This window comes from Mytilus edulis, chromosome 1, assembly GCF_963676685.1.
Source record: "Mytilus edulis chromosome 1, xbMytEdul2.2, whole genome shotgun sequence".
Classification (NCBI taxonomy): Eukaryota; Metazoa; Mollusca; class Bivalvia; order Mytilida; family Mytilidae; genus Mytilus; species Mytilus edulis.
In genome coordinates, this window is record NC_092344.1 from 35,326,096 (window position 1) to 35,392,361 (window position 66,266).

General features: G+C 34.7%; 2 protein-coding genes across 2 annotated transcripts; one reads left to right on the forward strand and one right to left on the reverse strand.

Moving 5' to 3' along the window:
- The first annotated feature begins 28,823 nt into the window (after window positions 1-28,823).
- Window positions 28,824-43,542, forward strand: LOC139481861 (translation initiation factor eIF2B subunit gamma-like). The gene is made up of 12 exons (XM_071265380.1): window positions 28,824-28,957; window positions 30,617-30,798; window positions 37,285-37,439; window positions 37,846-38,011; window positions 38,598-38,703; window positions 38,907-38,996; window positions 39,402-39,520; window positions 40,204-40,394; window positions 40,849-40,932; window positions 41,682-41,830; window positions 42,566-42,669; window positions 43,092-43,542. The coding sequence occupies exons 2-12, from the start codon at window positions 30,651-30,653 to the stop codon at window positions 43,130-43,132; spliced, it is 1,353 nt and encodes a 450-aa protein (XP_071121481.1). The 5' UTR covers window positions 28,824-28,957; window positions 30,617-30,650; the 3' UTR covers window positions 43,133-43,542.
- Window positions 43,543-44,893: 1,351 nt separating this feature from the next.
- LOC139481874 (sterile alpha motif domain-containing protein 15-like) lies at window positions 44,894-48,721 on the reverse strand. The gene is made up of 4 exons (XM_071265388.1): window positions 48,563-48,721; window positions 47,375-47,473; window positions 46,583-46,670; window positions 44,894-46,003 (listed from the first exon to the last, which is right to left on the reverse strand). The coding sequence occupies exons 1-4, from the start codon at window positions 48,680-48,682 to the stop codon at window positions 45,867-45,869; spliced, it is 444 nt and encodes a 147-aa protein (XP_071121489.1). The 5' UTR covers window positions 48,683-48,721; the 3' UTR covers window positions 44,894-45,866.
- Window positions 48,722-66,266: the final 17,545 nt, after the last annotated feature.

The following is a 66,266-nucleotide window of genomic DNA, read 5'->3' on the forward strand; positions in this document are numbered from 1 at the left end:
TTATCTCAAGTTCGATGCGATAGATGCGTTCAACATAGTCACCAAATTTTAAAGTATTTATTGTGAGAACATCATCAATATAGCGGACACTTAATTATGTTCTACCTTTCTAAGTAGTTCCAGTATGCCTCATATGAATAAAGGAATAAGTCGGCAAGAAGAGAAGCACAGTTTGTTTCAATTGGAATGTCGATTGTTTGTTGAAAAACACGTCCTCCTAACGTAACAGATATGTTGTTCATCTAGAAATCAAGCATATTGCTAATGTCAGTTTCAGAGAATTTTTTGGTTGAATCAGAGTGATTGTTTTTTACAAAAAAAGTTTTATATCTACCTAAGACAAGATATATATATATATATACTACCTCTCATTAAAAATTGATGTACAGTGTTTGTGGATTTGTTTTAACAAATTTACGAAAAGCAAAAATATGGAGTTTGAACTGCACATGGATGAATATAAGTGATTCAGACTGCAAAAAAAATTGATTTTATGCTTATTTATATTTAGCTGAGATTCATAGAACTCACTAAAGGGAGTGAACATGCAAAAAAAATCTGCTACAGGTGTGTTAACCGAATGAGGTCTCCGTTGACGTCATTGGGTAATATATCAATGAGATAGCAACTAAAATAACAGGTATACAAATCACTAGTGTGGATCTAGCCGGCGTTAATATTCATGAGGCTAGCCGTCAATAATATTCATGAGATCAAAACCGCGTTCGATGAAATGTTTTGGGTAGTTATTAGATTGTGACAATAAAATAACTTTTGCTGTTAATATCCAATATGGTTATGCTATTTATAGCAATATAAAGTAATTAGGAAATAGAAAGCCAATAGGTGTCTTCTGCAAGGTCCGCGTCATTTAAAATGAAAGTAAATGAAAAGTTTAATTGCATTGCCTCACACAACACAAAACAATTATGAACATTAAAATGTTGTTATTATTGAATCAATGTAAACTATAGTAATTAAAACAAGATGATTAAATATAGGGTAATTAAATGGAATTAATTGTCATATGGGCATTCCATAAACTGTTCGTTGTCTACAAATATAGTCCAATTCTAAAACTAAAATATACAATACATACGATAGTATCACACAATTAAAAAGATCAGAAAAACAAGAAACATAGTTTGTTGAAGGAATATAATAAACAGAAAAATAGAAACTGTCAATTACTATTTCAATGACATAATTCTTCAAAATTACGGAGATCAATAAGAGTCTTTAATCTCAACATTACCAGTCCATTTAATTGCCTCTAAAATGGCCCATAGCACTTATGCCCTAGACCCGTACGAGTTAGTCAGAAAAGGATAAAGGGGTACCCTGGTATATCACAAATTCGAAAATGAACTATTGCCGGCTGGCCAAACGAAGAGATTCTCCACGTGGGCAATGATACCAGAGGAAGAGGTACTTATTGCCTTTAAAATGGCCCATAGCACTTATACCCTAGACCCGTACGAGTTTGTCAGTAGAGGGTTCAAAGGGGGGATATGGTATCCCGGATACAACAAATTCGAACTGAACTATTGCCGGCTGGCCAAACTAAGAGATTCTCCACATCGGCTATTATACCAGAGGTAGAGGTTGGTATTGCCTCTAAAATGGCCCATAGCACTTATGCCCTAGACCCGTACGAGTTAGTCAGAAAAGGATAAGGGGGTACCCTGGTATATCACAAATTCGAAAATGAACTATTGCCGGCTGGCCAAACGAAGAGATTCTCCACGTGGGCAATGATACCAGAGGAAGAGGTACTTATTGCCTTTAAAATGGCCCATAGCACTTATACCCTAGACCCGTACGAGTTTGTCAGTAGAGGGTTCAAAGGGGGGATATGGTATCCCGGATACAACAAATTCGAACTGAACTATTGCCGGCTGGCCAAACTAAGAGATTCTCCACATCGGCTATTATACCAGAGGTAGAGGTTGGTATTGCCTCTAAAATGGCCCATAGCACTTATGCCCTAGACCCGTACGAGTTAGTCAGAAAAGGATAAGGGGGTACCCTGGTATATCACAAATTCGAAAATGAACTATTGCCGGCTGGCCAAACGAAGAGATTCTCCACGTGGGCAATGATACCAGAGGAAGAGGTACTTATTGCCTTTAAAATGGCCCATAGCACTTATACCCTAGACCCGTACGAGTTTGTCAGTAGAGGGTTCAAAGGGGGGATATGGTATCCCGGATATAACAAATTCGAACTGAACTATTGCCGGCTGGCCAAACTAAGAGATTCTCCACATCGGCTATTATACCAGAGGTAGAGGTTAGTATTGCCTCTAAAATGGCCCATAGCACTTATGCCCTAGACCCGTACGAGTTAGTCAGAAAAGGATAAGGGGGTACCCTGGTATATCACAAATTCGAAAATGAACTATTGCCGGCTGGCCAAACGAAGAGATTCTCCACGTGGGCAATGATACCAGAGGAAGAGGTACTTATTGCCTTTAAAATGGCCCATAGCACTTATACCCTAGACCCGTACGAGTTTGTCAGTAGAGGGTTCAAAGGGGGGATATGGTATCCCGGATACAACAAATTCGAACTGAACTATTGCCGGCTGGCCAAACTAAGAGATTCTCCACATCGGCCATTATACCAGAGGTAGAGGTTGGTATTGCCTCTAAAATGGCCCATAGCACTTATGCCCTAGACCCGTACGAGTTAGTCAGAAAAGGATAAAGGGGTACCCTGGTATATCACAAATTCGAAAATGAACTATTGCCGGCTGGCCAAACGAAGAGATTCTCCACGTGGGCAATGATACCAGAGGAAGAGGTACTTATTGCCTTTAAAATGGCCCATAGCACTTATACCCTAGACCCGTACGAGTTTGTCAGTAGAGGGTTCAAAGGGGGGATATGGTATCCCGGATACAACAAATTCGAACTGAACTATTGCCGGCTGGCCAAACTAAGAGATTCTCCACATCGGCTATTATACCAGAGGTAGAGGTTGGTATTGCCTCTAAAATGGCCCATAGCACTTATGCCCTAGACCCGTACGAGTTAGTCAGAAAAGGATAAGGGGGTACCCTGGTATATCACAAATTCGAAAATGAACTATTGCCGGCTGGCCAAACGAAGAGATTCTCCACGTGGGCAATGATACCAGAGGAAGAGGTACTTATTTCCTTTAAAATGGCCCATAGCACTTATACCCTAGACCCGTACGAGTTTGTCAGTAGAGGGTTCAAAGGGGGGATATGGTATCCCGGATACAACAAATTCGAACTGAACTATTGCCGGCTGGCCAAACTAAGAGATTCTCCACATCGGCTATTATACCAGAGGTAGAGGTTGGTATTGCCTCTAAAATGGCCCATAGCACTTATGCCCTAGACCCGTACGAGTTAGTCAGAAAAGGATAAGGGGGTACCCTGGTATATCACAAATTCGAAAATGAACTATTGCCGGCTGGCCAAACGAAGAGATTCTCCACGTGGGCAATGATACCAGAGGAAGAGGTACTTATTGCCTTTAAAATGGCCCATAGCACTTATACCCTAGACCCGTACGAGTTTGTCAGTAGAGGGTTCAAAGGGGGGATATGGTATCCCGGATATAACAAATTCGAACTGAACTATTGCCGGCTGGCCAAACTAAGAGATTCTCCACATCGGCTATTATACCAGAGGTAGAGGTTAGTATTGCCTCTAAAATGGCCCATAGCACTTATGCCCTAGACCCGTACGAGTTAGTCAGAAAAGGATAAGGGGGTACCCTGGTATATCACAAATTCGAAAATGAACTATTGCCGGCTGGCCAAACGAAGAGATTCTCCACGTGGGCAATGATACCAGAGGAAGAGGTACTTATTGCCTTTAAAATGGCCCATAGCACTTATACCCTAGACCCGTACGAGTTTGTCAGTAGAGGGTTCAAAGGGGGGATATGGTATCCCGGATACAACAAATTCGAACTGAACTATTGCCGGCTGGCCAAACTAAGAGATTCTCCACATCGGCCATTATACCAGAGGTAGAGGTTGGTATTGCCTCTAAAATGGCCCATAGCACTTATGCCCTAGACCCGTACGAGTTAGTCAGAAAAGGATAAAGGGGTACCCTGGTATATCACAAATTCGAAAATGAACTATTGCCGGCTGGCCAAACGAAGAGATTCTCCACGTGGGCAATGATACCAGAGGAAGAGGTACTTATTGCCTTTAAAATGGCCCATAGCACTTATACCCTAGACCCGTACGAGTTTGTCAGTAGAGGGTTCAAAGGGGGGATATGGTATCCCGGATACAACAAATTCGAACTGAACTATTGCCGGCTGGCCAAACTAAGAGATTCTCCACATCGGCTATTATACCAGAGGTAAAGGTTGGTATTGCCTCTAAAATGGCCCATAGCACTTATGCCCTAGACCCGTACGAGTTAGTCAGAAAAGGATAAGGGGGTTCCCTGGTATATCACAAATTCGAAAATGAACTATTGCCGGCTGGCCAAACGAAGAGATTCTCCACGTGGGCAATGATACCAGAGGAAGAGGTACTTATTGCCTTTAAAATGGCCCATAGCACTTATACCCTAGACCCGTACGAGTTTGTCAGTAGAGGGTTCAAAGGGGGGATATGGTATCCCGGATACAACAAATTCGAACTGAACTATTGCCGGCTGGCCAAACTAAGAGATTCTCCACATCGGCTATTATATCAGAGGTAGAAGTTGGTATTGCCTCTAAAATGGCCCATAGCACTTATGCCCTAGACCCGTACGAGTTAGTCAGAAAAGGATAAGGGGGTACCCTGGTATATCACAAATTCGAAAATGAACTATTGCCGGCTGGCCAAACGAAGAGATTCTCCACGTGGGCAATGATACCAGAGGAAGAGGTACTTATTGCCTTTAAAATGGCCCATAGCACTTATACCCTAGACCCGTACGAGTTTGTCAGTAGAGGGTTCAAAGGGGGGATATGGTATCCCGGATACAACAAATTCGAACTGAACTATTGCCGGCTGGCCAAACTAAGAGATTTTCCACATCGGCCATTATACCAGAGGTAGAGGTTGGTATTGCCTCTAAAATGGCTCATAGCACTTATGCCCAAGACCCGTATGAGTTAGTCAGAAAAGGATAAGGGGGGTACCCTGGTATATCACAAATTCGAAAATGAACTATTGCCGGCTGGCCAAACGAAGAGATTTTCCACGTGGGCAATGATACCAGAGGAAGAGGTACTTATTGCCTTTAAAATGGCCCATAGCACTTATACCCTAGACCCGTACGAGTTTGTCAGTAGAGGGTTCAAAGGGGGGATATGGTATCCCGGATACAACGAATTCGAACTGAACTATTGCCGGCTGGCCAAACTAAGAGATTTTCCACATCGGCCATTATACCAGAGGTAGAGGTTGGTATTGCCTCTAAAATGGCTCATAGCACTTATGCCCAAGACCCGTACGAGTTAGTCAGAAAAGGATAAGGGGGGTACCCTGGTATATCACAAATTCGAAAATGAACTATTGCCGGCTGGCCAAACGAAGAGATTTTCCACGTGGGCAATGATACCAGAGGAAGAGGTACTTATTGCCTTTAAAATGGCCCATAGCACTTATACCCTAGACCCGTACGAGTTTGTCAGTAGAGGGTTCAAAGGGGGGATATGGTATCCCGGATACAACGAATTCGAACTGAACTATTGCCGGCTGGCCAAACTAAGAGATTTTCCACATCGGCCATTATACCAGAGGTAGAGGTTGGTATTGCCTCTAAAATGGCTCATAGCACTTATGCCCAAGACCCGTACGAGTTAGTCAGAAAAGGATAAGGGGGGTACCCTGGTATATCACAAATTCGAAAATGAACTATTGCCGGCTGGCCAAACGAAGAGATTTTCCACGTGGGCAATGATACCAGAGGAAGAGGTACTTATTGTCTTTAAAATGGCCCATAGCACTTATACCCTAGACCCGTACGAGTTTGTCAGTAGAGGGTTCAAAGGGGGGATTTGGTATCCCGGATACAACGAATTCGAACTGAACTATTGCCGGCTGGCCAAACTAAGAGATTCTCCACATCGACCATTATACCAGAGGTAGAGGTTGGTATTGCCTCTAAAATGGCCCATAGCACTTATGCCCTAGACCCGTACGAGTTAGTCAGAAAAGGATAAGGGGGGTACCCTGGTATATCACAAATTCGAAAATGAACTATTGCCGGCTGGCCAAACGAAGAGATTCTCCACGTGGGCAATGATACCAGAGGAAGAGGTACTTATTGCCTTTAAAATGGCCCAGAGCACTTATACCCTTGACCCGTACGAGTTTGTCAGTAGAGGGTTTAAAGGGGGGGTATGGTATCCCGGATACAACAAATTCGAACTGAACTATTGCCGGCTGGCCAAACTAAGAGATTCTCCACATCGACCATTATACCAGAGGTAGAGGTTGGTATTGCCTCTAAAATGGCCCATAGCACTTATGCCCTAGACCCGTACGAGTTAGTCAGAAAAGGATAAGGGGGGTACCCTGGTATATCACAAATTCGAAAATGAACTATTGCCGGCTGGCCAAATGAAGAAATTCTCCACGTGGGCAATGATACAAGAGGAAGAGGTACTTATTGCCTTAAAAATGGCTCCAAGCACTTGTACCCTAGACCCGTACGAGTTTGTCAGTAGAGGGTTAAAAGGGGGGATATGGTATTCCGGTTTACAACGAATTCGAACTGAACTATTGCCGGCTGGCCAAACTAAAAGATTCTCAACATCGACCATTATACCAGAGGTAGAGGTTGGTACCGCCTCTAAAATGGCCGATAGCACTTATGCCCTAGAGCCGTACGAGTTAGTCAGGAAAGGATACCCAAGTATATCACAAATTCGAAATGAATTATTGCCGGCTGGCCAAACGAAGATATTGTCCCCGTAGGCAATGATACCAGAGGAAGAGGTACTTATTGACTTTAAAATGACCCATAGCACTTATACCCTAGACCCGTATGAGTAAGTAAGTAGAGGGTTAAAAGTGGGGAAATGGGATACCGGTTTACAACAAATTCGAACTGAACTATTGCCGGCTGGCCAAGCTAAGAGATTCTCCACATCGACAATTATACCAGAGGTAGAAGTTGATATTGACTCTAAAATGACCCTTAACACTTATGCCCTAGACCCGTACGAGTCAGTCAGCAAAGGGAAAGGGGTTTATTGAACTGTTGCCGACTAGCAAAACTAAAAGATTCTCCACTAGGGCCACGATAACAGGGACAAAGGTAGTTATTACCTTTAAAATGGATAAAAGCACTGATGCCTTAGACCCGTAAGATTTTTCAGAAGAGGGTTAAAAATGAAAATTAACTATTGTTGACTGGCCATACTAAGAGATTCTCCACGTTAGCCATTATTGGTTAACCTATCGCGGGAGCATAACGTCCGATTTATTGTACTTGTCCATTGTCGACGTCGTACTGTCAGTGACTTCGCCTTGGAATACGAATATGTATATTTAATGTACTGGCTGAACAGTTGTTGTAGTACATATTGCCTTAACTATCATCTTTATTTATGATACCGTGACCCGGATCTCGAAAAAATGAAATCAGTCAGATCGGAGAACAGAAGACAGAAGCGCTGTTACCAGACTATTCCGAAATAGAATTACCGGAGAAATAATATCTCGGAAATACGTTGTGTGTCGCTTTCTCAAAGTCGCTTGCTACAGTAATCCTTAGAGTTTTCCGAAACGTGTTTATCCCAATTCAATCCACTTTTCCATAGATCCTGTATGAGCTTCTTTGTTCGTATTGTGACCGGGCTAAGTATTCTAAGTGGATCGTATTTTTTCGAAGAATTTTCAAAATCTCACTTTTTGTTACAATGTCTAGTATTGGAATATCACATTTAGTCCGGCGGCCACAAGTATATTTCAGACGAGTTGTGCACATCCTGATATAAGCATGAACATTGGCATAGACCTTCCTGAAATATTACTCTTTTATTTCAGATAAGAAGGCATTTGAAAAAAATGTCTCACTGCCGGTTAAATAAAAAATGGCGAACATCATACTTTAATCGGCCCAATATAGAAGGCTAGTACTGTGGATTCATATATTTTCGTGGGTACCAATTTTCGTGGATTCAGGGAAACTTACATATTCGTGGATATTTGATTTCGTGGTTTTACCGAAGTCTGCATACTAGTACAAGCCTTTGTAAAATTTGTCATTCGTTGAACATCAAATTTCGTGGTTTGCCTGTACCAACGAAATCCACGAGAAATTGGTATCCCACGAATAATAATGAATCCACAGTATGTGAAAAGGATCTATCAGCATGCTGCTATAATAATATTTGGTACAAACCTTTGTTATGTAATACTTTTGGATATATTATATAGATAAAATGTCTCTAAAAACCCTACTTTCGGTAGAATCCAATATGGCGGACATTGACTAAAATAAGCTTATTTTTTAGGGAGAGGGATTGAAATGTGTTTTAACGTATTGTTACTATCATTAAATTGTACAGTAACATTTCTTTGATGCTTCCAAGGGATACAATGTATAAGATATATGTCTTAAAAATCCTTTCTTCCGGTAATATTCAAAATGGAGGACATAAATATGTCATTTTTTTATTTTGATATTTATTTTTTTTTCAAAATGTGAAGAAAGTGGTATTTTTTTGTGGTGGTCATCAACTTTAGGCTTTAATTTATCCTCTAAACCACTTATCATATTCTGTAATTAATATTTAAATACAAAGTTAACACTTCCGGTAAAAAAAAAACCAATATGGCGTAAATGTCAAAGATGAGTCCTCACTCCATATGTTCGATGTAGAGCTTTGGATAGATTGATTTAATCAAAATAAAATCACTTAAGTACTAAACCTTTTAAAAATTACCACTATTTGGCAAAAAAAACTTGTAAATTCCCAGTTACCACCACATGCACAAGACGCAGGGCACGGGAGACTTGATTTTCCTCATAAAAACAACCGTGACAACCTTTCTTACATCAACAATGTGCAAGCTTCTGACAACATGATGAGCCCTCAGAAAGAGTTTTTTAAAAGTGATCCTCTTTGTCCCGTCGTCATCCATTAGCGCCTGGACTTGGTAGCATACGAGCCAATTTCAGGCTCGTCCCCTAAACACGTGTCTTAGTATGTTGTACATTTTGCATGCTGGAAAAGACTAGACTAAGTTGATAACCTCAATTAACCTACCCTTTTGCGTAAATAGATATTTCTTGCTTTGTTAACCATGCTAACCCCATATGATTATTTTTTGCTATCTTACAGTAAACACCGGTGATTTAGGCGGATCAATTATCATTCTTTAAGTTAAAGTCACATCTTCAAATGCTATCAATGTCTCCCAAACAGTCTTTTCCCCCCTTTTCAAGAAAACAGAGAACCGTATCACAACCGGAAAATGGATCACAATATTTGTGTGTGATCCCTAATCGCGAGTGCATTTGGAAGGTCATTTATATATATTTATCCAAAGCTTTTCCTCCTCTTAAACACAATCCATAGTTCGTCTACCCCTATGTCACGGAATAGCGAAACAGTAATGACAGCATCATCAGTAACAACTGTTCGAATAATGACTTGTTTAATTTTGTGTTTCACTGCATCAGACACATGCACCGCATGATTCTAGTGTCAGCCTTTTAATACATATGTATTAATATGGTGTTTAACTTGAAACGCATCACGTCGGTAAAGATAGAATATCCTGAACATGTGTTGCTACAACTGTCATATGCATCCAAGACTTTATCATAATAGTTTCATGCTTTTTAAGATAAGGGCATAATACCCTATCAGCATACTCGTTATGAAACAACTTGAAACTGTAACAGTGGATGAATGCATATATAGACAATACCGGTAGTTTGAATGCTGCCACAAGAAAAAAGAAATACACTTCGGGGTAAGAGAATACAAAGACGAATCCAGAGTTGAAACAAATCTCAAAATTGGTAAAGTTTTCTGAGAGATGACGACATTGAGAAATAACTTTTTAGTTTTTATTCACAGGCGCTTGCTCAATAGATTTTGAGGAAGAGTTAGTTGTAGCAACAAATGCTGAGGATGTTTTGTGTTATTCACCACATGATGGTGTTTCAAGTTTAGCCCCATGTTAAAATGAATAGGCGTATACTATAGAATCAATATACAAAAAAAAAACATGTGTCTGATGCAGTGATTCACAGACTTAACTGACTCATGACTTGAACAGTCGATACTGATGCTGCTGTCATTGCTGTGTCATTATTCCGTGACATGGGGGCAGTTGAACTTTGGCTTGTATTTGGAAGTGGAAAAAGCCTTGAAAGGAAACTTCGTTGTTGACATGGATGGCGTTTGAAGATGTGACTTAATGATTTAGAATGATGATTGATCAGCCAACATCACCAGATATGGATTTGATAATGCCATTGATAAAACGATACGTGGTTTTGTAGTAAGATCGAACAAACTTATCAGATAGGGTTTACGAAGCAAGAAAACATGTTTTTGAAAGTGGAAAGACTTATTGATGATATTTGAACGACTCGGTCTAATGTTTTTCATCATGTAAAATGTGCAATATACCATGGCGGGTGTGGATGAGTAACAAGCTTGAGATTTGGTTTCTATGCTTACTATTCCAGACGCTTATAATGGCGGGGAAAATATGAAACATTGGAACCCCTTTGGACAACTCTTTGTGAGGCCTCTTCACCTTATCAGGAGCTTGTACATTATTGATGTAAAAACCAATACCGCCGCTGTCTTAGTAAATGAGGAAAATCAGCTTTCCGATTGTTAATATTTGCGGCCATAAATGATCTGTACTTTTAAAGATGTTTTAGTACTACAGTGATTTTATCTTATTTTCATCAATCTATCCAAATAAAAGCTCTATTTCGAAGATATGGACTGAGGACTCATCTTTGAAATTTACTCCAAATTGGTTTTATATACCGGAAGTGTTAGCTTTGTATTTAATCATTATCTATAGAATACAATAGGTGGTTTAGAAGATAACTTAAAGCCAAAACCAAATGGTAACTGACCAGCACAAAAAAAAAACCAGTTTCTTTACATTTTGAAATTAAGTTGAATATTAAAGTAAAATAATGATGTTTCATGTCCGCCAGTTTGACTATAACCGGAAGTAATGCTTTTAAAGACATATGTCTTATGTATTGTATCCATTAGCAGCATCAAAGAAAGGTTCCTGAACAATTTAATGATAGTAGCAATACCCTCCTTTAAAAATAAGCTTATTTTAGTACAATGTCCGCCATGTCGGATTTTACCGAAAGTAGGGTTTTAAAAGACATCTAATCTATATAAAATATCAAAAAGTAGTACATAACAAAGGTTTGTTCCAAATATTATTATATCAGCATGATAAAAACCGCTTTTCACACACTTACACTAGCCTCTGATATTTGAATGATTTAAGTATGATGTCGGCCATTTAAGATTTTTACCGGATGTGAGACATTTTTTTCAAATGCCTCCTTATCTTGAATAAAAGAGTAACAGCTGAGCTGAGTCTATGCCAAATTTTATTCCTGTAGCATGATTTGCACAATTTTTCACAAAGCGGCCGTATTAATTTCTGGTACATCAGATCATCGAATCAGCTATTCCATAACATACCAAGTACTTTTGTGTTTTGTCCGCATATAGTAGTACTTTTTCCGTTTTAGCTAGCTTACGTATATCCACACGGTTTGACGTCCAGGATCGTAGATAGAATCCAGTTTCCTCCATCATTGATCTCCCTTCCTTATAGTCAGCCCACCCTCGTTCTGTAAACTTAACAGAATGTTGTCCACATACAAATCAGTCATTCAAACTTTGCGAATTATGCGATGTCGACAAATGCAGTTGTAAACAATTTTGATAGGCATAGTGCTTGATTCCGTCTGTACAGGATAATAAGGAATGTAGGGATACTTTTCTTAAGTTCATCTGTTTCATCTACCTTCTCTATGAATCCTCTTCGTTCCTGTTCTTGTATAATGTTCCCGTACTTCTTTAACATATCTGAGTTTTGAGTAAGTCATTGAAGGACGTTTTCTGTCCTTCTGTTCGTGACTGCTTAATTTATAGGCAATTCATCACGTTTTCAAGGTAACATAGCGGAATATTTGTTTTCTCAGAACTCAATTTATCTGTCCTGATAGACTTAAATATATGCATTGTCGTCTTCGTCTACCTCCCTACTATTTATTCCTATTGAATCTAAATTCCAAAATCTCTCCAGATTGAATTCTTTAACTTTGTGTGATACTAGATAAAATTGAGAATGGAAATGGGGAATGTGTCAAAGATACAACAACCCGACCAAATAAAAATCAACAGCACAAGGTCACCAACAGGTCTTCAATGTAGCGAGAAATTCCCGCACCCGGAGGCGTCCTTCAGCTGGCCCCTAAACAAATATATACTAGTCCAGTGATAATGAACGCCATACTAATTTCCAAATTGTACACAAGAAACTAAAATTAAAATAATACAAGACTAACAAAGGCCAGAGGCTCCTGACTTGGGACAGGCGCAAAAATGCGGCGGGGTTAAACATGTTTGTGAGATCTCAACCCTCCCCCTATACCTCTAACCAATGTAGAAAAGTAAACGCATAACAATACGCACATTAAAATTCAGTTCAAGAGAAGTCTGAGTCTGATGTCAGAAGATGTAACCAAAGAAAATAAACAAAATGACAATAATACATAAATAACAACAGACTACTAGCAGTTAACTGACATGCCAGCTCCAAACTTCAATTAAACTGACTGAAAGATTATGATTTCATCATATGAACATCAGGCACAATCCTTCCCGTTAGGGGTTTAGTATCATACCATCATAACATATATGAGAAGAACATAACCCGTGTCATGCCAACAACTGTTTTTAGAATAAATGTGTTTAGTTCCGATGCAAGGACCTTATCAGTGACTCAATATTAACGCCAAAATATGCAATTTTTAATGACTTGACAACAGTATCGTAATTATATCCCTTCTTAATAAGTCTATTCAAAGGTTTTGTAAGTTTCCGAGGTGAATACTGACACCTTTGTGCTTTATAAAGAATATTTCCATAAAAAATTGGATGTGAAATACCTGAACGTATTAGAAGTCTACATGTTGAGCTATATTTACGAATGATGTCTTTATACCGATGATAAAATTTAGTAAATGTTTTGACTAGTTTGTGATATCGAAAACCCTGGTGTAATAATTTTTCAGTAATACATAAATTTCTCTCGTTAAAATCTAAAACATTGTTACATACACGAGCGAATCGTACAAGTTGAGATATATAAACACCGTAAGATGGTGATAAGGGAACGTCACCATCTAAAAACGGATAATTAACGATAGGAAATGAAAAATCATCCCTTTTATCAACATTACACATACTAGTCTTCGACGTGTTTGTTTTCTTACCGTATGTAAGTACCGATAGCATTTATCCGATATTGGATTTCACGGCGGTCGGATCGTTTACACGGACTATATAATCGTTAACAATGTCCCCGTAGTGATATGCGCCTACCAGCAACGATATCTCGAATGAATCGTGCTTTGTCACCGTGTGCGCTATCTTTAAACCACGCAAATAACCGTTCTGTGTATCAATATTACGTATGTGATTCTGTATAGGCATGCCGATCATCTGTACTATCAGTGCTTTGATTGACAATACGTGTCCTACATCGGTTTTGAGATAGATTGTTGACTTTTCTATGTGTCTCACGTTTTTCTCTGCACCTCCAAATGCCGATTAATATATTATTTATGTTCCCGCTATCTGTAAATTTAGTTAAGTTTTGCGTTTCAAAAGATGTTTGCCCTCCTTCGTCAAAAAGAATTATCCGTATCGATAAAGAACTGATTTGAGCCTACTTGTGCCACGGCAGTTTTCAAAAGTACATTCGATTGCAATTCTGTCCGTTGAGAATACAAAATAGTAGTATTATGTTCCGTATCATCAATGTCATTCACGAGTTGAACGTTGGGCGAATTCGAAGATAGTGGGTTTAACGTGCATTACATAAGTTTGTGTGGTGTTTCTCATTACAATGTGCGTTTAGATTTACATTCGTTTAGTCTGTGTATACCAAGGTAGTTAAAGATAGCAAATTTGTTCATACGGCATTATGTGTCGGCTGTTTTACTGCAATGAGTTGGTGGATGTATTTCGTGACAGTAAACGCTAGGTCTAGTCTTAATATTCTTGTAAGATTTAGATTTCACCAATTTCGGATGTCGACTCTTTTATCCTGTGTCCGGTATAACGATATCGTCTAATATGCTTTCAGGGAGGTCCGTTATACCAACGTTTTTGTTCTATGTCCTCGCGCGAGATATTTTCTGACTTCAACGGGTAATTTGTTGACAATAATGGGAAGAAGTAGTGTGCCGTATGTTTCATGTGTCTTACCCAAAGTTTCTAGACCTTGACGCTACCTCCAATTTGATCGTAAAAAACTTCGTAAGCTTGTTTACTGATTTATAGGCGAAGGAATTTCTAAATCTAGTGCTTCGTGTTCTACTTCATGAGCTTTCAAGCAGTTACACTTTTGTATATTTGTAAGTAACTAGTTAAGATGTACGGACGACTCACATGAGTCCCAGAAGGTTTGCCATTCTGAAATCGTGCCTTCGAAAGTTGGAAGCGTAAGTTTTGGTACGTTACTCTGATTAAAAGTTGCAGGAAATGTACTTTATTGCGTGTTGATTGTGAGAATGGCTTGGGCAAACTGGTTTTCAAACGACAGTGCGTTGTGTAGGTTTGCTATGTTTTGCGTTGAAACAAACGGTATAGTTTTTGGATTTAAAGTGTGCGTTCTAGTACTTTAGTATTTGATTCAATGTGACGGGACTGCAGGATTTTGGACATTTGTATGAACTTACGTACGTGTCAAATCAAGGTTATCATATTAACCGAAAATTCATCTGAATGAAATAATCTAATTTACCACATCTTCCGGTTCCGTTAACTTTAGAATTTGTTCATTCAAGTCCTAAAACAATGTTTGTGTTTGCACAAGTTTTCCTAGTGTTGTAATGACTTCTACTTGATCGAATTTTGTATTCTCCTTTGTTTCATCTAATCTTAGGTATACCTTGAACTACACGTATTTTGCGACTGACTATCTGAACAACGGAACCGAAATTACGTTAGTGATTGCGAAAAGCAGATTAGCGCAAGTGAAAACCCTTACATAACCGCAACTAGAACTTATGGCCGCAGTTATTGGAACGAGACTAGCTTTTCATGTAAAATCGACCTTCTAATGTAAAAACGTGGCTTTCTGGTCGGATAGCTGTATAGTATTGCACTGGTTAAATCATCGAAACTGTTTAAACGATTTATTGTGAATCGAGCGCGAGGAATAACAAAATCTACAAAATCAGCATTAATGGAGATATTGCCCAAAAGAATGCAACCCAACCAATCTCTTAACACGAGGAATTGACGTCGATCAATACATCGATAGTGTCCTTTAAAAAAAGACAGAATTAGTTAACGGTATTGACAATTACAGAAAAAAACCAAGACGAGGAATTTCTAAACAATGAAGTTCATACTGATCACTATGATATCAGTAACGTTATAGACAATTGGAAATATTGAAATTTTCAGGAAAGTGATTTGAGTAACTGCTTACGTTCAGCGGTTCATATTTAACTACCAATATACCAAACATCTGATATAAAAACACAAGGCAATATCCTAGCACTAGACAATTGTGACTCTTCATAGATGACGGTAGCTTTTTGAGATGCAATGGAAGGATTCACAGCGAAATCATTTTAGAGAATACCAAATTTCCGTATTTATTACCTGCGAATCATTTACTTACCAAACTGATAGTGACAGACGCACACGAGCGTTCACTTAATTCGGACTCAATGCTACGCTTACTTACGTATTACAATCGTATTGGGTACCGATACTTAGACAATATGTTAAGGAGTAATTGATCAAGTTTTCGCTGTTGTTAATCATTGTAATGTTACGTAAGTGTCACGTGTTGACAATAGAGTCAAAATAGATATACATACATTCTATTCACTTTTGTTATTGTTAGCTATATAGTTGTCCGATGTAACCTCTTAACGATATTTGTGTCAAGTGAACCTCTTAACGATATTGGTGTCAAGTGACCAGGATGAATTTACAGCTGAAATCGATACTAGCAGGACATAGTAGTGCCGTCTCCAGAATATTCCAGAAATTCGACGAAAAATGGGGAGAGCGGCACAAAACTTGTTGATTCCAATAACCTTCGAAACAGAAATCGTTAACTCTGATGATTATTTATTTAATTTAGAAAAAAAAATACAGCCAATAGCAAAATTTATCTAAGTACAAACATCAACGCTGAACACAAATGCCACAAGTTCGCAACATCACGCAAACGTACATGAATGCATAATTTTACATACATTCATACAAGAGCTTACGTTATTTTTTACGACACAATTGAAACATATGTACGTGGTTTAGAATGCCTTGGTCAGACAGAGAATACATATGACCCATTATTGGTCCCTATCATATTGAAAAAGTTACCGGGGACGTACGCATAAATCTTACAAGACACCATGAATCAAATAGTTGGCAATTAAATGAACTACTACATATACTATCTCAAGAACTCAACATTATGGAGAGAGGCAATATCTCTGATCATACGGAAACTTAAACCACTACAGCAGCATGTCACACCAATGCAAAGGTACGTACAAAATAAATCAACACAAATAAACGTAAAATCATGTGTACTTTTGTAACGAATCACATTTTCCTGTTAATTGCACTAAGATAATTGATCAAACAGCAAATATTTCTGTTGTTAAACAGCATCGTTTATGTTTTAACTGTCTTTGACCCCCAATATAGCTGATTGCAAATCACACAAAAGTTGCAGGAAATGTAAAATAAAGCAGCATACTAGTTTATGCAAAGACGAGGTTAAAAAGATGAAAAACAGAGTAACACTAATGAATATATTACTAGTAACACAATTCAGTAAACACAACACAACGCGAAGAAAACGGGTACAGTTCTTCACTCACAGACACAGACTAAAAACTGTCGTAGCGCAAGTAAGTTCGGGCATTCAATGTACTTACGCAAACACATTATTTGACAAGGGCGCACAGATGCCCTCATCACAGAAAAATAAGCTACAGAGCTTGATTTGACAATTACCAGACAGAAGACCATAAACTTGTCAGGATTTTGTGACACAAGTGATGGCACAGACAACGGCAAATTACCTATCAACGTTTTGATTGTACCAGAAATAGCTGTACCAATGAAGACTTATGTACGTAATATAACAAATTTAAAGTATTTGTTTGGCTTGAAATTAGACCATCCGGTCTCACATGACCCAATGGTTGAAGATTCTCTATTGAATTATATCTAATTCGATTATTACTGGTCAATTGTCGATGATAGAATAGTATGAGGAACAGGACCTACTACCGTCAAGTCGGAAATCCGTAACCTTCTGTCCGGCACAATCAATTGAATACCTGCAAATCCAGATCACACACTTACGTCAATGATGAACATATTAGTAGGTCACAGAGTTGAAGAGTAGAACTTTTATAATGGAGAAATTTATGGAAGTTGAAGCTGCTAGTATAAGTAATAGTGACAACAAATCTGAAAACAGACAATTCCAAGATGTATATAAATCAAATGGTAGAGGTTACCATATGGAAACATAAAGATATGTTGATAAGTTACCTTGTAAGGAGGAACACCACACCTTACTAGACAACAGAAGTATTGAATAACGGAGAACAAAAAAATGTCATTAAGCGTCTTAATCGTAAACTTACACTTTTACAGAAAAACGGAAAAATTATTAATGAACAAGAAAAACGTAGATTTATCGAGAGAGTTGATGAACGATCAGCCAAAACAATTGTTCATTCCATACCGCACCATCATTTCCGTAAAAAGTCGTCAACCACGCCAATCAGAATTGTATTTGACTGTAGCTGCAAACCTTCACCTATTAATCTAAGCTTAAATGATTGTTTGATGGATCTTTGGCCAAACTTTAATGATTTAACCGGAATTTTTCTCCGATTTAGAATGCACAAATACGCCGTCTCGACAGGTATAGAAAAAGCCTTACTTATTATGGGCTGGATGAAGAGGATCGTGATGTTACCAGATTCTCTTATGCTTAGTAACCCGGATGACCCAAATAGTCAACTAACCGCAAACAGATTCAAGTCAGTATAATTTGGAGCAACTTTCTCTCCGTTTATCCTAAATGCTGTTATACGTAAACATTTGACTGCAATTCAACAGACTGGACAGCAATGTTAAAGAAATACTTTTATGTTGACAATATTATATCGAGCTTTAATTAACAAAGAGCTTTGTTAGACTTCTTCCATGCATCACGTTTAGTATTTGTAAATGATTTGTATGATGCGAGAGCATAAGAAATTGAACATTTATCAAAATCATCATGTAACCGAGAAGCTTAATCCTTATGGAACAATTTTGTTCGGTGGATGGTGGGAGAGATTGAGAGGAATAACGAAAAACTGAATTAAACGAGCACATATGGACAATAAAACACTCAACACGATAATGACTGAAGTAGAACGTTTACTCAGTGATCGCCCACTAACATACGTTTCATCGGATCAAACGCGGACGACGAACCCCTTACTCCGTCACATTTATTATATTGAAAACGGACCAAGACGCTACCGTATAACGGCCTTAAAGACTGTAGTTTACAACCAGGAACCAAAGACACTACGCATGAACCAGTAACTGGCTAGACAATCGAAGTTTCTTTCATTAATTCTTAAAAACTACATAAAAAGATGGAAGCAGGAATACATAAATTCGCTTAGGAAATATTACCGATACACAGATCGAAACACATAGAACATTAACGTCGGAAATATGTAGTTCAGATTCAGGACTATGTATCTAGAGTAAATTGGACTTTGGCGATCAGTGACAAATTTTTTTACGGCAAAGATGGACTTACACGATCAGCCATAATTCGAACAAAAACTGGTTTGATATCTAGACCAATCATCAAACTTGAATTCTTTGGAACTTGAAAATATAGCAGCTCAGAGTGAGGAAAAGACGAAAATAAAAACATAGACTAACATGTGTTAAATATAAATCGTGAAAAGTTAAATGATAACGTGTGATTAGCATATGGACATTAAAATGAATTTAAACCGTGGGCTGTTAAATATTTTACATATAAATTTAAAATTTTACTAGTAATTTATTTTATTAATAATTAATGTTGTGATCACTTTCATTTATTTTAAAGTAATTCATGTGCGGCCAAAGTATGTTAAGAGCAAAATCACAAACGCAACGTTCTCGCTGCCCATATTCATTGTAACATGTGTGACATGTTGACATTAGAGCTTGAATAGAAAGAATTATTCACACGAGTCATTATATCAGAGGGAGAGGTATCCATTGCCTCAAAAATGACAAAAATCTTTAATGCCCTAGACTCGTACGACTTAGCCAGGAAAGGGTAAGGTTGGTACCTTTATATATCACAAAGTCGAAATGAACTATTGCCAGCTGGCCAAACCAAGACATTTTTCACATGGGTCATGACACAAGAGGTATATGTAGTAGTTGTATAATGGCCCATAGTACTTATGTCCTAGACCCGTACGAGTTTGTCAGGAGGGGATAACAAGGGTTGTGGTACTCCGATTCATCACGAAGTCGAAAAAAACTATTGCTGGATGGCCAAATTAAGAAATTCTCCACGTGGGTCATTATATCAGAGGAAGAAATAGGAATTGCCTCTAAAATGACCCATACTACTATACCCTAGACCGTACGACCTAGTCAGCAAAGAGAAAGATGGGCACCTTTATATATCTCAAAGTCGGATTGAACTATTGACGACTTGTCAAACTAAAAGATTCTCCTCGTGGACCATGATACAGAGGTTAAGGTACTAATTACCTTTAAAATGACCAGCAAGTAAAAGTATGTTTGAATATTTTGATATACAAGAGTACTTCCCTTACCCTTTTCCTACCAATACGTACGGATCTATGATATACGATACATGGGCCTTTTTAGAGAAAACACCTACGGTTTTGTTAGCCCACAAGGAGAATCTCTTAGTTTGGTCTTTGTGATATACAAGAGTACTTCCCTTTGCTGTTCAACAGGTACGGGTCTAGGACATAAGAACCATGGGTAATTTTCGAGGCAACATTATTCCATACATCTGATATGTTTGACAACGCAATCAGGGTTAGTGCTATGGCCCATCTTAAAGGCAATGGCTACCTCTACCTCTGCTAATATGGTCCACGTTTAGATTATCTTAGTCGGTCAGCTGGCAATATTTCATTTTGACTTCGTTGTACACCGGGATACTATATCCCCCTTTAAACCGTCTGCTGACAAATTTGCACAGGTCTAGGGCATGATTGTTATGGGCCATTTTAGAGGAAATGCCTACCTCTAACACTGGTATAATGGCCCACGTGGAGAATCTCTTAGTTTGGCCAGCCGGTTATAGTTCAGTTCGAATTCGTTGTATCCGGGATACCATATCCCCCCATTTGAACCCTCTACTGACAAATTCGTACGGATCTAGGGTATAATTTTTATGGGCCATTTTAAAGGCAATAAGTACCTCTTCCTCTGGTATCATTCCCCACGTGGAGAATCTCTTCGTTTGGCCAGCCGGCAATAGTTCATTTTCGAGTTTGTGATAAACCAGGGTACCCCCTTATCCTTTCCTGACTAACTCGTACGGGTCTAGGGTATACGTGCTATGAGCCATTTCATAGACAATACCAACCTCTACCTCTGGTATGATGGTTGATGTGGAGAATCTCTTAGTTTGGCCAGCCGGCAATAGTTCAGTTCGAATTCGTTGTAAACCGGAACACCATATCCCCCCTTTTAACCCTCTACTGACAAACTCGTACGGGTCTAGGGTACAAGTGCTCAGAGCCATTTTAAAGGCAATAAGTACCTCTTCCTGTGGTATCATTGCCCACGTGGAGAATCTCTTCGTTTGGTCAGCCGGCAATAGTTCATTTTCGAATTTGTAATATACCAGGGTACCCCCCTTATCCTTTCAAGACTAACTCATACGGGCCTAGGGCATAAGTGCTATGGGCCATTTTATAGGCCATACCAACCTCTACCTCTGGTATGATGGTCGATGTGGTGAATCTCTTATTTTGGCCAGCCGACAATAGTTCAGTTCGAATTCGTTGTAAACCGGAATACCATATCCCCCCTTTTAACCCTCTACTGACAAACTCGTATGGATCTAGGGTACCAGTGCTATGGGCCATTTTAAAGGCAATAAGTACCTCTTCCTCTGGTATCATTGTCCACGTGGAGAATCTCTTCGTTTGGCCAGCCTGCAATAGTTCATTTTCGAATTTGTGATAAACCAGGGTACCCCCTTATCCTTTCCTGACTAACTCGTACGGGTCTAGGGCATAAGTGCTATGAGCCATTTTAGAGGCAATACCAACCTCTACCTCTGGTATAATGGTCAATGTGGAGAATCTCTTAGTTTGGCCAGCCGGCAATAGTTCAGTTCGAATTCGTTGTATCCGGGATACCAAATCCCCCCTTTGAACCCTCTACTGACAAACTCGTACGGGTCTAGGGTATAAGTGCTATGAGCCATTTTAAAGGCAATAAGTACCTCTTCCTCTGGTATCATTGCCCACGTGGAAAATCTCTTCGTTTGGCCAGCCGGCAATAGTTCATTTTCGAATTTGTGATATACCAGGGTACCCCCTTATCCTTTTCTGACTAACTCGTACGGGTCTTGGGCATAAGTGCTATGAGCCATTTTAGAGGCAATACCAACCTCTACCTCTGGTATGATGGCCGATGTGGAAAATCTCTTAGTTTGGCCAGCCGGCAATAGTTCAGTTCGAATTCGTTGTATCCGGGATACCATATCCCCCCTTTGAACCCTCTACTGACAAACTCGTACGGGTCTAGGGTATAAGTGCTATGGGCCATTTTAAAGGCAATAAGTACCTCTTCCTCTGGTATCATTGCCCACGTGGAAAATCTCTTCGTTTGGCCAGCCGGCAATAGTTCATTTTCGAATTTGTGATATACCAGGGTACCCCCCTTATCCTTTTCTGACTAACTCGTACGGGTCTTGGGCATAAGTGCTATGAGCCATTTTAGAGGCAATACCAACCTCTACCTCTGGTATAATGGCCGATGTGGAAAATCTCTTAGTTTGGCCAGCCGGCAATAGTTCAGTTCGAATTCGTTGTATCCGGGATACCATATCCCCCCTTTGAACCCTCTACTGACAAACTCGTACGGGTCTAGGGTACCAGTGCTATGGGCCATTTTAAAGGCAATAAATACCTCTTCCTCTGGTATCATTGCCCACGTGGAGAATCTCTTCGTTTGGCCAGCCGGAAATAGTTCATTTTCGAATTTGTGATATACCAGGGTACCCCCCTTATCCTTTTCTGACTAACTCGTACGGGTCTAGGGCATAAGTGCTATGGGCCATTTTAGAGGCAATACCAACCTCTACCTCTGGTATAATGGCCGATGTGGAGAATCTCTTAGTTTGGCCAGCCGGCAATAGTTCATTTTCGAATTCGTTGTATCCGGGATACCATATCCCCCCTTTGAACCCTCTACTGACAAACTCGTACGGGTCTAGGGTATAAGTGCTATGGGACATTTTGAAGGCAATAAGTACCTCTTCCTCTGGTATCATTATCCACGTGGGGAATCTCTTCGTTTGGCCAGCCGGCAATAGTTCATTTTCGAATTTGTGATATACCAGGGTAGCTCCCTTATCCTTTTCTGACTAACTCGTACAGGTCTAGGGCATAAGTGCTATGGGCCATTTTAGAGGCAATACCAACCTCTACCTCTGGTATAATGGCCGATGTGGAGAATCTCTTAGTTTGGCCAGCCGGCAATAGTTCAGTTCGAATTCGTTGTATCCGGGATACCATATCCTCCCTTTGAACCCTCTACTGACAAACTCGTACGGGTCTAGGCTATAAGTGCTATGGTCCATTTTAAAGGCAATAAATACCTCTTCCTCTGGTATCATTGCCCACGTGGAGAATCTCTTCGTTTGGTCAGCCGGCAATAGTTCATTTTCGAATTTGTGATATACCAGGGTATCCCCCTTATCCTTTTCTGACTAACTCGTACGGGTCTAGGGCATAAGTGCTATGGGCCATTTTAGAGGCAATACCAACCTCTACCTCTGGTATAATGGCCGATGTGGAGAATCTCTTAGTTTGGCCAGCCGGCAATAGTTCAGTTCGAATTCGTTGTATCCGGGATACCATATCCCCCCCCCCCCTTTGAACCTTCTACTGACAAACTCGTACGGGTCTAGGGTACAAGTGCTTTGGACCATTTTAAAGGTAATAAGTACCTCTTCCTCTGGTATCATTGCCCACGTGGAGAATCTCTTTGTTTGGCCAGCCGGCAATAGTTCATTTTAGAAATTGTGATATACCAGGGTACCCCCCTTATCCTTTCCTGACTAACTCGTACGGGTCTAGGGCATAAGTGCTATAAGCCATTTTATAGGCAATACCAACCTCTACCTCTGGTATGATGGTTGATGTGGAGAATCTCTTAGTTTGACCAGCCGGCAATAGTTCAGTTCGAATTCGTTGTAAACCGGAATACCATATCCCCCTTTTAACCCTCTACTGACAAACTCGTACGGGTCTAGGGTACAAGTGCTATGAGCCATTTTAAAGGCAATAAGTACCTCTTCCTCTGGTATCATTGCCCACGTGGAGAATCTCTTCGTTTTGCCAGCCGGCAATAGTTCATTTTCGAATTTGTGATATACCAGGGGTCCCCCTTCCCCCCCTTATCCTTTCCTGACTAACTCGTACGGGTTTAGGGCATAAGTGCTATGGGCCATTTTAAAGGCAATGATATAAATTGTTAATGTTAAGATTAATGACTGAGATTGGTCTCCGTAATTTTGAAGAATTATATGTCATTGAAATAGTACTTGACAGTTTTTATTTTTCTGTTGTTTTTATTTCTGCAATTAACTATGTTTCTATTTTTTCTGTTCTGTTTAAATAGAAAATACTGTCTGTATTGTATGTTTTAGTTTCATGATTGGACAACGAACAACGAACAAATTATGGAATGCCCATATGACCATCAATTCTCTGTAATTCCTAAATTTCTATACTAGTATTCAATCATTTTTTTTATTTATTGTAGCTTACATTAATTCAACAATCACAAAATTTTAATAAGAACTGTTTTTTACTTTATTTGTTTGTTGTAATGTCCCATTAAATTTCTATATTTAATTATATTTATTTCAACTTGTTATTGCTTCAGTTTACATTATTTCTCTTATCACAGAATGTTAAAAGACCATTACTTTGTTTTATATTGATGGAAGCATTTGCATTGTTTTTATTACATTTACAATGTTATTTAAAGACGCAGACCTAGAAGTCCTTGAAGAAGACCAAAAGTTAATTTAGTAAACGCGGACCTCGAAGAAGACACCCATTGACATGCCTGTTTGAAGTAATATCACATATAAATAGGAACGTTATTTAATCATAGTTATCGTTCATAGTTTCTAACAACACTTCTTCGAACGCAAGTCATCTCATGAATATTATTGCCGGCTCATGAATATTATTGAAGGCTGGCCTCATGAATATTAACGCCGGCTGCTATCGACGGCTAGATCCACACTAGTATACAAATCACTGTTTAGAATAGGTTGTGACTCTAAACCAATGTCTTCTGTGAAACCAATAAATTGTCTTCGTGCTCAAGAAAAATGAAGCAGTATTCTAGAAATATCGCTTGAATTGGATTTTTTATAAATAAACTTGAATTAAGCAAGATAGTAATGCAAGGACGCCATACACCATTATGATATGCGCATGATTCATAAAAACGGAAAACATCCTCATTTCCATTGTTAAAACACCTTACATAGCAAAGAAACCGCAATATAAGTTAAAAGCTGATCATTTTCTACACTGACTAGAAATTTTTGACAATTTTTAGTGTCAATGAACACAAAATTTCAATGAAATATAGTTCTAGCAAGGAAAAAGCTGAGATGACATACGACAGGATGAAAATGAATATTCTAAAACACAAAATGCAAGAAACACTGGTACAGGTGTGTACAAAGGTTAATGCTGAAAAAAAACACGTGTAGAAACAAATGTCAATCCACCCCCTCTTTTCCTATCCCCAAGAAAGGGTTGTCTTTTTAAATACAAATGTGTTTCACATTCAAACCTATACAGTTTATGACAACAGCTATTTATCAAATTGACGCCGCCGGTAAAGCAATATCATTCAGTCAAGTAAAAATGTAAAACCCCTGTCCAAGATGATATCATTCCATTACTTCTATATACCGGTAGTAAATAATGGTAGAATAAATTCTGAATAGAAAACCTGGTAATACAATTTCTGTTGCTGTCATGTGGCCAGTCTAGTTGGTGCCATTAACTTACATTTGATTTAATGTTGATGATTTTGCTTTAATTCGGAGATTAAACTTATAATTAAAAAAACTACAAAGGTGAATATTAACTGCAAAAAAAAATAATTATAAATTTTCATAATTAATTTTTTCTTTGATTTATTGAACTCACTGAAGCCGGGGACTGCATATATATCTTTGACATATAACCAAATATTTAGTTTCTTGTTAGAGGGTACACAAAATCATTCATGTCAAAATCAAGAAATTTTTACAGAACATGCACAATTCGTTCGGCAGAGGACATTTTAGCTCATTGATAGGACATTTTGGCGAAAGAAAATCGTACGTTTTAGCGCCAAAGTAGAACCCATTTTAGCGCCTGATTTTTAACCCATTTAAGCGAAAATTAAAATGTCAATGCCCATTTCAGCGAAATATTTTTTAACCGTTATAACAAATGATATATAATAAATAAGAAACTTTAATAGACTTAAGGCAGTACAATTTTTAAACATATCATATCCTAGATAGAATACAGCACTAAAAGTCTAAAAGGTTGAATCAAATGTTAAAAGTTCGTTCTAGTCTGGAATTTATATTCAAGAGAACGTACGTAATGGGTTCTGGCTATACCCCTCATACATTTACTGTTCATAGAATTGAATTAGGAACTGTTCTTTCTCTTTATCTGGTCTAGATTGTGGTGCACATTCGTCTTTACTTCATATTTTTCAAATATTTTGTTGTTTGCAATTTGATAATAGTATCACGAAAAACGTAAAAAGCAGGGTGACAACTATCAAATTGCTCAATATAATGAATGGTCATGGAACAACTGTGGACCATTATGTGTTCATGGTTATAGTAAGGTGAGTATTTTTCAACCAAGTAGGTTTTCGCCAAAGGCGGCTACCGAAAATACAGGTGAACGGATTAATCCGGCGCTAAAATTGGCTCTAATGTCGGCGCTAAAATGTCCCCATGATTTTTTTTTTATTTTTCGCTAAAATGTTCTGCGCCCCATTTCGTTATAACTGTTGCCAATGTATGACTATCACTTACGTGTCAGTCATGGAGGGTATAAGCCGCTCAGTATTCAGAACTGTACAGTACTGACATGATTTATAACAACATCTGCAAACAACTGTGTTCCGTTTGGGTGTAGGACATTTTAGCGAAAACATCTATACTACTTGGGGACATTTTAGTGCAGACATTAGAGCCCATTTTAGCGCAGGATTAATTTTACATTGGGTTGTAAATATTTGACTAAAATGAACCTTGATAATTTCAATTTTCGCTAAAAAAAAAATTGGGGTTCAAAGTCTTGCGCTAAAAAAAGGGTTATACTTTGGCGATTAATCGTCTGATTCATGATTTCGCTAAAATGTCCCCCGCCGGTCCCGTTTAGAAAATAAGAATTTATCACTGAGAAACTTAGGTTTTAATTTCTGTGTCTTTTTTTGTCACATAGCTCTTCAACTGTTTCAGTCCTTTTGAATAGAATAGAATTATAGAATAATTTTTATTTCCCAAATTACAGGGCCCATAAAGGGCATAAAATCAGATACAATTGATTTACATAATTGGTAACAACAACAATAATAGAGGCATATATATACATATATATTTGGAATATAAGCATTGGTCAGAATCAAGCTAAAAACCACATATATATTGTGAATAAAAGAATAATAAAATTACATTATACATGTATATGTATTTATTCTCAAATTATTTACTTGACTTAGTGTCAGAGTTCATACCTGATCTCCTTAATTCAAAACAGTCACAAATACAACAATCCAGTTTTTCCATAAGAGTAACATTTTCTTGGGTCAAGAGCCATAAAAATTTAGATGATTTATTTAAATTTATAAAATTATAACAATTGTTAGAAATGTCTTGAAAGAAATCGTCCCTTTGAATATCATAAAGAGGGCATTCTAATAAAAATTGAAGCTCATCTTCAACTTTACCAAGTGAGCAATTAGAACAAAGACGCTCCGAGATCTTTCTATATGCTTTTTTGAATATCTGTCTGTCTCAATTTTTAAACAGTGAGCACTTATTCTTAATTTACAAATTGACTTTTTGAAGTCCTGCAAAATTTTTCTTTTTTAAAACAATTTTTTATAGAAAAATAAGTACCAAGCTTCCCTTTTTCGGAGTTAATTGTTTGATACTTCAGTTTATTCCAAAATGTAAAATAACTTTTACATAGTTTATTTTTAACATACTGACATAAAGAACCAATTGATTGGTCAAAATTTGGTAATTCAATCTCTCTCTGAATATAATCTATACTAGAATACCATGTATTTACATTAGAGTTATGTAACTGTTTGCAACATATAAATGCATCAAATGATAATCCTTCTTTCAAATGTTCCAGTCTATGACAATATTTTAACATTGATAAAATTATAGTAAAATACATAGGAAATCTACCAAGCTCTGACATTACAGCTATATTACTTGACTTTCTGTTTACACCAAGAATATATTTCATAAATTTGGTATGAGCTTTTTCAGAAGAATCCTGACCAAAGACTTTTTCTAATATATAATCATTATCTTTTTTACAAGCAGCTGAATCCGTTCTAAATATTCCCCATCATGATTTCACTGCCATATAATAGTATGGGTTTAATTGTATGATCATAAAGATGTAAAAAAGTGGCAATACTAGGGTTAGATGATGACAAACATCTCTACATGTAGCTTAAAACAAGCTTTTAAAGATTTGTTGTATAATTCAACTTTACACTGCTTAAATATACCACTAGATGTAAATGTGATTCCAAGATATCTATATAATTTTGCGCTTTCAATCTCTCAGTTACCTCCAAAATGTAAACATCATTTAAAAAATTTTCCTGGCTTGTTAAAAATTACACTTTTTGTCTTTTTTAAATTTACATCAAAACACCATTCTAAACAATATTCATGTAACATATTAATTCTCTTTTGCAAGCCTTCCTGTGTTTCTGAAAAAATTACTACATCAGCATCCTTGGCCGTTTACATTATTCAGCTTTTATAGTGTCCCTGGGGTAAATTCAGATAAGCGCTTCGGACGCATGAAATTTATATTAATATAGTCGTGGTAAATCAATAATAAGGTAAACCTAATAACTTTAAAATATATGCTAAATTTTATATCAAATATTGGTCCGGTTACAAATGTTTTTGATCAGAATCTATCATTTATTCATTACCAATTAAGCAAATCCGTAAAATATTCTCATCATGTCCGTTTACGGTATAAACTTTAAATTCTTGGTCAGTCAACTGTTTATACCAGACGAAAAATCAATTTGCAAATAACAAATATTTTGACATTGAACATAAAAAAAAATTACCAATGCTTGCTTTTATTTCATCATTGAAGTCAAGTTGCCTTCTAAAGTAAATGCTTTGAAAAAAATCTTGTAAGTTATATTTGAAACTCTTTTCACAATCGTGAATAGTCCTTAGTACTGACTACAGTCGTCAATGATAGAGGAATCAGCTGAACAATGTAAAATAGACCATATGTCCACAGTCAGCTGTCCATTTTTTTTAATATGAGGCAGGCATTACCTGTGTAAGGGGACGAAGTCTGTATGATTTTTTTTTAATTCAAACATATCTTAATTTCAAAATGGAAATACCGTAACGTTTCCGATTTTGGTTCTGTTAGAGATTTTAGTTGTGACGTTATTAAAGTTATGACGTCATATGCAATGTAAACAAAGAAACATTATTATTAGGTAACAAAAATGAAATTGATATTGCGTTCCTTCCTATTTTATACTAGACTGATAAATATATATTTTACTCAAAATTTCATGCAAGCGAGACCAGAAAAAGGAAATACATTGTTGATTTCTGCGCAGATGCTGGAATTCAAAACATGACATAAAATAGTTTGAACGATTTTTAGTTCATTAATAGTACAATGAAATTATCGGGAAAATTTTCCCGATTTTTAAATTTTTTTCATTGAATTTTCTACTGTTATTGGGGACTTCGTTCCCATATTATTTATTTGACTCTTAAATTCATTGCTATGTGTAGAAAGGGTGCTTAGTGCTATGTGTATCAAATAGTTATTGCAACAAAGTTGTATATTCTGTTGAACTATTGACAACAGACAGCTGTGCAAAATCACAAAAGTATGCAAGTCACATTATCAACTATTACAAAAGAACACATGGGTAAACAAAATTGATTAAACAGAGACTCATATATACAAGTATATTGCTCTGAAAGTAAGTCAACCACAAGCTGCTGGGACAACAAAATTACAAGGTATTTGAAAAAGGGGGCACGAGGGAAGCCATATAGTCGGGTGTGACAAGACAAAATGAGAGCTGTGACCAAAACTTTACACCTTGCTTCTGATATTGTATGGCATGAATACATTTTTATTTGAAAGATACATATTTTATATTATTACATTATGACATGCTTCAATTTAGTATTTAGATGATGAAAAACCACAACATATTCAGGAGAACGGTGAAAACCAAATTTGATACTTGCTTGAGGGGTGACTAGGAATTGATAATGCCATGGAAATTTATTTCACACAATTACACGTACCTGTTACATCAAAAATTGTTAAACTGCATAACTGTCTGAAAATTTCATTAGAGTTTCCATACAAATGTAAACAAAGATATATTTGCTTTTAGACTATTTGCCAATTTTCACAATTAACCCTGTAATTTTTGTCTCCCTTATGAGGGATATAAATTTTTATTTACACTGGAGAGCTAGCAGAAAGAGCAAATTAACCTGTGCATAATATAAGTAAACCTTTAAGTTTTTCAAATCTTTTAATTTAATTAATTTGTTGTTTAGCTAAATACTTTTGTCACCAGAAGTTATTTTTCAAGAAAAATAGTTGAATCGTCGATACCTCACTTTCAACTTATCATGCTTTGCATTGACAAAAGCCAATTTTATCTGTTATAGAACCAGTCTACGAATGACAAATTAAAGGGAAGTAATTTGTTTAAAAAGTGTGATATTACAGAATCAAATGGGTAATTGACAAATGGACCATTAGGGTAAATACATCTTTTCTTTTTTTCTTTTGTCAGGTTACCAGATTTTTCCTTAAATATATTAAAAAAAATGGAGTTTATGCCAGTCATTATGGCTGCTGGGGAGGGGTCAAGGATGACAGATCTGACATCAAAGTGCCCAAAAGCTTTACTTCCGGTAGGAAACATGCCAATGATCTGGTATCCTGTTAATATGCTAGAGAGAGCTGGATTTGAAGGTTTGAGATTTGTTTATAATAATTTTTAGCTTAAAACATACATGTACATGCTCAGTGTTGTGAATTAGTTTTAGTTTCAGTTTAGCACTTTATCACTTTTATTTGTTTAACGTTTTACCGCCATTTACGTAACAATAGGCCCGCAACGTCGTCACTTGCCAACGTCTCTCTTGTATATTATAGACTAGTAAAGCATACGAAACATTGAAGACGCTTTTGTGTTTACTTATATCGATACGTCCAAAACATTGGTGCCGTGACAAAAACAGAAGAATACAAAAGATGAGTACCGCGACAACGAAGATGAAGACCAGACGAGCTGGACATCGGGGAGTTCTTACAAAGTTACTGAAGAAAGTGGAACCGAGTTCCGAGGAACTTTTGCAGGAATATGACGTTAGTGAACTTTCAACCATTCGAGGACTTATTGTGAAGAAGCAGGAAACGATCGATCAACTGAACGAGAAGATTGTGGAGGAACTATCGGAAGAGGAAGTGAGCGAAGAAATAGAGGAAGCCGACAGATACACATATGACATAGAAATGAGTGTAACTAAACTTTCAAAAATCATTAAGGAATCGGAAATCACAGTCAAACAGTCAAGTAAGTCATTGCTAAACCCAAATGCACACGAGTTTATTAATTACACAAATCATCAAGAAAGTCAGCCACAACCCAGTTTCATGCACGCAAATACATCAGCGTCCGTTTTTTCAAACTCCAGCATGTACCACAAACTTCCCAAATTAAATTTACCAACGTTCGGTGGGAATATGTTAGAATGGCAACCCTTTTGGGATTCGTTTAGTGCTGCCGTACACGATAACCTGTCTTTAAACGATGTACAGAAATTTAATTACTTGAAATCTCAACTGTTCGGAGAAGCCACCCAATGCATAGCAGGTCTACAAATAACTAACACAAATTACGGACAAGCATTACATGTACTGAAACAAAGATTCGGTCAACCACATAAGATAGTACAGACATACATGCAGAGTTTAATCAGCCTTCCTAGTCCAACGTCAAATATTACACATTTGAAAAAATTCTACGACAGTATGGAAAACTACATCCGTGGCCTTGAAAGTATAGGGGAGTCTCACGAGTCGTTTGGAAGCCTTTTAGTGCCCATAATATTAAATAAATTACCTGGGAATATACGAGAAAACATGGTACGTGCCCACGGAGGCGACCACTGGAACTTGCCGTCGTTACGGCAAGCTATTCAACATGAGATAACGATTAAGGAAGCGGGTCAGTCGGTAAACGGTGATGATATAGAGCCAAATTACACACCCAGCATTCTTTACGGGTACAAATCGCAACTACGCAAATCATAAATGGAAAAGAGACATAACCAAGAAGCCGTGCATCTTTTGCCAAGGAGTTCACGCCCCATTAGCTTGTAAAACTGTTACGGAAATTGAAGCTCGAAAACGCATTGTTAAGGAGAAACAGGCATGTTACAATTGCTTAGGAAATCACAGAGTTGCAGATTGCAAATCCGATAAAACTTGTAAAAATTGTAATAAACGACACCATACCAGTATTTGTTCAAAGAATGAAACACACTTGTATACCAAGTCTAAAGATAGCAGTACATCAAAACCAGACACCGATGCCGCAGTTGCAAGCATGCATTCATCCACATCATCGGTTAGATCGCAGGTATTGTTGAAAACCGCGATAGCACCTATCACGTATGACAAGACACATTTTAACACCGCCAATATACTATTCGACGAAGGAGCCCAGCGAAGCTTTATCACTCAAGAGATGGCCGATTTATTGAACCTGAGACCACATAGGAAAGAAGCGATAACGATATCCGGTTTCGGTGAATCCAACAAGAAGGTTAGAAATTTACAAATTGCTACTATCCATATAAAAGGTCTAACGAATATGCTTATCCCTATTGAAGTTCTTATAGTACCACAGATTGCTTATCCGATACATACATACGCAAGGAACCAGTCGAGTTTTACTCATTTAAATGGATTGAAGTTAGCCCACCCAGCTTTACAGGACGAGGATTTTGAGTTATCAGTCGTAGTTGGCGCCGATTATTATTGGGATATAGTTGGAGACAGAGTAATTAGAGGTTCCGGACCAACCGCTGTACAGTCCAAAGTTGGATACTTGCTATCAGGACCTATACAATTGAACACTAACAGTAATAATCAATCAACGTCATCGATTATGAATATTTTGACCCCGCACAGACTAGAAGAATGTGAAATACATAAATTTTGGGAAATCGAATCCATAGGAACAGAAAATGACAGTGAAGTAAAAGCGAAAACGGACTTACAAGAAATGACCACTTACCAAGAGAATAACATTCATTTGAAAGACAATAGGTACATCGCCAAGTTCCCATGGAAACAGGAACATCCGGAGTTGCCTAGCAACGAGATGATCGCCAGAAAGAGAACATACAACGTGATAAACCGACTAGCTAAAGAACCAGAGATGCTTAAGATATACGGTAACATTATCAACGACAGAGAAAATCGAGGTTTTGTAGAGAAGGTTGAGACCCCGGAGGAGACTACTAATCGAGTACACTATATTCCGCACCACCCAGTGAAAAAAGATTCATCGACTACACCGATACGTATAGTATATGATTGCAGTTGTCGTCAAGATTCAGAATCACCCAGCTTAAATGATTGCCTTTCTTCTACACCGCCGCAGCTTAATAAGCTAACAGATATACTTACAAGATTCCGCTACGGGAAATACGCTTTAACAATGATATTGAGAAAGCATTCCTCCAGATTGGACTAGACGAAGAAGACCGCGATTCCACCCGATTTTTCTGGCTTAGAGACCCAAGCAACCCCAAGAGTGAACTTGAGACTTACAGATTCAAGGTAATTTTATTCTGAGCGACATGTTCGCCATTTATTCTAAACGCTACATTATTGAAACATTTGTCAACGGTTACAAGTGCTACAGCTGAGATACTCAAGCGAGATTTGTATGTAGACAACGTACTTACAAGTGTTAATACGGAAGAAGCCGCCTTAAATTTCTTTGAAGAATCTAGAGAACTCATGACAAATGCAGGATTTAATTTGAGAACATGGAAGTCAAATAGCAAGCAACTTAGCAACGAAGCTACAAAGGCAAACGTACTTGATACGGATAGCGAGACGAAAATTCTTGGGATGCGTTGGGATGCGAAGTCAGACATATTGACATTTGCGAAATTAAATGAAGATCGTATAGATATTGATAATTCACAAGCGACAAAGAGAGAAATATTGAGTAAATCATCGTCAATTTACGACCCACTCGGAATTCTTGGACCAGTGACCGTAAGAGCTAAGCTACTGGTACAAACATTATGGAAAGAAGGATACGATTGGGACCAGGTGTTGCCTAGCAACATAGTTAAATCATGGTATGAAATTTTAGATGACATCCGAGATGTAACAGTTAATACGAAAATCGCACGACATTATTTCAACGATCAAAATGAGAACGAAAGTAATGAGAAAATCACATTACATGTCTTTGTTGATGCCAGCCAACGCGCTTATGGAGCCAGTGCCTACTTGTGTAAAGGAAACACTTCTTCTCTCGTAATTGCAAAAAACCGGATCGCTCCGCTCGCCAAAATGACATTACCAAAGCTAGAATTGATGGCTGCAGTAATAGGAGCTCGAATGGCTAAAAACCTCACGAAAACCCTAAAACCACAACGCACAGTACTATGGAGTGACAGTCAGATCGTTCTGCACTGGATTTCGTCTTTAAAATCATTTGGAAGATTTGTTCAGAATCGTGTGATAGAAATTAAAGAAACGACACAAAACTACGACTGGAAATACGTACCAACAGACTCAAATCCAGCCGACCTTCAAACTAGAGGAATATCATCAACGCAATTCAAAGAATCGACTTTGTGGATGCAAGGACCGTCGTGGATATCAGATGAGAACAGTTGGCCTACATGGACCCCACAAATTAAACAAGAGACTCTTTTGTTAACGACAACAGATGACAGCGAAAAGACAAAACCGTGTGCTTTAAATGGAATTTCGAAAATAATCGATCTATCAAGATTCTCGTTATTGAAGAAGTTACTACGAGTTACATGCTACGTGTTTAAATTCGTTAATATATGTAAAAGTAAGCGACCGTATAACTTGAGGAAATATGCTAGACACGGAAAAAATATTACGAAAGATGAAATTGACCGCGCAACTCGTACATGGATTACAGATATTCAAAATGAAAAATTCAGTAATGAAAAGCAGCAACTCGCAAACCCGTCACATGACAAGAATCTACCGTTAGTAAGACAACTGCGCTTGTTCATAGATACAGAAGGTGTCATTCGATGCGCCGGGCGCATACACAATTCACAGTTAGACGACTCCGCGAAGTTCCCAGTGTTACTACCGAAGAAAAATCAATTTACGGACTTAGTTATATTGAACGCGACAATTACGCAAATCCGCCAATCATATTGGATACCTTCCATTAGACAATGCGTTAACCACATCGTACAGAAATGTGTGAAGTGCCGAAAAGTGACCGGAAAAGCATTTCCACAACAAATTTCGCCTCCGCTACCAAAGGATAGAGTCACCGATATGATTCCGTTTACGACAACTGGTGTTGATTTCGCTGGACCACTATTCGTTAAAGATAATGGACTTGTTGCAAAATCGTATATTTGCCTATTCACATGTGCTTGTATTCGTGCCGTACACCTAGAACTAGTTACTGATATGACAATCGAATCATTCAAATTAGCGTTTAGACGATTCGTTAGTAGGAGAGGAATTCAGAGTACTGTGTATTCCGATAATGCACCAACCTTTGTTTCCGCCTCACATGACATTCCGAAAGAAATGAACATTCAAATTAATTGGAAATTTATCCCGAAAGCAGCACCGTGGTACGGTGGATGGTGGGAGAGACTAGTTGGAATTACGAAAACAACATTGAAAAAAGTGCTCGGAAAATCACAAGTAAATTCTGACGTATTACGAACAACTTTGATAGAAATTGAACGTGTAATCAACGATCGTCCGATTACATATGTGTCGTCCGACATCCGAGATCCAGAGCCGCTAACGCCGTCACATCTACTGCAGGGAAGAAGATTATCGCAAGACAACAATTCTGTTTCAGAGGACAATAATTTTAATTTAGATTTCACAGAGGCTAACAAACGTTTTAATCATAAAGTAACTTTAATTGAACACTTTGCAAAACGATGGAGAATGGAATACCTCACCGGATTAAGAGAATTTCATCGCGTCGCCGGAGACCAAAGCGCACATGTGAAAATCGGTTCCGTCGTACAAATCATGGACAATTCACCGAGAATGATGTGGAAACTAGCTGTTATAGAAGATTTGATCACCGGGAAGGATGGAGTCGTAAGAGCAGTCAAACTACGTACACCAAATGGACTGATTACCACGAGACCAATTGTGAAACTGGTGCCACTGGAAATATGAACTTTAATTGTTAAAAGTGTTTTTTCAATACCCTTTTTATGACCAATACATGAACAGTAATTGCATTTTGCGGCCCCCAGAATGTTGTGAATTAGTTTTAGTTTCAGTTTAGCACTTTATCACTTTTATTTGTTTAACGTTTTACCGCCATTTACGTAACAATAGGCCTGCAACGTCGTCACTTGCCAACGTCTCTCTTGTATATTATAGACTAGTAAAGCATACGAAACATTGAAGACGCTTTTGTGTTTACTTATATCGATACGTCCAAAACACTCAGTATTAAACTCTTGAGTTAATGATAAAAATGATGGTGCCACAACTGTCCAGTTTAAAATGAAACTTCACACAGATGCTTGTAGAAATTATATTATGAAATCCCTCATAGTTTGATTACTTCTTTAATGAAGAACTCTCCTGTATTTCTGAACATATTTATATATATATGTTCTACACAAATACAAAATTTACTACAATTCACAACCACAAATTATGAATTCAAAAAATCACAGGACACCAACATGTACAGATAGTAAAGTATCTTAAAAACACAAATAGGTAAAATTTCTAACTGGAAGACATTTATTAATTCTCTAACATGTCTATACAAAATACTGGATCAAATGCCAAAGTTCAAAAATTAGTAAAAAATCTACACATGTGACCAACAAGACCATTATTAATTGAAATAATAGATCTAGAAATATTTTTACTAGATGAAAAGTCACAAAGAAATATGGCCACAATTAAAAATATTTTGGTTTGCCTAAACCCTACCCAAAGGTTGAGACAGTGGGTAGGTAGGTAGGCATTTTCTTTTTTTCTTCAAAAAAAGACATTGAAGTATCAGGTGTTTATTAGTCTTCATGCCTATCTGATTAAAAAAATTAAAGAATTTGAGTAGGCAGCTTTTTTCTGGGTAGGTAGGGTTTGAACAAACAAACCTATTCTTTTTTATGGCCTATATAACAAAAACTAACCAAATTCTCTTTCTTGTAGAAGCCATCGTGATTGTGTTGCAGTCAACTTTAAATGAAATACAGAAAACCTTAGTTGACATTCATGGTGTTAAGATGAAGTTAATATTTGAACCTATACCAGATAATGATTTGGGTACTGCTGACTCGTTAAGAAATCTAAAAGGCAAAATTAAGGTAAGTTTCATTTTTCTTCCATTACAGTTGTTTTTTTGGATAGAACATACTAGATGTCCTACAGAAATGCTATATAATTAAACAAGTTCTTTGATTTACAGGTTTTAATTACCTTCATCAGTAACACAGATGGTAATTAAAAATAGAGGTTGACAATTTTTTGGGGGTTGAAATTTTGAAAAAAAACAAAAGTTTTAATTATTTATGGGAGGTTTGGAAGAGGGCTTAAAATATGGGTGATTTTTACTCCTGTCGGATGAATAGCATGTCTGAAGTACTCAAAAGTTTGTGCAATATTAACAGTCTTCATTTACTTTAGTGGACCCAATCCAAATATGGCTATATGACTCTTTTGACATGTCTTTTTTTGCTTGCAGTACAAATAAAATATATATGTTGTTTGTAGACAGATGTTCTAGTCATCAGTTGTGACCTGATTACTGACCTTTCGTTACATCACATAGCTAATGTACACAGAACATACAATGCATCAGTAACCATGTTATTGTCTACAGTGCCTCAACAATACCTCGATATAGCTCCACCTGGTGTCAAGTCACGGAAACGTTCAGGTACACCAGATATTGTTTTTTTTAATATACTTAAAAAAGTTCTTTTTGAAAGTTAAGAAACATGTAACACTACAAATGTATGATGAGTTTTAATTTGATATTTATGAGTTATCTCCCTTATGTAGCCTGAAGAGAATTCACTTATTATTTAATTCACATGCAGTTCTTGCATCTTTTTGCAAAACTTTTACACTACACTTGATTACACAGATAGTTAACTCTTAGATCATAACAGCATTGCTGCAACTTCTGAATGTCAAAATATTAAAATACTTAAATGTAAATGTGTTGCTGTCATTATTGCAAACAAATTTTCTTTGAAATCATTTTGCATACATTGTAAGTTCGTATAAGTTTGCTATATATTTTTTCATTGCTGATGAATTATACTCTGAATTTATATATCAAAATACACTATTTGTATATGATTTCTATTTGAATTACATGTATTAGAAATTATGTTTTCATTTTAATATAATAACTTACACAGCATCTTGAATTGCATATTTATTATTTGTTAATTGATTAAACTTCATTACAGTAAATGTCAGATTGTCAAATTAATACCAGATTAATATAATTACAGAGAAAGATTTTATTGGATTTGACGAGAGAGGAGACAGGGTATTGTTTATGGCATCAGAAGCAGATCTAGAAGACACAGTTACATTCAGAAAATCTGTTTTAAAAAGGTTAGTGTATTCCTCACTTTTAACTGTAAAGAAAAGTTTAATGATTTATTCCTAAAGTTCAAACGCTATTGAAGTAGGATAAAAAAAACATTAAGAATTTGTGGGGAATTTTCTTGCTTACTTTTAATATAAAATGTATTTATGACAATGAAAACATATAACTTGTTTCAACACATATAATCATGTTTGTATTTATTTTTCAGACATCCTTTTATAAATATAAAATCTGGCTTAACAGATTGTCATTTATATTTAATAAAGAAATGGGTGATTGATTATCTGTCTACGTCACAGTGAGTATTCTGATTTTATTTTTATACTGAAAAAAGAAGTGACAACTCAAAGTAAGTGTTTTACCTGCTTTATGAAGACACACAACTAATTCTTTGCCCTGTTGCATTCTATGTAAACAAAAAAATTCAAGAATTCATATAGTGTTGTCTTTAATGCCACTTTCAGCAATATTGATCCATTTTGTTGTGATCAGTTTGTATTGATAGAGGAAGTCATAGTGCTCAGAGAAAACCATCCACCTTTGGTAAAAAACTGACTATCCTTGTCAATGAAAATTGGAGTTGAGTGGAACAATTGAGCTTTTAACACACAACCTTATCATTTCCATCAAATAACTTTAAACAATTTTGCTCATCAATTTAAAACAACTGGAACAATTTCATGATTTTATGATTTAACTTCAGATCAATATCATCTATAAAAAGTGAACTTATACCATATTTAGTAAAGAAACAGTTTAGTAAACCAAAACAAGAAATGCCTAACACCAACCAGTCTGTGATATCAGAAGATACTAAACCAGGTATAGTGATACATTGATATGGAAAGTAGCTATTACAAAGTTAAAATGACTTGGCTCTTTCTCTTTAATTTAAATGTTTCCCCTGGCTAAACCAGATAGTATTATAACATTTGTAACAGCAAATTTCGGGAAAATATGTTCAAATTCTCAACAATTATGTTTATATATAAATGTATATAAAACCATTCAAGAATAAGATTTCTCAATTGGGTAAATGTCAATGATCTAGTGCCCACTGACAAAAAAATAAATAGACAACATGTAGTCTTCAACAATCCTAGAAAAGGACCTCTCCTGGAAATTTTAAAAAACTTTGAAAGGGATAAAATTCCCAAACCTCACAAAATACCAATAGTCATTAAGAGATCAGCATGAAGTCATTAACAATCATAGGACAAGGCCTATTCTTGAAATTTTATAAAACTTTGTAAGGGGTAACATTCACAACCTTGACATTAATTAATGATGATTTAAAAAAAACAGAATATTTATAAATAACCCTAAACCTTAGAGCTGTTTTATTTTTGATGGAATATAAACATAAATTTCAAACAAATAAAAAACCGAAAAACTGTACATGTTTTTGAAATTTTTGTTGCTTGGAAAAGAAAGTTGATTATCTGCAATGTCTGAAGTTAAAGTCTTTTGAAATTTGTTTATGTTGAATCTATCTGTCATTTTAGATATATTCAGTTTTTCATCAGAAGACCCTTTAACTAAGGATGTTCAGGAAATGTCAACATGGATTGATCACCAAGGTGATATGGAAGATTTGTACCATGACAACAAAATTCGTTGTTATGCTTATGTACAAGATGGAGGATTTTGTGTCAGAGCAAACACACTGTCAGCTTACAGTGAATCCAACAAACAGGTACACAAAGTGCTTTAAGGAAGTACTTAGGTGTGGTTAAAGAATTTGTGTCTTTTGTTTTCGGACTCCTTGTTTGTTTTCCTTGGAAACAGTTTAAATATTCTGCCCCATAACACCCTTTTTTGCTTTCATATAAGACTTCAACCAATCCTGATAGGTCATTTACTAAAATTTAAGCAGGTTCTCGATTTCTTTTTCTATTGATATGAGACCCAAATAATACCAATGCAAATGTTCAACTTATCATATCAATTTTAAACTAGTTATTTTTAATTTCACCTAAGAACATTCTTAAGTTTTATCAGCTTCATTTTTTTCTTAGGAGTCTCTACCTTTTAGGGGAAGTTTCAAACATGGTAGTTGTTGCCGTATCTTCTTTCAATGAAAATTCATGAAATTTTGGATTTTCATTTAATCTATATTATCTTAGATTATTTTTTTTTTTTTATTGTAGATTCCTAAAATATTACCGAATATTGCACCAAAACTGGAAATAACAAATATCCATCCAGCAGCAACAGTGAAAAATAAATCTCAGGTGATATAAAATTCTTGTTTGATGTGTTTTAATTTTCACATTCATGAAAACAATTAAATAAAAAATATCTGCAATTGCACAGTAAAAACTGTTTGGACAAACATGAACCAAACTATTCTGGTATGAAATTTTCAAATGATCTTTAGTTTAAACATATTTTATTGTTCAAAAATGACAAATGGTTCAGACACAAGTTTTTCAACTTACGGTAGTAACTTCTTCTCCAATTTATCTTTAGAGAACTGTTTCTATAAAAGATTGTTCTTATGATAGATATGTATACATGTATATGCAAACACTGGGTAGATTTATAGAAAATAAAGTCTTCTCATTAATGTGCGTCCAAACAAATTTCTATTTTAGATCTAAGGTATTATTACAATATAAAACAACAGATATGGCTTCCTAAATAAGATAATAAATAAAAAATATATCAAGTTGTAATTTGTTATCATTACTTCTTAAAACTTCCAAACGGTTTACCAAGTGCCTGAAGTGGTGTATGAACTTGTTAATTCATTACTATTCATTCTTGGCCTAAAGGGAAATAACTCAGAATCTGACTATTAATATTATCATGTAGATGTATGATCAAATGTTCACACCTATGGTTTGACAGTCTTTAAAATACAAAAATTACAATACAGAATAGCGCTACAGTAAATCATAAAACTTTAACTTAAGCAAATGTTGCAATATGACAATGATTTTTATGTAATATATGATAAACAATGTTTGTAATTTTATAGGTTGGAAGTGAATGTTTAGTAGCTGAAGGTACAACATTGGGAGAGAAGTCTTCTGTGAAGAGGGCCATTGTAGGAAAACATTGTAAAATTGGAGACAAATGTAAAATAGCTAACTCAGTCATCATGGATTATGTCAATATATTAGATGGGTAAGGACTACAATCACTTTCATCAAATATTCTTTTTGTCAAGTGGCGATCATGACAATATTTATGTCACGTTGTACCATTAAACCCCTGTGGAAAATGGCTAGGTATCAGGGTCAATTTTTTAATTCTGATATTTCATTTATGATACATGTACTGAATGTTCTATCATTAAATTGGCTGTTACTTATAAATTTTAAATTGAAACTTATCTATGAAGTTACACATATAACTTTGTAACAGTCATTAGAGACACAACAGAATGAAAGCAAGACAACTTCTATTTATTTTGATAATCAATAAAAAAGGTTCTTCTGAGGCCAAAACGAGGACCATAAGCATTGTCTTTATAATTTATTGATATAAATTCATTTTATTTTTTTTTAAATTATGAATATTTTATTAGTCTGCAGGAGAGTGACATTAAAAATATTGTTTCCCTCTGGCCCATTGGAGAGTAAATTATCTCCTTTGCATTATCCAATCAAAATCATTTTGACATGAAGTTTAATAAATAAGATTTGGAACATGTCCAGGACAGAAGAAAATATCAAATACAATGTATAGGATTAAAGGTATAAAAACAGTATTGGTATTTCAAACAGGATCAATAAATATTGCTTCATGTTGACATAATTTATGATTTTGCAGAGCACTTTGTATCTTTTTAGAAAGGTTAAACTTGTTGTGACCCCCTATTAACACTCATATTTTCCAGTTCACATTTTCATTTTTAAGGTGTTCTGTGACTGGAAGTATTGTAGGATCTAATGTACACATACATGAGAAATGTGAGATAAAAGACTGTATTGTTGGAGCAGGGCAGTCATTAAATGCCATGGGTAAGCGGTTAAGATATCTTATTTGTTGAGGTGTTAAAACATCATTGTCATGGTAAAAACTGTACAAAAGTACACAGAAGAAATTCAGATACAAGTGCTGTAAATTCAGAAAGCATTGTGAGGTCTTTATAAATGCAAATAATTCATTTGTCCCAATAGCAAGAACTGTCATTCTAATATTTGCAATAATTAATGTCATAATATGGTTGGTCATGTCAAATATGTGATAGTTTCTGACTTTACATAATAGTTTTAGCTCTTTGGTAACATGAGTAGTTAAGACGTTTCTATTTAAAAGTCCATTTCAGTTTTACTAATGATTTTGTTATATTTAGTTATCAATTATAAAAGCAGCGTTTCTCTTCAAATATTTGACCCAAGATTCTTTTAAAATATTAAAGGCCTTTCCTTCTTGTTTTCAGGTCAATTCACAAATGAAGCAATAGTAGATATCAGCTGGTAGATATAGACAAAATGTTGGAGATATAGTGATGTACACTTTACAAGTATAATAAAATCAAATTGCAAAGTGAAATCTTTCCTTACCTAAGCAATGCATGAAATGAAAGATTATTTCCTGTGTGATTTAAGTATGTAAAGCTGTTTAAGAAGACAATGCCTGAAATATTCAGAATTATAAGAAATTTCTCAACACCAATAAACCATTATTTTTAGTGCTGTGAGAATAAAATGAAAGGAAGACTAAATGCATTACACTTTTCAACAAATTCAACATTAAATTTCACCTTTATATGGTGAATAAAATGAGAAAGGTGTAATGGGAAATTTCCTTGTATGTAAAACAGTGAGATTCTTGGATGGTTTAAACTCTATCGTTAATTTGTGCATAGATTATAAACTAAATGATCATGATTTTTATTTTCTATTTTCTAAAAGTGGTTTTCTTGGCTTAAACCAGTGTTTGCGTTAACATGGGTTATATATGTTTTCTGGACAAACATTTTTTTTCAATTTAATGAAAATAAAAAAAAAAAACAATAACACACATCAAATCAAAGCTGTTTTTATTTTTATACCACTTATAATATACTGTGTGCCCCCTGTCTGTCTGGTTCTTTTGTCTCTTGTTCATGAATTCTGTGTTTACACACAAATAGTTAAGTTGAAAACTGTGTTGATATGCTGGTTTCTAGAACATTTGACCTTTTAAATTTCTCTTAATGTTTTACTCGCTTCAAAAAAAAAGTATGTGCGCGAAGGATTAAACCTGTCAATTTTCATCTGTCTTGTTAAAACTACATCTCCTTAGCAGCTAGACAGATATTGATGACACATTATACAGTTGTACAGTACTAATAAAGGATACAATCATGCTCCTTCATTTTCAAGGGAAGATAATCTTTCACTGTCTTCAATATTGCAATATTGTTGTGTAACTCCTATTGGCTAAACAGCTGGAAGGATATTGGTGGAACTGTACACAGTTGAAGAACACTACCTCAGGATCATCATGTGCTTAATAGAATATATTTCCAATCCTCGTTGTTTAAGGGAGATATTCAAATTTACCTACTCACAATATTGAATTATGTGGAAATGGTCTCTCATATTGAAGTGAAGCTAGATAGATATTATTGAACATATTTTTGGGATGTGCATCACAAAATTTCATCTTTCACAATAAAGGGGAGATAATAAATATACTAATACTGTAGTATTGCTAGATGGGGGTCTGTTTTTTTTTAGTTCAGCTATATTTCTAGTTTTGGTCTCAACAGTTTTATAAACTTATCTTTCCTACGTGTTCATATACATGTCATGCACATAAAACCATATTACACGAACTTAGTTAAGTTGCCAATTTACTCCTGCTTAAATGTAAATAGAAAGTATTTTGTATGGCTATTATTTCTATTGCTTTTATTTTAAATCCATATGCATCTATATTTACAAAGTAAAAAGGAATTATTGAAGATTCAGTCAGTTCACAGAAAGTAATTTGCCAATTTTGATATGCAGATGATTCCATCTAGGAGAAACGTACTATATGCAACATGGTGAAGTTAAAATGACACCCTTTGTGTCATTTCTCTAGGCCTTTGTTAAATTTTACAATTCAGGATTCAATTTTTAACATTCAACAGAGCTTTACTTTTACTTTAATTCATTTATATTCTAATTTAATGTTCAGTTGCAGCTGAAAATATTTGGCCAAAAGTGACATTGACCATAACTCCTCTCACAACAAACAAGTACAAATAAAGAATAGTAAATATTTTTATTGAAAATAAAACAAAGTTTCTTAAAATTAAAAGGTACAAACAATTATTCAAAGTAACAAAAATAAAAAGAGTATGATAAAGTTGGCAGCTAAATATATATCAGCATCAAAATCAGACTGTTTCATTCTGTTTCATTCTGCTTATTTATGCATATTGTATTGCTACATAGAAGTCAATGAGAAAGTAGTTTCCCATCAAAAGGCTTAAACTTCTAAGAAATGAGGCAAAACAAAAAGATTTTTTAAAATTATTTAAGATTTCCAAATTCAAAAACCTTTTTAACTTTTTATCTTAAAAACTGTATAAGAAAATTCATTATCAGTATCGCATATGTATTAAAAGAGAACCTGATATGCAAAGTTAGCATGCATAAGAAACATCTGTTATTTATCCCTTCCCAAAAGGCAAAAGTAAATGAATTGATGATATTTGGCACTTTGTGTTCAGCATCAGAAAATAAATGTATATTTCAGTTGGGTTGAAGCTTTTCAACAAACAAAAAAATAATATAGGAATTAAAAAAATAAACCACATTGACTTTAGAAATAAAAATAAAATATCACAATGTTATCATTTCACACCTCTGTGTGTATGAAGGGATTCAGGATCAACCATTGATTTATGCATATGCAAAGTACATTTAATAATTCAAAGTGTCTAACAAAGTTCAGTAATATTGATCACTGTATTAAGCATTCTTGATGAAATTTTCAAAAGAATTTACTAAAACAGTGTAATTGGTCCATAAAATTATAAAATGCTTTTTTAATCAATGGGTAAGACCACTGAATATCAAGTCAATTGTCAACCCATACTCAGACATGTATTGGTAACTCCAACACTTGTGTATATTTTCAGTGTAATTGCATTCTTTTATGTGCTTGACACTTGACAGACATACATGTACACATGATGTATAAATATCAAATTAATTTCAGTCAATAAATTCATGTTCTAATAGCTAGGGAGAATAAGGCAGTGATTAGCTAAAGGTGGTCTCCATTTGGCATTGTTATTGTTCAGGCAAAAATTCTTAAATGTCAGTGAGTCCTTATTTTTTCCATTGTTTCCTTTAACCTCAAGGTACATTCCTGAAAAATAGAAAAGTTTTATAATATTTTTAATATCTAGATCAGTGATTGAATGTAATTTAATCCAAAAGCAGAAAGTAAAACATTTTAACAATGTAAAAATTCCAATGTCTATTACTAAGGGAAATCTAACTGTCTAAATATAAAATGAACAGTCTACTATATTTAGGTTGGTTATCAAATGAAATGCTGGTGGCATGGTACACTTTTTTTAGATCCCATCCTTTAATTTATTCCAGTGCATCCCATACCCACACCTGATAAATTTTTGATGAACATTGTCATATCATATTATACATGTATATATAAAATAAAAATACTCATCTGATGTTAGTAAACACACATTTGAACTGTTGCATGAATAAGTGTGTGTTTAACATTTACTGCACGCAGAAATGTTACTGCAACTACACATGTACATGTATATCAAATTAATAATGGTACATGTATATCATAATGATACATTTTTTTTTAAATAGACCATGTCCATGTTGCCCAAGTCTATCGCTGAAGGACTTAAGATTTGGTGTCTACAAACTCAATAAAACACAAAACCATACTTGGATGAGGTTGTCTTACCTAAATCACTTCTTGGAGGTAGAGATATACTACGTGTCCAGTCTGGTTCTTCAATCTCTAATAAATCTCTTATACTTTTGGCAATCATCTGAAATTGATATAGTTTTTTAAGACTGTTACCATAATGCAAGGTAAATTCTTCAATAAAACATATTTTCCATAAAGATACCAAGTTGTATATTTATTTTATTTTATACTGACATTCTAATCATCAACTTATCCTTTAGATGTAAAACTGAAATTACATGTATATACTTATAAAAGTCTTGAGGTTTGTGCAACTATTTTCACATAAGTTATCGAATTTTCCAGAATTCTCAAAATCATTTTATATCTTGTGGTCCCTGAAGAAAAACTGCTGGTCCTCATGATCACTACTATTTCTTTTACAAAATATCAAAATTGTGTCGGTCCTTTGCAAATTTTGGTGGTCAAATCCCTCGAAACCACCACTTTTTGAGAACTCTGATTCTCCAATAAGAAAAATATCTTAGCATGCATAGTTGTATGTGTTTTCAAGGTTTGGACAGTGCATTACTTGTTAATTTTACATCAGACTCGTGTTGCTTGTTGTTACCGGTAATCATAATATTCCAACTTTTACTAAGTTGAATATCGTGAATTCACCTCAATTATAATCAATTTTAATTGTTTTATGTTTTTAAATTATAAAATTATATTACATGTAATGTACATGTGCAAACTTTCATTAAATATACATTTTTGTACATGTTTTGAAACTAATGATCAATTATTATTTATCACAGCAGTCTATATTTATTGTCTGTTTACCTTTATATGTTCAAAATCAGTAATGCCTATATTAGGAAAGGCTGATGCTTCAATAAGTATTAATTTCCTTCCATTTATCATATTCTGTAGAAAACATTCCTGCAAATAATAAATGATGCGTAAAATGATAATTAGACATCATTTTTATGCAATACATAAACACCACAAATCCAATACACCTTATCGCTATTCGTCCACCATTACTAAATATCACACAGGTTCCCGTAAAATTTTGACTTCATAAAATAAAATATCTGACGCCACAACTGAAAAGTGATTGTTGTATGATGTCAAAAGTTCAAGCGGCCAGGTCAGCTGGAAATAGCAATAAGGTGTATAATACACCTTATCGCTATTTATTCCATTACAGGTAAGTTCTAAAATTACACAACTTTTTCATCCAGTTGAAGCTATCTTGGACCCTGTTCAAACAATGCACCATGCATGATACTTTTTCATGAGACCTGTTTAAACTACCGTAAATACTTCAAACAAAATATTTTTATTTCAATTTTAATTTAAAAAAAGTGGATCATAATCTATCAAAGTTTACTAATGATCGCTTTCTAAAGTTTTTCCTCCCTCAGCTCACTACTGATGACCTCTTTTTCAGAGTTGTTTTAGTTGTATAAATGACTGTTTTTCCAGGATTGGACTAAATAGCGTTAAGGTGTATAAAAGAAAAGATATCTAAATTTATTATCCTCAAATTGTTTTCATTTTTATGCTGTCATGATATACATTGTATTGTTTAGACATTTACTTTAGGTTACCCCTTTTGTTCAGATCAAATTCTATGGTTAAAAAAATATATATCACAACTGAGACTACTATTGTGTTATAGTAGTCTCAGATGACAATTACAGTTCGACACTCATGTGTTGTAAAAAAACAACATTATTCATCAACACAGTCTTCAGTCTTAATCAGTTAATTTCCTATGCGTCATAATTTCATATATATGTCAGTGACTTTAGGGTATAAAGATACACTTAGAATTAAGAAAAATATACACTTACATGACATGTATTTTTAAATATTAGTTACACAACAAGTCCAATTCTCTTCTGAAGTTGTGCAATTTATGATACACACTTGAGAGAGTGACTTTCTTTAGTTTTAGGTTTTGTGTTCTTTTTCTCAGAAACTTCAAATAATCGACATTTATGGTCACATCAGCTTGCTTACTTTATAATTTGGGAAGCCCAGTTCTTCTATCCAGTCTGATACTTGCTCGACAGTCCAATATAAACACGCAGGTACTTTTTCATCTTTCAAATCCTCAACGGCACTCTGCATGGCAGCCATGATGTAAACGTCTCCATGGAATAAATCACGTGACACTCTGGGGTTATCGTTCTTAGAGCACTTACACCAGGATTTTTTAACTGAGGCCAAAGACATTATTAAATTAATAATTACAAATTTTATGTTTCTTGTAACACAGTTTACTATACACATTATATTGCATGATTTAAAAGAAGCATATTGACAACAAATGAAATGATTTGCAAATCTCATTTTTTTTTCAAATTATCAATTCTCAATTCTGAAGCCAGAAAATACTTTTTACGTTTTTCGAGAATAATCTTTATCTTTAATAATATTCAGAAAATAACAAAAAAAAAAACCAGCAAAATTTCCTTTATATTTCTAATTTCAAGGGCAGCAACCAAACAACGGGTTGCCTGCTTCGTCTGAAAATTTCAGGACAGATAAATCTCAACCTAATGAACATTTTAACATCATGTCAGATTTGCTCTAAATGCTTTAGTTTCAGCAGACTGAACATGTCTTTGGTTTCAGAGATATATAAGCCAAAAACTGCATTTTATCCGTATGTTCTATTTTAAGCCCTGTGAGCCATGTTGGTTGGCAGGCGGGGGTCATCAGACACAGTTTTTTTTAAACTAGATACCCTAATGATGATTGTGGCCAGGTTTGGCAAAATTTGTCTGAGCAGTTTCAGCGGAGAAGATTTCTGTAAAAAATTACCAAATTGTACGAAAAAAGTGGTAAACATTAACTATAAAGCTCCATTACTCCTTCAGGGGTCAATACTGACAATTTTAGTCATGTTGATTTATTTGTATATCTTACATTGCTGAACAATATTGCCAGAGGCGGATCATTGGGGGCGGGGGGAGGGGGGTAGGGCTGCTCCGGGAGCTGGACCCCCCCCTTATTTTTGGACGATCAATGCATTTGAATGGGGACATATAGTTGGAACCCCTTTTGTCCTGGGTTGGGACCATCCCCCCTTTTTAAATTGGCTGGATCCGTGCCCGATTGCTGTTGAAAGTTTATCTCTATCTATAATAATATTCAAGATAAAACTAAAAACTGCAAAATGTTCTTAATATTACTAATTTAGGGGCAGCAAACCTTTTAGCCCAGGTGAGCTAACAACAGCCGAAACATTCAAGGTAAGATTTGGCGTAAGACATGTCCTATCACTATAATCTATTTCTCAATATGCTTACTAGTATACCGCTTCGATCTAAATAGAATGGTATGCAATGGATCCTTTTCAGTCAACTGAAAAACTTACATTATGCAGAAATATCAACAATTAAAAAACTGTTGCAAGAGAAAACTCAACCGTTGATTTTGAACATGGTATCAGACAAAACAAGCCCAAACATCAACACAAAAAACAAATGTATATATATCCTTCAACGCCTCGTTACAAGATCCAATCACGATCAATAGCAAACCATATTCCATACCTTGATAGCTGGAAATAAATACCGAAACTAGAGCTACGATAGACATTCCATCTAGACTTTCAAAAGCATGTTCATCTGAAAGACTATAACTCATCTGGAAGTCTTAAAAACATCAACTATAACATCAAACTAAACAGGGTTGGCATAAACCCGGGTTTTATGAGTATTGGCAAAAACCCGGGTTTTATGAGTATTGCCCAGCCCAGTGTGAAATACTGGGAAAACCCGGGTTTTACTGGGTTTAAGTGGGTAATACTCGGCAATACTGGGTAATGTAAATTAATACTGGTCTAAATTTTATAGAGAATTCAGTGATCAAACACAAATGTAATACATTTGAGATATATATAACTTGTTTTAATTGTCTAGATTGGTCAGACTGTAAATATAAAGCAAAAAAAAATTTTTTTTTTTCAAATAAGTATAACTCTTAGTAAGAAGTAAGAAAAAACTACATTTAAATAATGTATATGTACTGTCACTAATTAATAAGTAATTATTCAGATTAAAACACAGATTTGTTTATGTTACAATGATCAACCCTTTCAATTCTATAAATGTTAATGGCATGACCACTTAGGGTGTTTATTTAGGGTGTTTATTTAGCAATATGAATGAATAACAATTAAAATAACAATTCACTTAAAAATGCATTTTTATCAAAGTTTGGATTATTGAAACAATGCTTGGAAATTATGTATAAACAAGGTATCCTTAAATGTGCAAATTTTGTATTCTGCTTACATATATAGAATAAATGAAGAACAGAATGAAATTGAATTTTTCATTCTACTAGAAATGATTCAATGGTTATCTGTATAAAAAGTATATATTTAGCTGTGATACTATAAAATTACACCAAGTCTAAACTATTATGTGTTAAAATAAGCTTGAAAAATCATATTGCCCAGTAATGTCCAGTATTACCCATTTCTGGGAGTATTGCCCAGCCCGGGAAAACCCGGGAATTCCCGGGCGGGTAATACTTTGCCAACCCTGAAATTAAAACTATTTAAAAGCAATGTAAAAATTAGTCCTGCTGTATCAGAATGCTGGCAAATTAAAGAAAATGACGTACACGTATAGAAAGCAAAGTAACATCCCCGCACTCGCTCATATTATATGCTTGGTCCCTGCAGTTTTTTTAATTGTTGACATTTCTGCGAAGTCTAAGTCTTTCGGTTGACTGAATAAAATAATGTTGGACCACACAGCGACCAAGCATAAATGCAGAGATTTAATTTCAATTAGATTGAGTGAACAGACAATTGTCTCTTCACAATTCACAAAGTACGCACCACCTAGAGAACTGTTTCGGCCGATAAACAACAGTTTGATTGTACTTGTTTAGTAGTTCATTATGTGGCAATGGATTAGGAGGGTACAGAGGCAAGTAGTAGCCTTGTGTCTCATAAGATAAGATAAGATAAGTTAAGAAAACTTTATTTTGATTCGGCATAATTTCAAAAAGGCAACACAAGCTCTAAGGAGCTTTTGACCGAATATAAAAACAAATAAATAACATAAAAACAGTTCATTTTGACATTAAAAACAACCTGTAATAGAAAGTAAAAAATCTCACATACATAGCATGCAATAAAAATAAGCAACAAATTTTAAAATGAAGTAAAACCATGCTTGACCAGAGCAACCCAAAGCAGCATAAATAATAACAGCTCAAGAATTATCTGCAAGCAGAACAGCGTCATTCCAAACCGTTCCAGGACTGAACAAGACTTTTAAAATGTGAATAACTGTTTTCAGTCCTGAAATGGTTTGGAAGGCTGTTCCATAAAGTAGCAGCAGCAAATTTGAACGATTTTTTACCGTAACGGGTTGACTTTACCTGTGGAATTTCAAGAATATTTACATACCTGAAAGAATATTTAGATTTTTTTCAGAGGACATCGTAAGGTACACTAAAGAACTTTTATAGCTGACTATGATCAATGTTGAAGGCCGTACGGGGACATATAGTTCTTAATTTCTGTGTTATTTGGTCTCTTATGAATAGTTATCTCATTGGTCATCATACCACATCTTTACATGTTTATCGAAGCTGTTTCAATATATAACCTGGCTGGGTATATCTGAATTGCATATATGAGTTTTTTAAAGATTATACTTGCAACATTCGAAAATTGTAAAATTATATAAAAAAAAGGCATTAGAACATGAACCCTTTTAGGTCCCTCAATATGATTTGTATGGTTGTAAAGAATAAGTCAAATCGGCGACCGTAAAACAACTTGCAGTAATCCGAAATGAATTAATTAGTGATCTTTCTACAACTAAGCTGTTTTGGTTTCAATTGTACGTCTGTCAAAAATGTTTTCAAAATTGAAAAAAAATATCATCGGATAATAGATTGATTTTTGTCACTTGTTTAAATTTCAGGCCATAAAATGAACATGGCGACCCTAAACCTTTACAGTGGGAAAACTGGTGAGCCGAGAACAATAGAAAAGCAACCCTTCGAGCGATTGGAGTGACAAATCAATACATTTCCGTCGATCGTTCACGTCGGTAACCACACGGATTATATAATATTTTGACACTACAATTATACTTTTTTTTGTTTGATTGTCTGTTCGATTATGTCATTTGGAATAAACATGCAAAAGCCTTTTGTCTTATTTTCATTATTTATCTTAAAAATGTATTAGAAACCTTCGTTGTCTCACCGATAAAATTTTAAAAATCTTAATCCGTACCGCTTAGTGATAAATGAAAAGGCCAAATCATGTACATAAAGAGTTATGGCTTTTTTTATAAGCACATTTTTCAGATTGCTCCAAAAGTCCTTGTTATAAAACCATTTCCTAAAACTAACTACTCATGTGACATCAAGGGGACTTTCAATGCAAACATTTTGTCTGTGTGATAAGGGGCAATATCTGTCAAAATCATGTTCACGAATTTGACTCAAATTCTCATATTTGATTTATAACATACTAAAACACGTATCCAAATTATAATAAGTCTTTAATAAACAGGTAACAAGGCATATGCTAGATAATATATATCATAATTTCGTGTGTATTTTAGTCTAAACGCCATTGATATGACCCCGAAAACTACCGACGGTCACATAACACGATATAATTTAAAACATAAACATAAATATAAATAGATATGGACCTCGTGTAAATGGATCTGTCTATGTCTGTTTGATTTCATGTTATATATTAAAAAATTAGTAAATTTACGATTTTACCTGAATATGAATGATTTTTTGTGGATCGAATCAGTCAATCAAATGATTTACATTTGTTTCACTTTTAATGTTGACATCCTTTTCTTTTAATAACCGAACACACATAAATCATGCTTCATCTGTCTTTATCTAAGATTGTAAGCGGTTATCATCGATATTTCATAACTTATTTTGACAAAATTGAACCATATTGGCTGCTAAAAGCGAATTATTATTTCATTATTTGACTTTCTTTAATGATTGAACAAAACTGAAAAATCGTAATTTAAATGTTTGTGTATCTCGTAGCTAGTGCCCCTTTAATATGACGAAATAAAAGTTATTGGTTGGTTTTGAAATAAAGGATAAAGGGACATATTTCTACAATACATATCTACAAATGCATTATTTGTCTCCTAGTAATATAATTTTATACGTCACAGGAACACGTCATGCATATACGGTCTTATGGTACATTTGAGAGATTTAGCTAGCTATAAAAACAGGTTTAATCCACCATTTTTTACATGAGAAAATGCCTGTACCAAGTCGGGAAAATGTCAGTTTTTGTCCATTCGTTTTATGTGTTAGAGCTTTTGATTTTGCCATTTGATTATGGAATTTCTTTTTTAAATTTCCACGGTATTTTTGTTATTTTCTGTTGGTGTATTCGCATTTGTGTATACATATATATCGGAATTTGTTCGTTACAATTTGCCTAGCTACTCAGATTAATGAGTTCTAAACTTTGCTGCCTATACTGCGATTTTGATGAAATTTTCGCTTTAAACCTCGCAGGGCTAACTTCATACATATGCAAGAATATAAGCAGCTGAACAAATATTTTTTAGGTTGATATTCGAGGAATTTATTCACTTAGCAACATTTTAAAACAAAACACCAATGACATATAGTTCTCGCCATTTGCTGTATTTAGATGGAAATGTTATTTATATGTGATAACTGTTTCTATTTTAATTTTTTTTCTCATTATTGTCATATTTACAAAACCCTTTATTACGAATTTGTAAATAATCAACGACGTTTTTGCGAATGTGTCAACCACATGTTCCGTTTGTCAGTGTTTGCAGAGGCGATAATTTTGTGTCACTAGATCTCCCACTGTTTGAAAAAATCTAAAGTCAAATGATTTATTATCTCTATTATCTCAGAAAAAAAAATGTTCAAAGAATATCTGACGTATTACACTGTGTTCGATTAATGTGTTGTTACAAAGGACTATGCTTTGGGAAGGGCGAGCGCAAACCCACCACATTATTTATGTACGTAAATGAAAAGATGTACCTGTTTGTCATTATTGTGTTGACATATGTTACCCAGGCCGTTAGTTTTCTCTGTAGTATTGTTTCACATTTTTTAGTCGGGTATATGGTGTTCTTGCTCATTGTTGAAGGTTGTATGTACATACTTGTCTGTTGGTCGTTGGTGAATAACTGTTGCATTGGCAATCATGCCACAGATACTTATTTTTGTACTCTTTTGGCAAGGTCAAATGTTTGAAATGTTCAAAAGTTTATTTAATGATGATTTTTATCTTTAAAAATGTCCTGTACCAAGTCAGGAAAATGGCCTTTGTTATATCATAGTTAGTTTCTGTGTGTGTAACATTTTAACGTTGTGTTTCCGTTGTGTCGTTTGTTTTCTCTTAAATGTGAGTGTGAATTCACATTACTATAAGACGTGTCACGGTACTTTTCTATCCCAAATTCATGTATTTGGTTTTGATGTTATATTTGTTATTCTCATCGTATTTTGTCTAATGCTTAGTCCGTTTCTGTGTGTGTTACATTTTAATGTTGTGTCGTTGTTCTCCTCTTATATTTAATGCGTTTCCCTCAGTTTTAGTTTGTTACCCCAATTTTGTTTTTTGTCCATAGATTTACGAATTGAACAGCGGTATACTACTGTTGCCTTTATTTATCGGTAACGTTAAATAAGCTAGGAGATTCATTTTTAACTTCAACATCATCCGCCAGTAAAAGCAGTTAAGACGAAAGAAATCTGTATTACTGAAGATTTATTATGCCAGGGTTTTCATATCACAAACTTGTTAAAACTTTTACTAAATTTTATCATCGGTTGAAGGACATACATGTAATTCGTAAATATAAATCAACGTGCAGACATTTTATACGTTAAGGTATTTCACATCCAATCTTTTATGGTAACATTCTATACAAAGCACAAAAATGTCGTCATTCTCCTCAAAAGCTGACCAAACCTTTGTTAAGACTTATTCAGAAGGTTCTTCTGTCTAGATAAATGTTCATACTTCATGTACATGTTTCATATATCAATGGAAGAGGTGTTTATATACATAGCTTTGAATCCAGGCTAATTCAGAAAGCATGTAGTTTGGATACTGGTTTTGACATGTCATTAAAAATAGAATTTTTCAATTTTGAGATCATTTCTCCGTTTTTGTTTTTTGAATAGGTTACATGTATTCACCGGTGCAGACACCATATATGTTACATGATTGTTTGCTTAACGTACAGTGGCAAATATTTCATGCATGTCAGTACTGTAACACAGTAAGCTTGTTCGTACCTTATAAATTAAAAAAAAAACATACATACACACAAACAAACAAAAATGAATAATTTAGCTCTTAACCACTTCTCAAAACAAAATGAAAAGAAGAAGTATGGTATGCGTTCGTGAGACTGCAACATAACACCACAGATAAATAAATATCCAAAAGATTTAATTCATAACCTCAGACACATACTGGTAAAAGCGAAATTTATCGATAATTTATTTGCATCTACTTCAGAGATTTGCATCTACTTGAAAATGTTATTGTTATAGATGATAGATTTTTGTTGAAGTTATATGCCAAGATCTAATTAGCACTTTTCAACTGATGTACGCAATAACAAGACTTTGGTTTAAATGTGTTAATATAACTATGGAAACTTAGAATAATAATGTGAAATGACCAAATTCATTTTTTTAAGGAATTATACCGGGAGTGGAAGGTAAGGTTTATTTATATTCTTAAATAGTGTTTTCGGAGAAAATTCATGGACATTACATATGCATTTGAGATACAAATGTTATTGCTTTTCGACCAAGATTACAAAATTCAGAAAAATGTTGAACACGGATTAAGCATAGCATAGCATATTACTGTATGATTTATAGAGTCAATTTGATTGTTACTAATTGTCTTCTATAAAAAAACAAAACAAAAAAAACAGACATCTTACATGTTCAGATTTCAATGCCAATCTTTTATGGTAATAATCTATACAAAAGCACAAACATGTTGTCATTCACTCTAAAAGCTAACCAGTCCTTTAAAGATAATTATTTAGAAGTATAATACTTAATCCATAACAGGAGGGAGTGTGCTTGATTTTCATATGATGAAGTTTTAATCTTTTAATCAGTTTAATTGAGGTCTGATGCTGGCATGTCATTATGCTAGTATTCATTTCTTAATTTTCGTATCATTGTCATTTTGCTTAGTTTCGTTTGTTACCTATTCTATTCTACTCGGATTTCCTTTGATCTTAGTTTTTCTGTGTGTATTGCTTTGTGTTTCTTTATTCTACATTTGGCTATATGTATAGCTATAGGTGGAAGTTTGAGATGCTACAAAATATGTTAAACCCCGCCGCTTTTTTGCACCTGTCCCAAGTCAGGAGCCTCTGGCTTTCGTTAGTCTTGTATGTTTTTTTTTTAATTTTAGTTCATTTCTATGTTTTGGAGTTTAGTATGGCGTCCATTTCAATGAACTAGTAAACCTTTTTGTGTAGGTGCCAGAGGATTGTGTCTCCTTTTATATTCTTTTGCACATTTGTTTATTATCTTGAAACTAAGATAAGTAGATGCAAACTTTAATTTATAAAAGTTAACAGAGAGAAAAGATATAGCAATAAGTCAGCCTTACAGAAACAGTTAGTCGTTTCCTCATCCAACTTATTGTCCTTTAATGAAGATTCTTCCCAATTTATTGCATTATTGATTTTTGTCTATAAAATTACTATAATTAGACAGAATTTTTAAAAGAAAAAAAACATCAGGATAATTTCTACACATACACCAACATGACTGAAATGATAAGTTAACTGTAAAAAGTGTTATTCCCCTTCTATTTTTAACTAAAAAGTGGACATTGTTGAAGATGAAGGCAAGACACTGACTCTTTAGTTCCTCTAGTTTTTTTATTGGTTTTGTCACCCAGGTCTTTGTTTTTTTTCTCGTTAGAATTATTTGTCATTTTGTCAATTCGGGTCCTATAAATCTGGCTGTATACCGCAAAGATTGAGTATTTCTCATTGTTGAAGACCATTCTGTAACCTATTATTGCCAAAATCCCCTCATTTTGACTCTGGATAGTTTACTTAGATTGGCAATCATGCCACGTCTCCTAATTTTTATATCTGACTAAATGTTTGTCAATTGTTAAGTGATCTTAATATTTGTATGATTTGAACATGGTTGAAATTCATGAACGGTAACGGTTCACTCATCTTCCCTATTCCCATTCATCCTTGAATTAGATATCATAATAATACTATTAAACATTTGATTTTGCCACCAGCATTTTTTTCATATGTAAGACATATTTTTGGATTTGTTTATGAATAAGATGATAACATATTAATAACTGCTGTACCCCAATAAATGAAATTTTACCTATTGTCTGAGTGGTTTTTTTTCACACATTTTGTCAATAAAACGGAATTTGATACCACTGTCATACAAGTGAGAGGTTAAACTAGCTATAAAACCAGGTTTAATCCACCATTTTCTACATAAGAAAATGCCTGTACAAAGTCAGGAATATGACAGGTGTTATCCATTCGTTTGATGTGTTTGAGCTTTTGTTTTGTCATTTGATTGGGGACTTTCCGTTTCAATTTTCCTCCGAGTATTTTTGTGATTTTACTTTTCATTAATTCAAATTTTCTCAATTTCTTAATCTCAAGGTCATTTTGGACTTGGATTAAGGAGGTTTATCACGAAGTTTTGGTCAATTTTACCTGAAACCTAGTACACATTTCCATTAAAATTAAAATGCGATTCGTTTACCCAAATTTAGAAGTTTATAAAAGATTAAAATTGTTGCAGAACACAGTGTCTGGATTGGACACATATTGTTGTTCCTACTATATTCGGGGGCAGATGCAGCATGGAGGCCATGTGATCTTGCTCTCATCAATAAGTTATTGCAATATATAGCAGTAGTTTATGTAAGCTTCCAATCCTCTCTGTACGCTTATATGTCTAATATCGAGCAATCAGTGAATCACAGAGAAAAATTGAATTGTTATTAAATTTAAGAATAAAACAATTCAAGAGGTAGGACCAATTTCCCATGTATTTATTCACTGAAAAGTTAAAAAAAAAAAAAAAAGAACTAAGCAGAATTTCAATAAAATAATATACTTTTTTAATTTACATCTATCCACAAAGCCAAAAAGGCATTCCGCGACTTTACACATTACTGCTTAAAACAATTTTGAAACAATGCTTTTTTTTTTTAAATTTATCCTCGAAGTACATCGTCAACCTAAAATGAATTTTCTATCTTTCAATGAAATAATACACAACTTTAAATACGACAGAATGATAGCTTTGATTATGTAAAAAAAATCGAGACATGTTCTCAAAATAATAATACCAAATGCACCATCATGATATATAATATTGAAAGTTTCAGTGACAATAGTATGGTCAAAAACTTTGTTGTGGAAAAATGTAGACTTTATCCGTCCAAATGCAAATTTAATACCCTTTTACATGTCATTATATATCTGTCAATTTCTTCTCATTTCAGTTAAGGAAACCATTCATGATGAGGAAAAAGGCAGAGTCAATGGATTGGAATTTTTCCTGGAGCGTAACAGCTACAGAACAGAGGAAATTGAGGATAATTTCATCATTGAACAAGTAAGAAACAGAAAATAATTCTTTTCTAAACAATATATTTTTTTTAATTTTCACAAGCATGACGTTGAGTAATTCGTAGTAATGCTATGGGACAATTTCTAATTTGATTAGTAATTCCATCTTCTGAGTTCAGTTTTAGAATCATTTACTTCGTAAATACACTGCCGTTTTCGAGTGGAAAATAACATTTTCTTATGAAATATCATGATTTTATTTAGTATCAATATGCGTTGTCGTGAAAAATATATATCAGTAAAGAGAAAATGAACACCCGTGTGCGTGGAGAATTCTTGATTTGCCGGATCACACATGTTTACCAGTCAACTGTTATCCTGGGAATTTGTATGCTTTACACACAATCACGGCTGATCAAAACGCGAACATTCATGGAATGAATCAACCAGTCTGTAGAAAAGAGCATAACACATTTAACTTTATTCAGTTGCCCATTTTGGCTCAAGGAACCTATCCATGTTTTAAAGTGTTAAATACTAGTATGTAGTAATATTAAACGTGCATGACTGAAATGTTAGAAAATCGACTTGGGAAAGAAACTCTAAAAGTTTATTGTAGTTATTTATAGGTTAGACAATACTTGGTCATGTTTTATGAAGATTTAAGCCCAAGGCGAAGCCGAGGGCTTAAATCTTCATCTGAAACATGACCAAATATTGTCTGACCAATTTAGAACGTATTCACACTTTCGAGTGACCTTACAAGACAATCCTTTCCCATTGTGATATTCAAACCTAAATAAGAGTTCACTTTTTATAATGCACTAAATATAAAACATAGGTAATGATCATTTCAATGGATGAAATGAAATAGCACTGACATAGTTTGTGAAGGATAAATTGTTTTTCTTCTACTTCAGGTAAAATTTAATACTTTATATATATCTTTTATTACATTTTTTTATTTTAAAAAGCAACACAATGTTGTATAAATCCCCTTTTTGAAATTTGATTTTTTTTTATAAATATAAAACTCTGTATGAATATTTGAATTCAGACCATTTAACATTAAATGCTTACTTTTTATTGAGAAATTGAAATGTATTGTGTTTCTCCGCTTTGCTTTATATATCAGCAGTCTGACATTGTGTTTTTAGAAAGAAAAAGAAAATAATTCCCTCTAATGTAAGGTATATAATTTAAATAAATATCATTTTATTTATCCTTACCATTTTTTTTTTGTATGTATTTTATATCTGTGTACCATTAGAAAATGCATGCAATTTTGCAAAATTCAAAATGTTTTTATTTTAATCTTTGCTCTTTCATCTTTAATCAGTAGGCTTTTTTTCCCAAGCAAAATGCCTAAGGGGATTGTACACTTCGTTAGTGCAGCTGTTAAGAGTTCACTTTCATAATTAACTGACAATGAAAAGTCATTCATGTACAGCATTTCATAACTATGAAAATTAGACGGCAAAAAAATGACTTTTCATTGGACGAGAAGGGGTGAGTATGTTCTAATGTAAGAAAAAATTATCTCATTTTTGTTTAAACTGTTCATACCAGTTTGCACGTTACTTGGAAGCTCAACATTTATTTTCACAAGTAGTTAGTGCGTCACTGGCACGTTTCATACGCATATGGCGCTCTGTTGTGGCTAACACTATAATTATAAATTTTGATATCAAATGTATAACGATTTTTTTCATAGAATTTTCTTGCAAATGTTTGTGTTTCAATATAATGTATAAGTTTATAATTTCGAATCTACACTTAGACAACTAAACAACATTAGGTATAAATCAACTCCTCATCATATAGATTCTGTCATTTTCTGAAAGGCGAGGTTTTTCGTGGAATAAAGTTTCATTTATAAACAGTTTAAACAAAAATGAGATAATTTTTTCTTACAATAAGACCAAGAATTTTAAAATAAAATAAATCATTTTTTTTTTCTTGCATTATTTGTATTTGTCACAAATGACAGATTATACTTATACATTACAGTAAAGAATTATTTATTCGACTCAAAGTAGCGTCACGAAAGCAACGTACGAAGAATGCCAAAAAAACGCATTTTTTTTTTTTTTTTTTTTATTGTTTTACATTTTTGTCGAGCCTTCGACTTTAGTCAAAAAAGCGAGACATAGCGATCCTACATTCCGTCGTCGTCGGCGGCGTCCACAAATATTCACTCTGTGGTTAAAGTTTTTGAAATTTTAATAACTTTCTTAAACTATCCTTGAATTGTACGAAACTTTGACAGAAGCTTGTTTATGATCAGGAGATAGTATCCAGAAGTAAATTTTGTAAAAATAAAATTCCATTTTTTCCGTATTTTACTTATAAATGGACTTAGTTTTTTCTGCCAGGAAACATTACATTCACTCTGTGGTTAAAGTTTTAAAAATTTTAATAACTTTCTTAAACTATCCTGGAAATGTACAAAACTTGGCCAGAAGCTTGTTAATGATCAGGAGATAGTATCCAGAAGTAAATTTTGTAAAAATAAAATTCCATTTTTTCCGTATTTTACTTATAAATGGACTTAGTTTTTCTGCCAGGAAACATTACATTCACTCTGTGGTTAAAGTTTTTAAAATTTTAATAACTTTCTTAAACTATCCTGGAATTGTAAGAAACTTGGCCAGAAGCTTGCTTATGATCAGAAGATACTATCCAGATGTAAATTTTGTAAAAATAAAATTCCATTATTCCCGTATTTTACTTATAAATGGACTTAGTTTTTCTTCCAGTTAACATTACATACAGTCTGCAGTTAAAGTATTTAAAACATTTTTAAGATTCTTAAACTAGCCTGGATTTTTACCAAACTTGGACAGAAGCTTCTGACAATCTAAAGATAGTATCGAGAGGAATAATTTTATTGATTTTTTTCATCATTTTTGATGAGTGTGTGATTAACAGCAAAAGAAGCCGAGACACTGGGTTCCGCGGAACCCTTACAAATTTTTCATTTCGGGGCCTTTTAAAGTTAACTATGCGGTATGGGTTTTACTCATGGTGGAAGGCCGTATGTTGACCTTATGAAGTCATGGATGTTAATCGAGGTCTTTATATATAATAATAATCACATGAGGTTTTTTTTCAACAGGATAACATACATGACATAATTATTATTTAGACTAGTTTACCATAAGTATAAGGTCCTGTATTACATGCACATATATTACAATCTATTGTATACTACTACTGAACAAATGGTATAACAACAATTTAAATGTGGAATAAAAATACAGTTGTATACTTCAAATAAGGCAAATTTTGACATAAAACTCTTGAATCCGTTTAAAACACAAATTTTCTTTGAATTCTTCTCTGCTAAGATACAAATATTATAAGTTATATGATTCGCTACTGACCCCCTACGGATCCATAGAGGGTTAGTTAACCGTATACCGAATTTATCGCACGCTGGAAATTTTCTGCTGCGATTTGTTTAACCCTTTCAATGCCAAGACCTAAATTCAAAATTGCCAAGACGTTACAAACGTAACAATATTACGACGTCATCGATAGTTTCCGATTTCCAACGTTGACGTTCCTACTGCTTTCGTCAGCTATTGCTACTCTTTTTCAATGCATAGGACACATACTATTTATTCATTGCACGCTGTGGCGATTGTGGATTGTTGCGTATCTTTAGAGGGAGGAGCAATAATCATTAGTAATATAGAAATTAGTTGAATATTGGAGCATAAAAAGAAAAAGAAAATATTGCAAAAAACAACAGTAAACTAACAAAACAATGCAAGTTAGAAAAGTTGATAGTTTCAAAAAAAAATATGACAGAATAATGGGCAAGGTGTCTAACCATTTGATTGTCCTTTCATGGACGTATTTACCACATCTACTTTTATTCATCATTGACGTATAAATTTACCACATCTTCTTTTATTCATCATTGACGTATTTACCACATCTCCTTTTCTTCATCATTGACGTATTTACCACATCTCATTTTATTTATCATTGACTTATTTACCACATCTCATTTTATTTATCATTGACTTATTTACCACATCTCCGTCCAGTCATCACTGACGTATTTACCACATCTCCTTTTATTTATCATTGACGTATTTACCACATCTCCTTCTATTCATCATTGACGTATTAACCAAATCTCCTTTTATTCATCATTGGAGTATAAATTTACTAGATCTCCTTTTATTCATCATTCAATTTAACTTATTTACCACATCTCCTTTTATTCATTGACGTATTTACTACATCTCCTTTTATTCATTGACGTATTTACCACATCTCCTTCTATTCACCATTTACGTATTTACCACATCTCCTTTATGTCACTCTTTGACGTGTTTACCACATCCCCTTTTACTCATCATTAACGCATTTACCACATCTCCTTTTATTCATCTTTGACGTGTTTACCACATCTGCTTTTATTCAACATTGAAGTATTTACCACATCTCCTTTTATTCATCATTGACGTATTTACCACATCTCCTTCTATTCATCACTGACGTATTTACCACATCTCCTTTTATTTATCATTGACGTATTTACCACATCTACTTTTATTCATCTTTGACATGTTTACCACATCTCCTTTTATTTTTTATTAGTTGGTTTATATATCAATGCTTACGTGTTTTTTTTTTTACATGATTGTAAGCTAATAAAAAACACAAGAAAAAAAGGATATACACGTAGTAAATTTATGAAAAATCCAGTTGAAATTCAAAGAAATGTAAAATTCTACTAGAATGAGATAATTATGAACTATGAACTATCTTGTCTTCTTTAGTTTATTTTTAATTTCTTGTTTTGTACTTTTTTCGTAACTGTGGTCTTCATTTTCACTCGTGATATAATTACATTATGCAACAGCTGATAAAACGCACTTATATAGATGTAAAATTAATATAATGCTTTGAATTCGCCGTAAATTAGAATTTCGTTCCCCGATTATAAGACATTGCATAGTTTCGTTCTATTCATTCTTCGTCTTGCAATTTATTTTTTTTGGTTGGAGGAAAGTCAGAGTGCCTAATTTATAGAACCACCGACCTTCCGCGGGAAATCTTACATTAAATTTTTAAAAAGTGTTATTTGATAAAGTTAATTGCATTTTTTAGGGGGCCAGTTTCTCGACAACTAATAACACATTTAACTAGCTCATGAACAAACTGGAGGCGTCATAGTGGACGAGGGTTAATTGATTTTTTTTTTTATAAAACATGTACAAATTTATCATAAATCTTAGAAAAAGATTACTAGGTTAACAATAAATTTCTTCCACATCTTTTCATCTTTGTAGAAGGCTGTGAACATATCATTCCGATCGAATTCTCCCATAGTTTTGCTAAAACTTTCTATAGCGGTTGGTTTGCCATGTGGTGAAACTCTTGGTTTGCAAATTTGGACACTAAGTAAACTTGTTTCCGTTCGTTTTGTCTGTATGTACATTGAAAGCAATGTTTCTCGTCTTCTCATAAATACAGAGTCATCCGGACGTTATTCATGTTTTTTTTTAATTCTTTGGAGCATGTTACTTCTCAAAGTTCCAGTCATAAATGTCCTTCTTACAAGCAGTTTTAATGCTAGTGATAGACTAGAAAAAAAAACTATCGCAAAGCACTTGGTATCTTTTATTAAATAAACAACTAGCAATCAGAAGACTTTTAACTTCTTTGAAGTTCCCCATCAGGCACATGATCAAAGTTACGGCCTCTGTAAACAGTACTATGAATGAGATGACCGGAAATATATTCAACCAGCATCCAAAATTTAATGCCAAATTTGAGGCTTTTTGATGGTATATATTATGTCATTACTGAGCGTGCACGTGTTCCAACCAAAGACTGGTCAATCAATCGTTAGGTTTCTTTCAGGTGTATACAGATATTTAGATCGCATGTTAAACGAATCAAGAATCGGCTTAAACTTTACCGATGGGTCATAAGTGGTATCGTTTCTGCCTGAAACTTTACGTTTTGTAATACCGCGAGAAAAAAATATCCGAAGTTAGATATTCAGAGGTAATAATTCTGCTAACCGCATCATAATTTGCAATTGTCTGTTAACATTCCGGTCCGTTAATGTTATGTTCATGAAATTAAAAACATTTTGCCAAGATTTTGATGATTTTTTGGTAAATATGTGTTTGGTGTTTTTGTGTTGTTTTATTCTACTTGGAGCGGGATTCGTGGGTATCTATAAATAATTCATACTTAATGTTTTAAAATATAAAGGAGTTTCTCACTAATCCAATTAAGAAATGAAAAAAAACGGGAATATGTTGTTGCATTCAAATAAATGGCTTTTGTTAAATTAAAAAGAAATATTGAATTTCTGAGATGTTTATAGTATAACATCATTTTCGGCAGCAAGATAAGAATTGGACTTCAACGATCCTTAATTGTGTTCAGTCGCAAACAAAGAGTAGTAACACACGATCTTTATCATACACTTACAGTTAACGTTCATGATACGCACACCCTCACTCTCACCCTCACCCAATTCCCCCCCCCCCCCCCCAAAAAAAAAAAAAAAGTAAACCTCACTTCATTAACTTATCATATTGACATACTGAAACATTTTTCAATAATGCCTTTGGTTGTATTTACTATGATAGTTCCTCTAGACTTTTCACTCCACTTCTTCTAAAGGTTGTACATTGACTACATTAGTTCTTTTGATCATCGGGAAATTGAGCTTATATTTCTTTATTATTTTTTTGGTTGGAATTTGTGAAGTTGAGGTGAAAGAATCATTAGATAAGATTTTAGGAAATTCACATGCAGACGGAAGCTTTACTAAACTGTTTCTATTCAATTTATACTGATATCTACATATATATATAGGATAATCAAAGCCATGAGCCAACTCAATTACCTCCATGTTTTTAGTATGACAAAATAGATACACTCTATCAATAACATTGTATCAGTTTCATGAAAACAGAACTGCAAAAAGAGCGAATATTTTTACTTGTTTGTTTCAAGAACTACCTTCTTCATAAGATAAGTTGTAAACATGAGCATAAAATATGCTATTGCAGGCATATTCTTTACACCACTTTCGACAGTAAATT

Bases quoted from the DNA above. Each gene is read 5' to 3' on its own strand.
- LOC139481874 (XM_071265388.1), bottom strand. From the start codon at position 48,682: ATGGCTGCCATGCAGAGTGCCGTTGAGGATTTGAAAGATGAAAAAGTA. The intron at 47,474-48,562 runs GTAAGCAAGCTG...TATTATTTGCAG, and splicing joins TGGGCTTCCCAAATTATAAA to GAATGTTTTCTACAGAATAT. The intron at 46,671-47,374 runs GTAAACAGACAA...TATCAATTTCAG, and splicing joins CTGATTTTGAACATATAAAG to ATGATTGCCAAAAGTATAAG.
- LOC139481861 (XM_071265380.1), top strand. From the start codon at position 30,651: ATGGAGTTTATGCCAGTCATTATGGCTGCTGGGGAGGGGTCAAGGATG. The intron at 30,799-37,284 runs GTTTGAGATTTG...TCTTTCTTGTAG, and splicing joins AGAGAGAGCTGGATTTGAAG to AAGCCATCGTGATTGTGTTG. The intron at 37,440-37,845 runs GTAAGTTTCATT...TGTTGTTTGTAG, and splicing joins ATCTAAAAGGCAAAATTAAG to ACAGATGTTCTAGTCATCAG.